A 61,154-nucleotide genomic window follows, 5' to 3' on the forward strand; every position below is an offset into this window, starting at 1 on the left:
TCTTTAATAATGATTGAATATTGTTGCAATGTTATTACTATGTTATTACAGCATTCACTGCCTTTTAAATTAATTTAACAATTAAGAAATTCTTTGAAATGTAAAATTACACATGGACCAAAAAATATGATGATTCGACTTTATGACTGCTAAAAAAAATGTATGAAACCTGCATTTTTTCAAAGAACACAACATCAAAACAACATAAATATTACTCTAAAAAGTTTTCAAACAAACATTTATTTTACTTGCATAAACATTTTTCAGATGAAAAAAGTGATACATTTTTTATGCTGCAATGGGTTGTAAATAGGCGCGCATATTCCTGTTTATCAACAAAATTCAGTCCCAAAAGTGTGTGAGATATGGGAAAAGACTAAATATATATTTTCTTTCAATGTTTTGACTCTAATAAAACTTCATAGAAAACTTAACAGTAAGTATTTTTGCCACATACGTGGCACTACGTGTCAGGGTCCAAAATGACCCATTTTTTAATCTATGAATATTATTTAAAATGCTTATATATCTTTCAAATAATGCTGCTGTTTGTGTCCCATGAATGCTGAACATAACTCATTTTAGAGCGGTTTAAAATATTTTAGAACTACATATATGTAAAAATTGCTTTTGTAGAAAATCACCTCGTGATCAAGTACGTTTGACCATGTGCTTCAAACAGAAGCTCATGGAGTCTTTGAGATTTTATTTATTTAGTTTTTGCACATAATTTGTTTTTCTTGGCACACATAAGAAAAATATTGACTGAATAATGTTGAGTTGTGTGGTATTTGCTAGTTAAGCCTGATATTTGGCATTTCTGCTTTGACCTTCAGCCTCCTAAAGCTCAACCCCTGAAACATTTTAAATGTAACAGTGTTAGCACAAAACATATTGAAAGAGAAATGTCAAGGGTCAGTTTTATTTTTTCAGTTTAATTACAGAAGAAATAATGATGGTGAAGCTGAGTAACAACCAAATTTACTCACTAAAATGATTTTGTTTATAAATAACAAACTTATCATAATTGGACAAAAATAACATTTCATTTCTTTAAAAGGCGGTAATTAAAAAATGAACATAAATTAAGAAATCTTGACCATTTTAGACTAAATGTATTACTTTTATTAAAGATTGGATTTAATGTGTCATTTAAACAAATACAAGAACAGATCAGTATGTTGAACGTATCCCTCCCAACCATCTGCAGTTTTCATGAAGCAGCTGAAGGTACACACGTACAGTATATCACCGGCATACCAAACGTCACCTTTCATCAAGTGGGAAGTTAAAATAGAAGCAAGAAACTGCTGGTCTCCGTATTTCATCTGGTAAAACCTTTGGTGTCAAAACACAGGGAACGGCATTTGATCTTAAAAAGAAGGTGGAGAAAGAGAGGAAAGCACGGTGAGACCGACATTTCTCAGCATAGCTGTTTCAACAAATCTTAAATAAACACCGATGCAAACCGCCGTTGTCTTTGAGTAGAGGCGGCAGAAGAGTCTCTGTGCTGCAGTGCTCTGTGGGATGGATCCGAATGATAAAGACAGCAGATAAAATACCACAATACAGGCCGAACACACATGCGCACACACGATCTTTACCACTTATTATAGCTCACGTTGCTGTGAGAAACCAGCTCGCCTTTTCTTATTGGAGGTGGGCCAGAAATGATTACGAGAAGTCACCCGAGCAGTCCGTACATCAACAAAGTCCAACCAAATGATAGCCTTGTGCCAGCTTTGTCCTAATTATACCCTCGTTTCCTGCAGGAAGACAAGCCACACACACTCAGGCTTTGACAACTTTCCTGCACCCCGTCACAAAAGGCAAATATTTTTCCAGTACAAATTGGGCTTACCGTGGGGAGAACGCTGCGTTCGTTATTTGATCAAGTATCGAGGAGTATTGTAGCGGTTCGTATGAATCTATCGCGCATCCCGAGAAGGTTGCTTTGTGACAGCTTTTCTTGTAAAGTTCTCTGTGAGCGGCAGCCCTCTGTGGAGCGGAATCTAACGCTATCTCTGCCTGTTTGTCACATACTAGAGTCTCGCAAGTCTAAAGCCACTTCAAAAGGGCGACGGGAGATGCGAAGCCGTTAGGAAAAAGAGAGAGAGAAAAAAAAGATGGAGGCAAGGAAAGAACAGCCGAGTTTGCCGGGAAACAGGCCTTGAACAGTTCGAGGGGAAACGAGCCCAACTCGCAAGATCCAGGCGCAGCGTGTTTTCGTCTCTCATATACCTACATCTCATGTTGTAATTATAGCATCAATATCAATCAGGGACTCGCGTCTGGCTCCCGGGTAGACGGTCTCAAAATAAAAGTGTTTATGGCTTTCAGCTCTTATTACTTTGTTCTTGCTTTGAGGAAGGGTAGAGTTCAGATTCTGCTCGGGGCGTCAGCGGCGCTGATGAATTGCAAGCGCGTATGAAGAAGCTGACAGCATAATGAAATTCAGAAGCAAAAACAGGTGCTTGTTGGCTGCATATCATTTTGAAGGAAACTGCAACACTTCACTGCATTCTGGCATATGTCAACATTGTCGGACGGAAGAGGCCTGTTGAATGAGCTTCACCGCAGACATCAGAACAACTGTCTCTGATTCTGTATGAAATCGGAGGAGGCCTGCTGTTGTTCTGCTTGCATTTGTAGGACTTGTGTCTGTCTGTGCATCTTTGATCAATATAAGCTGCTTTGACCCAGCGTGGACCCATGCATTTCACTATGCGATGGAAATAAGCGTTAAGTCTTTTCTTCTGTATTGCGACAAGCATCTGAGTGATGGGTGCTTTGGTCTACACAATTACTTGTCAGTTATGATAGTTGCTGTGTCAGATTTTTGGGCGATATTCTTCAAAGTGTTCTTTTGTCATCCTGTGATATCACTGAAATACAATATCATCACACTAATTTACCTTTTAGCCAGAGAGTGAACCAACTCCAGGTTAAAAGCAGTCTGATTTTAGTGTAATCTATTACCTAGGCGTACTCATTACATATTTTTAATCAAGTAGCATATGGATGTCATATCGTAAAACATAACTGACTGAATTTACATCTAATGTCATTATTTAATAGAAACATTGTTAATTACTAGTTATAATGCGAACATTTTCTCATTTACTTAAACAGCAGCTACAGAAAATTAGCAAAGAACATTTACATTATCAACAACACCGACTGCATTCTAGGGCAAGTTTACACACTGCACAAAAAACATCTGCACATCTCTACATTGTACGAATGATAAATACGTTTGCAAGAGTGCAGAATTCACTGCATTTCAGCGATGACTCATCGGAATGCCTCTGATTGGTCGTTGCATTCACTCAACGGACTCATTGAAAAAACTCAATACAATCATGACTGACTTGTTATAGTGCACAACATGTGATGGAACAAATCAGAATCAGAATCACTTTATTGGCAGGTATGTTTACACATACGAGGAATTTGTTTTAGTGACAGAAACTCTACAGTGCAACACGATAACAAGACAAGAATAAGCCCTAATATTAATTAGACAGTATTAGTAGCCAGATAATATTGCTTAAACTGCAATAATAATAATAAGTAGGCACAAATCTGGATTGCATGAAGAGGACAGTAAGGACTGTAAAAGAGAGCTGAAGCAAAATAGCTTTTATTTGACCTTTTTTTCAATAGTTTAGTTGTCCCTGAGGGAAACATTGTAAATGCAGAGGTATTGTTGCCGTAGCTCCACAAACATTTCCTCCATTATAAAATTCCTCCTAGAAGGACTGATTACAAAAGTGCTTCTGTGCTTCTATTGGCGAGTGTCACAGACGTGTGACAGAAATTGACATGAACAACCAAAAAAACATGCTAGTCTTTCTGTGGTGATGTTTTCAAGCATTACAGAAGTGACATATGTTGTCTTCCACTTTGACACAATACATGAGATGAAATGATTCAATCGTGCATCTCGATGCACAGCGTTGTTTAGAAATCCCCACAACACCCTACATCAAGCAGATCACGCCAAAATCAGTCTAAAATCGTGTAGTCTGAACGGCCCCATAAGCTTTAACCAATGCACTATGAGCCAGAAACAGAATAGATTAGTTCATCTTTCGAGTCTCTAAAGGTTTTTTTTCGAGTAGTTCGTGAATCATGTGATAGCCTGAGCAAGAAAGAGACTTAATAATAACCAACTCTTTAAAAAAATCATCATGACAGACATTCAAACATTTATAAACTGTAAGAAATGAAAAGCTGCAATTTGAGACCAGAAACGCAGTAAATAACAATGATAATAATGATAATAATGATGATGATAATCAATAAGGTAGTTAATCATGTAACGTAAGGAAGGTTGTAAATTAATTAATTTCTCTACTCAGTGCTGTCACGCACTGTAATCCCTGAAATAGTTTTTACCCAAATTAATTAAGTACACTTTTTTTATGTGGTACTGAATTTTTTGGAGTTTCCTCACTCTATTGAATGTTTTAAATTGAATCAACTCAACTAAGCTTATCTGAGTCTCTTGCCAATGGCAATGAAATGAGGAACTCTATACAAAGAAGCTGACTGGTCTGAGCTACTGTTTGAACGGACGCCTCGAGGGCTCGCATTTCTGTCTGTGTTTGCTGGTGAAAAGGATAACAGTTAGCTAATATAAAAAATATAGGCTTATCTGAGACTGTATGAATGTCGACTGCAAACCTTTTGCCACAGTCCTCACCAAGTAACAAGCAGTGGTGAAGGGAAACTAAACCAAAATGTGTTTTTTACTTATTTATTTACTTATTTGCATTCCCATTTGCTCTAAAAGAGAAAATATGGCATTGTAGCACTGTATTTTTAATGCTAAAGTAAAATAAAACACAAAGTATAGTGTTACAAGCGCACTTTACTTTTTAATCACATTTTATTTTTAAAATTAGGAAAAAATGTTGAACATACATTACATTTGGAAAAAAGGGTGAATTTCCATTTAACTTCTTCTGAAGCGAAAATATCCGTTCACAACCAATCGATTTCTACTTCTTTTGCTTTTTCTCCTTCTACTGTGGCAGCAAGCCAAGCTAAAGCCAATCTCTGCCACCTACCTGACTGGAGTGTGAATCACAAAATTACTGGCTGCAAAACAGGGAACGAAATATCAAACTTATTTTTAACACTAGAATTGGTGAAAACTGATTTCCTAACAAAGATCAGATTTAAAATCATATACATCTTCCACTGAAATTGACAAGAAATAAGCGTGTCCAGCATAATCGGCCTCTGAGCCCTGTTATTGTTTACTTTTCCAAAGCGATTAATATTCTGTTCATGTCCTAATGTTCTGGGTTTGACTTTTAATCTTTCTCATATGGATTCTGTAGGGCTTATTTAAATCAATAAATGGCTGCAATTACGCGTGAGAGCCGATTCCATTCGATTCACTCCTTCCCCTCGGGGCTATATTTTATACAACATTCACTCATTTAGTTTCATTGTCTACAGAAAACGCACTGCTTTCCCTCACATCAAATGACATTTTCATCCCATTGCTGACAACATCAGCGCAGTGACTCCTGTGGGCCTGGCCGCCGTTCTTCAATGCATATTTCATCCCAGAGAGATTGTTGGCTGGTAATCCATTTTCCATTTTTATGGATACACTTAAAATCAGATCACTATTTGCATGAGTTATGATATGCCATAAAAGCTGAAAATCTCATACATACAAAATGACACAAACATCTGCTTTCGCTAACAAACAAAACTCGCATCCAGCCCAACCCAAGCTGGTCGATCTGACAGATAAGATTAGATTTGAGAAATGGTCCAACTTTTTCATGCCTTCGATATCATTTCTAGGTTTTGTTTCTGTCAATAGTTGTTGCCAGTAGAAACTATCAAACCTGCTGAAGCATGTGTCTCTAATTAACCTCCATTAGCCTCTGTCTGTAAAGCTACTGCATCTGTCAAAAACTCAAACACACTGTTCTTTGATCGGACTCGACGTAAACCTCTAATACGTCCATGTAAGTGACTGTGGTAGTAAATAACTAAACACGCTCTCAGGCCACAGAGGTACATATTTGATAAGCTTTGTCTAACGGCCAAATGAAAATGTCCTACATACAGAACTCTTGGCCTGACATTGACTGATGCTTGCCTCTTTGTTGTTGTTGAAGGTTTATATAAGGAAGCATGCTCATGAATTCTTGTTTTTTTTTCTATTTTGTTTCATTTAATACATATTTCTGAAGTAAAAGACTAGCACTGTTATGCTTAATTAATTAACACCATTAATTATTAAATTTATATTCTGTCATCACCCTCATGTCGGCTTCATTTTACTTTCTTAAAATATCTTTTTATGTTATATTTTTGCATGGCTTTTGTTTTATTGTGTTCTGTTCAATTCAGTTTTGTTTTTGATTTGTTCTGCTTTGCTTTGTCTCATTTTGTTTCGCTTTGTTTCATTTCAGCGGGAATATATTATATGAATGCTTTGAAGTTTTGAAATGATTTCGAAATTTTTGCAAATAATGTTTACTTTTACTTTTAACGTTTACTAAACTTAATTTTATCAGATAAAGGATGTCCGATTAATTATTAATAAACTCCATTACACCATCTCATGCTAAATATATATAATAAATCAGTGTAAAATTGTAGATATTGGATTTAATTTGTTTGTTTTAAAAATAGAATGTAATAGGGTCCAGTTATATATATATATATAACTGACCCCATTGACTTTTATCAAAACATTTTAAACATTCTTTAACATATCTTTTGTTGAGTTCTATGAAAGCTAAAAAGTTACAGGTTTATAACAACTAAAGGTGAGTAAAAGACATTTTGGGGTGAAATATCCCTGCCATTCATGTTCAAATGATTTTTAATATTCGTACCACAATTCTCCGATTGCAGACAATGGATAGTGCTTTCAGTCTGAATGATAGGCAGTGGGCAGGCATCAATCTGAGAGGAAATCAGCCCGCCAGACTCTGACTAAGCTCTCCTCCATCAAACGTTATATGCTAAAAGGGTACACAGCACTAAGTAACATGAGAAGCCAGCTGCATTAGTGAGGAGTGCAAGCTAGCCACTCAGTCCATTTGAGTGTGCATCCTTCCTTTGCTTCGTTTGCACACTAGGTATGACAGAGTGTTAGATTACGAACATTTACACTTCCTCTGATGAACAACGGCTGTCTGCGATCAAACTCACCCACCCCCTGACACCAGCATTTATTTTGCATGACACTAAACATATCTCCCCGCTCTCTTCGTGGGCTCAACCGGACTGACTGCAACCTCCTTACAATGAATCATAATTAATTTCACACATGCTAAACAACTAATGAGCTCTAGTGCCTAGAGCCTGGAATTTCTAATTCCCAGAGGCTTGGATTGCATTCTGTGCTGAACCTTTGATGCGAGCGGTATGATCATGAAATAAATTTATGATCCATTTAATAATATATATATATATATATATATATATATATATATATATATATATATATATATATATATATATATATATATATATAAAATATTTATTTATTATTTTTATAAGATGAAAAATGTAAGTGTTAATAAACTACCATCCAAAAATAAATAAATGAATGCCTAAATAAATGCTAAAAAGAAATATACAATATAGTGCTATATGTATATATTATTAAATGCATCATAAATTTATTTCACATATATTTAACATCATTTAAGACATTTGTACTATACTGTGTTTGTGGTGTTTGTGTGTGTGTGTATATATATATATATATATATATATATATATATATATATATATATATATATATATATATATATATATATATATATATATATATATATATATTGATTTTTATAAAGATGTTTTATCAAGTAAATCTGAATATATATATATATATATATATATATATATATAATATATATATTTATTATTTTATATATTTTGTATTTGTGTGTGTGTGTATCTATATATTGCAATTTACATTTATTTATCCCGACTTATATTCAGATTGACCTCTTTGCATTCTTAAATAACTTTTATAAATTAAGATTTATTATGTTTATATTTTTTATATATACTTAAATGTTCAGATTTACTTCTATATAGTCACAATTTACATTTATGCATTCAGACCTTACATAAGTACTCCCTGTTTTGAGCTTCACGTATTTCATATAAATATTTATTGTAGTAAGTTTGACATTTTAGGATTATCACAAACTATTCATTGTTGGAGGCATTTTTACTTGCACATATGTTCACATTCCATCCATTCCATCCACAAAGCATCCATTTTGCAGAAAGACTTGTCAAAGGCTTGTCTGAAGCGAAGCCAAAAATGAATAAATTCATACATTCAGATCTGCATATCTTGTGAAGGAGAGAATATAGGGTTGAGCTTTACTGAAATGTGACAGACAGCACTCTGGATATGTGCCTGATGGAAACAGATGTGAAACTTAACGCCGTTCAGATGGAAAATGCTTATTTTTAACTACAGGTGACACAGCTTAGCTGTCTGTGTACCATAACACAGAGGAAACACCTAATCGTTTTGCTGCCGTAAAGGGTCTTTATCTCGCATTCAGTGATATAGCCACAGGGTACACACTCGCGATGAGCCGCCTGAAAAAGAACAGGAAAGGAAACGGCAGCTGACGTGTTACATAACGCGAATGCCGCCATGTTAGAGACGTGCAGCGTTTAGTGTCTGCACAGGCTGCTCGACAGCGAACGGTTTGGCAAATCTCCTAACCTTCTGCTTGTGTATATTGACAAGCTTATTTTTAAACTAAAGTTTGAGGACATCTGTGGCAAAATCATTGTGCATATCAGCTCTACCTAGCCATTCAATACATCTGATTTGAGTTGGGTACTTGAGATGAGAAGAACAAGGTCACGAAGGCCCCAGCGAACGGCAGCTTGAGGTTCTCTCAGGCAACTACGGTGTCCTTCCAAAGAAAGTCAACGTGAACCTTTTGTAAGAAACCAAAGGACAAAATGATTAAATTTCCCCCTTCAGCAAAACAGACTGGAAATGCAAGAGGGAATATACAGCAAGGTCACGACAGTCTCCACAGCTCAGACCAGCGCATGTTTGTTTGTTTGTTTGTTTGTCCAAGTCATCTCCCTCGCACCATTTTCTTATGAGGGAACTAGTGAAAGGTAGAAATGTAGAAACGGAAACATTGCAAACATTGAAATAAACATATTATATTAATATTATACATATTATATATCCATTACATTAATATATACATATATAACTCCACATTTCTGCTGTTAAATCTTCCAAATATTGCTAGTGTCACACTGTGAGGCAAGGAGAGACACTTATTTATGTATTTATTTTGTTTATTTTACTTGTGGTTAATCAACATTTTTGTGGCACATTACTTTTAAAATAGCGCAGCAACAAGTTTGTTTGTTTGTCCCTCACGATCTTCATGAAGGGACGAGTGAAAGGTAGAAGAGAGGAGACGTGAAGAGGACGAGTAAAGGGAAACATCAGCACGCCTGGGCATAATCAGTTACTATGACACTCCGGAGGATCAAAAGCAATGAGCTGCTGACTGTTTAATAAACTGGGAGCTTACGCTGCAGTATGCTCTTAACTATGATTCATTACTGTCACTAGATCCTGTATGAAAATAAAAGAGGTGCCTGAGGAGTCTGCTCAATTCCAGCCGCGCTAAATTGCCGTAAATTGCCTCCGCATTGCACGTCAAGACTTTGTATGGAGTTCACTTTCACACTTTTTTAAAGATCCAATTAAAAATACATGAAAAGAAGAACTTTAGAAATCCTCACAAGTAGCTAAAGGGGTTTAAAGTTTATGTATTGGAAGTATAGGCTGATATTTTATTCATTAGAGGCTTTCGTTTAATTACAAAGGTGGAATTTTAACCTAAATAACCAAGATAATAATTCAGATACAGATGTCAGTCGTATTACTAAAGTCCTTATGCAAATTAAATCTGCATGCTCAGTTCGCAATTAGTATTCAGAATCAAATGACTGTGTATGGATGACTGTACATCTAATTGTAAAAAAAATATAGTAATGAGTGGAGAAAAAACAGCTACAATATTAAGAAATTGTGGGTTCCCTTGTTGATTGTGTGCGTCATATTATGCATTTTAATACTTCTATATTAAAATGCATCACTCTGTTTGCTGGTAATACAGAAAAGCAGAAAAGCAAGAAGAGAAAGTTAGAAGAAACCTTTAGAAGTAACCTGTGTGTGAGTGTGTTTGCTAGAGACTTTAGTGAGCCCTCGTCCTACCTAGGTCATGAGAGAAAGGGATTCTGGGAGTGTGAGAGAAATCTGAGGTGAATGCCCCAAAACAGTTCCCACACAATAAAGACTTCACACTCCTCTAGTATAACATGATCTATAATTTATCGTGCTGCATTCATTATCATTCCCATGACTCTTCGCTTGAGATGCTGGACAGTACACTGGGAAGGCTGCTGTCATAAGCAGTTATGAAAAATGTATGTATTTAAAACGTCAATTACTCTAAAAAGCCTGTTGAAGCTGCACTTTTGATGTATATTTTAAATGCACAAACTTAAGATTTTTCACTGTGCAAAACAGCTTGAGGCGCATCCAGACTGACAATCGCATATGGAGACGCCAATCTTCTGAAGACGAGATCACCAACAAGTGAATTCAATGAAACGAATGCTGATCTGAAAATGTAATGACTTTACGGTGATATAAATGCAGTTGCATAAAGGGTTTTAAGCCAATGGAGCCAATCCATAAATTATGCAATCAAGTTCACATACTTGTCTCTCCAAAACCAACGCTAATAATTTATTTTGAAATATGCATTCTGAGTCAAAATGCCAATTTGCCCATTAGTATTTTGACACCCGGGTTGCCAGGGTCAGCGATCGCAGACTCTTCCGAACCTACGAAACCTTGTCATCCATCTAAAAAGCCCAGAGGAATATTAAAATGTAGAATAATCAACTCACAGTGCACGGCTCACCACTTTACAATGTCAGTTGCTCTCGTTCCTGTCTTTAATCTGGCAACCCATGTGTGAGTTAATTCTGAGGAAGAGGAAGCAGGAGAAACAGTGCTCTCCAATATTTTGAATATTTGGACTTCCACATCTATTTCAGCTGCTACCTGTCAGTATTACATACAGCGCATTGAAATCCAAAAACATTATCTTTGAATCAGCCACATACCAAAATATTGTGACCTGCACCTGTCTGCTTTATTAACTTCATAAAATTATTCCTGACGAACTCACTTCATAAAATGAGCTATGCCCAAAAAACAAGACCAAAGACACTTAATGTGCCCTGTATATAATAAATGGACATGGCAACACTTCAAGACTGCATTCTACAAATCAACCTTCCAATTGAAAACAACACATAACAGCTCTGTGGACAATGGTGTCGATAAGTTCTCTAAATATATCAAATAAAAATGTATATACACAATATGTATATCCATATATATACACAATTTAAACAGAATAACAGATCAAGTAACAGTTTTAACAGAAGACTTTATGCAATATACTTTCATTTCTACGATTCTGCTTAGAAATCCTCCAGACATTGCTCTCATTCAGTTCCATTGTAAATGTAAGTGTAATTTAGTTTTTGCTATTTAATTCATTTACTATTGTTGTTATTGTTGTTGTTTCAACATTACCTTGGATTGTTTATTTAAAAAACCATGTTTGATGCGGAAATATGTCATCGTTTTAGACAAGAAACCTTACTGCAGGCTGCTCCATAGAGACTGTTTCTGCAATAACTGTACCGTAAGTCAAAGCCTCAGCTAAAGTGCAAATTAATAATTAACACTATGACTGGCATGATGTTAATCATGTTATTGAAGCTTTGGGTTGGTGGCGTTAGAATTGCAAGTTCAGTGCCAGGTTGGAATCAGTGTGAACTCCAAAGTTACTAAGAAAATTTCACCTTCATTGTGTTCGCACTCAACCCCAGATCGCTCCAGAGGGACTGTTCCCACAATTAGTGCACAGCAATTTACTTTGGATGAAAGCATCTGTTACATGACAAGTAATGAAATGAGATACAAATGCCCTGTTCAAACAGGAGAAATACGACATAACATGTTTCAATATGTTCAGGTGTAACAAAGACTCCAGTGGCATCTGTTGTTATGACACGTGGCACTGATGTTTCTTGAGAAAGACAGTCTGAGTAAAGCATTCAGTTAAAATATAAGTGTTACCTGAATTAAAAGTGAGTTTTATCTAACTGATATTACTGAGGGAAAGACAAGCTAATGTTACCCGGGGCAACGTCTTGAGCAATTTTTTTTGCCCCATGTATGTATCATCAGCCTAAGTAATAATTAAGATAGAATCATATAGAAACATGTGTGCCCATTATCATTTGACAGCAATTATGTTTTCATTTGTTGTAATGTTTTTAGTTGTGTAAAGTCTTAATACCATCCAGCGTAATCAAATCAACTGGCTGTATATGATTAGTGAAATTAACCAGATCTGTATGGAGAGTAATTACAGATGTTGTGTTTGTACTGATTTGATTGAATACAAACTATCTTCTAGTCTGAGCCTCAGATGGTCCTTGAACTTTACTTAAAAAAAAGCACTTGGTTGGTTGCTTTGATTTTGATTGGACAATCCCATCCTGTGTAAGGTTTCAACAAGGAAAAGGACGATCCAGGGTAAATACAACTTAAGCTCTTAAAGCTTGATGTTCTGCATGCTGTCAGTTGCTGACTGATTTCTGTTGGTAAAATCTCCATTGCACCTACACCATAGACTTCGTACCATAGACTTCTATTGTACAAATTATTTTAGATGCTTTAAACTTCACTATGTAAAATGTGGCCTGCGAATGGTTATTAAATCTGCATGGGTCAAGCCGAAGAACATTGTTTTGATTGTGCTTCGGCTGTCTCTGGGCACATGCATATGGATGTGATTAGAAGCACTGAGGTACACATTGAAATGCGAAGAAACGTGTGATCTGAGTTGAGTCTTATGGTGTCGTTTTGATTAATTGGAAATAGTGGTGTTTTCAAGATAATGGCATTACAAAAGTTCACAAGTTGTCAGCTCTGAACCTTTCACTGAAATGCAGACAACACAAATGCTCAAGAGACGGTTATTTTAGACAGCTGCAAGTTCAATATTTAGACAACTATAGCATTGATAATTTGGCGACCATAATAACACAATCTATCCTTAAAATAATCCAGCATAGCATATAAACCATAATGACATGCCCCTTTACAATAGCTAATGCAATAATTAACTCACACTGCTGTTAAAGAGCTTCATGCTATCTATTGTTTAAATGAAATATCTTACCTGTTGAGTGAGAAAGAATCTCTCTGTCGGTCAAAGTCGTGACTTTTTGCTTATAGGTTGTGTTCTTTTTACAACACTATACACATGCCTAAATAACTGGAGCTACTTCTCCTTGTTTATGATGAGAAATGCTGAGGCGAATTATGTATGTAAAGAATTTCTGTGAAATCTATCCCGACAGGTCCTATATAAACACTTTATATATAGATATATTATTATTATTATTTTTTCAATTACATTGTGTCACACAGCGTACCTTTAAGTTGAATTTAAGGTGAAACACTGCAAAAAATGCTTTTCAATCCAAGATTTATTTGTCTTGTTAACATCCAAAATATCTAAAAATTCTAAAAACAAGAAGGATTTAGACCAGCAAAAATGATTTTTTTTTTTCAGAAAAAGTCAAAATTAAGTGACATTTAAGTGAAATAATCTGCAAATGGGGTAAGCAAAATAAATATTTAAAATCAGAAAACAAGATTATTTCGCTTACTCCTGTGGCAGATTATTTTGCTTGTTTAGTAAAGACTTCTGAAAAAACAAGCTTGGCTTGAAAAGCATTTATTTTTGCTGTGAATAATTAAAAAATAACTTTTTTTAGTGGTTGAACGTATTTATTTACATATATTTATTCAGACTTAGAAGGTTAGAAGGCTTGCTTCAGTTCATTTGGCACAAAAGAACAATTTGCCAAAGTGTCAAGGTTATGTTAAATGTAGATATATTATGTATGGACATTAGCAAGGATAGATTTTACGACATGAAAGCATATCCATGTCATTTAAAAGCAATGCACTTGTAAGGTTGAGACATTAATAAAAATATTTAATTGTTTTTGAAGAGACAGTGCTAATATGGCCTGATTTATTGTCTCTGTGAGCTTCTGTTTTGGTGCTGAAGGATTTAGCAGCTGCATCCTAATAGAAGTAATGAGAAATCCCTCTTGCTGACAAATCTATTAAAGCACCAATTTACTTTCCAGAGCTGCTGTAGGTGATATTTATGATGCAAATGTGCGAGGGGGAGACAGAGCTGACGACCAAGTCATTAACAGTAAATGTATCTGCATTTGCATTTTGAGTGTCTCAGTTTAAAGATGATTTTTAGACACCCTGAGCTTTTACCTCCTTTATATTCCCCCACAGGCTTGGTGGCAAGAAGCCCTTTAATGACAACCTACCATAATGTAGGTTTGCTTCATGAGTGACAATGAGTTTAAAGGCAGTTTTCGCACTTAAACAGGCTGTTAAACGGCAGCTGTACTCAAGGACACTCATTTGCATATTATCACTTCACAGGTTTAAAATAAAAAAAATAAAAAATGCCATCTATATATACATTTACACAGTTTCCACGTAGTGATGCATTAATTTGGTAATTAAACAGCAAGTGGGTGAATGAAATGCACATTACAGCTATGCGTCATAAGAACTGAAATTCGGTGTATTTAGTAGCCTATCTTTCAGAAAATTAAATTAGAGTCAGGGAAGTCAGGATGAACAATAAGGAGTGAAAAATACCCAATTCAACATCACCTTAATCCCCGTGACAGTTAATAGGGTTAATTAAAAAACAGAGAACAAAGACTCACATACCCATTAGCTTTTCCGGCTAAGCTCTGAGAAATATTAGAGGAGCCTGAACTTATTCGTCCATAAATAAATAATGTTGAGGGCTGCTTATGAGGGCATCTGGCTCCCCAGCCCCATATTAGCACTCAAGGGGCTATGGATCCTGATAAAGCTCTATTCTGCCTCCATTATGACTGCATGGAAATGAAACTGTCCATTTAGGAAGGCATTGAGAAGATGGGGGATGGCTTAGCTATGGTCTTAGATGTGTAATATGGTTTGTTTCCTGTTTCAATACATTTTATCTGTAAAGTAATTGTGTGAACAAATAAAACTCAATAAAAAACTCAACATATGGCTCTAATGCATGGTCCAAAATGAACTTTTTGCTACACCTACTAATGGAGGGTGAATTGAGATTATTTTTCATTTTATATATATATATATATATATATATATATATATATATATATATATATATATATATATATATATATATATATATATATATATTTTAGCAATCAACCTTTATTTGTATATTACCTATATTACCTATTAACCTATTTATTGCTATATTATCATATATATCTATCAATAATAAATGTAACTCTTTGTTTAATATTTTTGCAATTATAATAAAATATAAAAATAATCAATTAAATAAAACGTGCATATTTTTAAATACAAAATATTATTAGCAAACAGCACAAATTGCTAAATAAATTATTAAAGATAATATATTTCTTTATTCCCCTACATACATTTGAAACCTTTATTTGATTAACTATTTATTTAAAGTAACAATCTGTGTCTAAAACAAAACAAAAAAAACAAACAAAAAAAAACGAGGCCAATTTTGGTCTAAACTTACCTTATTTGCTCAATTAAACACATTTGTCACTTGGCAAGTGTTCATTTTGAAGCTCACTTCAGCCTCTTCCTCTCCTATAATATTAAATCTTCGCAGTGTTCCAGGTGCACCATTGCAAGACCATGGAGACGTTACCCTGTTATGAGCAGCACAAAAACCTGTATATTAGATGCCAAGAATATTAGGCTGTATGACAAGAAACAACAGCAACAACGTTTAAAGGAGGTGGTGAAATGCATAAAGAGAAAAATATGTTTACTCCAGCTATCAACCTTTGTTTAAAATTATATTAATCAAGTTGAAAGTACGAGAGCTGTAATATGACCTAATTGACAGGTGCAGAAGCTTCATTAAATCTGAGTGAAAGCTTCAGAAGCAGCAATCAAGCCAGACGGCATCTGCTGTCATGATGAATGAATGTGCATCAGTTCTCCGCAGTGATATATATCAGTAGGACTTGTGAAATGCTGTAATTATGCACGACCGATCAAAAGCAAGTCCATCCCTCTCTCGCACAAACACACATGCTGTCATGATTGTTGCATGAGTCTCTGAAGATGAGATTTGATCCTAAGTGACTGTGTTAGGCTGTTCTACATGCATCGGGCTTTCCAGCATATAAATGAAGGCCGGTGGAAACGCTGTTTGATTATTGATCGCTCTCTTGTTTGTGAACAGAAGCAGAAAACTCTCACAGAGTTACATAGACACTGAGCTTGTGCGCTATTCAGGACCCAATTGAGGATGTCTGTAAAGATCGATTCAATTCGTGAATTCTAATTCAGCCGGCAAACAGAGTGCCATCTTTTATTTTGAATTGGAATTCAAAGGATAGTAAAATCCTGTCATCATGTACTTAGCCACATGTCGTTCTCAACAATATGAATTTCTCTTTTCTGTAGAACACAAAAGACATTCTGAACACTCTGCTGGCCCGTGTAATTACAATGAATGAGAGCTGAAGCTTTCAAGCTTCAAAAAGGACATAAAGGCAGCATAAAACAGTCCATAACCGTCTTCTGAGGCCATACAGTAGCTTTGTATGACGATCAGACTGGAATTTAGGCAGTCTGTGCTGTTAAATGTTATTGCTCAAACCATTAGAAACCTAGTTTATTCTGCAGAACCGGATCAATACGATGCATAAACAAATCACTTAAACCTGTTTTGTCATATATATGATTCATTTACAAAACGGACACTTCAGCTATTTTGAATGCAGCAAGCAGAGCAAGTTGGATTTTTAACAATGAATATCCTTTAGAAATTCATTCTGGAAATAAATACATTTTGACAGAATTAAAAATTTTGGGTAAACTAATATAATAAAAAAAGAAATGAAATTTAAAGAAATTCCCATAACTAAGTGTAGTTTTAAATTATGCATGTACACCATTCTTAAGTTTGGGTTCAGCTGATTTTCTAAAAGGTTCACTGTAAAGTAATCTGGAAATATTACTGCAATTTAAACAGTTTTCTAACTGAATAATTTTTAAAAATACATTTAAAATTTTTAATCAATTATCAATGCTGAAAACAGTTGTGCTGTTTAATATTTTTGTTGAAATTGTCATACATTCCCTGAAAAAAAATTCACTAGTAAAAAGAGCAGTAAAAGACGATGGAACGGCAAGTCAATGTGAAATTTTAAAGAAAAAGAAATCTTTGAAAATCATTTGTGCAGTGTTGTTTTTAGGACTCTTTGATGTACAGAAAGTTCAAAAGAACAGCATTCATTTGAAATCGAAATCTTTTGAATCATAAAAAATGTCTAAACTGTCACTGTCACACACCAAATTTGCATTTTCACCAAGTCTTCTTGTCATTCTGGTTTAACGTCCTGTGAAACGTGGCCAGCATTATTTCTTAAAATACGACTTTTTGCCCGCACAAACAGTCTGACAATGACTAAGACAGACTTTTAAGAATTACAGCAAATCATTTTAAATGAAAAACCTCCGGATGCTAGATGAAGTGAAACAGATTGAGTATCAATATCTTGGAGCAACTCATCCAGTATGAGAGGTGATAAAATCATATGGCATTTGAGCTCTGCTTAATGGCTGAGTACATGAACCCCAAAGATCTATATTAAAATCAAGCTTGGGTTTGGATTGCTGCGATGGGGATCTCACTCAAACACTGTGCTTTTGTTTCCATGCCAGATAAACTCTGTATTTGTTTCTGCAGATAACATCAGACAGGAAAGAAAAGGAAATTATAGCAAGTCATCTCAAAAACAAGAACAATGGCCCCCTAAAATATTTCGCTCCCGCGCGCTCACATTGTGTTTTCCGAGCGCGTCGTCTTCCTCAGAGCGGGAAGGTTTTAGAGGATGAATGTCCTGAAACAATCCTCGACGATGAGGGTGTGAAGCAGACGAGAGGCTCATCAAGACCGCAGGGAGTCTAGTGTCCAGAAATCCCTGCTGGGGTCTCGGTTTACCGCGCGTGTTGTTCAACACTTTCTCGCTCAGTGGGCTGCGGTGGTCTGCGAGGATGTCCTGCATCAATCTAAAAGCTGTCGGCCCAGTTGACCTCATCGCACCACAGGAGAGACAGATCCCGGACCTCTTTATCTGTGGCCATGCTCTGGGTGTTTTGTTCCTGTTGTATCTCTTACTCTACACATCACTCCACTAAGGTAATGACAGAATCACCTGAGGAAAGAGAAAGTGGCACACGGGGAAACTGATAGTCGGGGGGAATGTATCCAGGCCTGGGCGGACACGGAGTGAAACAGCTGAGTGCATAAAAACCATGCTATTCACTTCCTTATTTAACGTTACTGCTCTTCATGGTGATCAGTACATGTTGATCAAAGTAGAAAATAAATGTGTGCTTTTGTATTTGTATGTCAAAATGTACTTAATCCACCTCTGAAATGACTTTCTTGATATTGCTAAGACGTGAAAATAAAGTTAACACTCAAACAGATTGTATTTAAAGCAGTGCTTCTCAACCTTTTGACTTCAAGGGCCTTCATTGTCAAATAAGATATGCAAAAGCCCCTAAAGATATTTACACTCAGATTTTGCAAGAAAACGTAACCATTTTATAAGGCTATTTTGTCAGCATTTAATCACCCTTTAGAGTGACATGAGGATGAGTAAAAGCTGTATTTTAATTTTGGGGTGAAGTAATTTAAGCAGTATCACAAGAGCAAAAATCAAGGCCAAGTACTTACTATATGTTTCAGACAAAGTTTGGCCAATTAGTTTCTTTGTAGTTCTTTGCTGCCAGAGAAATGAATTCCCAAAATAATCAATGATGACTAACTTTATAAAAAAGAAGCATTACCATTGGTAATTAGTCCAGTGGCTCCTGACCTTCAGCCTCCATGACAAAGTCACCATCTCATTTCCCAGCAGGATCTAAAAAATAAGGCTAAAAAGTCTCATTCTGCAATCGACTGCAACTCACATTCATGTCTAACTTCATTTTTATGTGCAGCTCCCACTTTTACAATCATTACCCAAAGTATGAAACCAAGTTCTGATCCTTTTTTCCTCTTGTTAAAGGTAGCACTTTAGTTTACATTACGTGTACTTCCCTCTACATAAACAGTAAATATGTTGTACCTACAGACAAATGAGTGTAGCACAACATACTTACCTAAAGAGTATGTATGCACATGGAAACAAATAAGAAACACAGCTGTACAAAACAGCTATAAATGCATGTTTATTAGTTTGTACATACAGACAAGTGCGGGTAAGAATGCTCACTTACATGTAGTGCCTGTACATGGTAACTAATTAGATACTTTACTGTACTGTACAGAACACGGTAAAAATGTAGTAGGGCCTACTTAAGTGGGAACAGACACGTCCTTACAGTAAACCATATATGGTAACTATAAGACACGTTACTGTACATACTAATGATATGTACATGGTATATGTAATGATATGTACATACTATTTTTATTTAATTAGTATGATAATGCTGGTGTATGTACCAATTAGTTGATGTACAGAATAAGTTATGTGGTAATCAAATTGGGGGGTGTAAACAATACTTATTGAGTTATTGATGATAGATGGGGCATAGTAGTATAGGGAAATAGGACTGTAATAATAAGTGCACCATTTTACACAAATATTACACAGGAATGATCAGTTTTTCAGACACTTGTTTGTAAGTACTACATACCATGTGTATACCAAGTACAGTATATGTATTATTTGGTATAATAAGATCACATTATACTACATATTTACCATGCACATATCATTAGTACTGTATAGTAATAATGTGTTATTAATTACCATATACGGATCTTGTAAGGATGCGCACACTTGTACCCACTTGTCTGTAAGTACTACACATTTAGTAAATTATCTAATTAGTTACCATGTGCAGGCACTGCATGTAAGTGACTGTTCTTCCCCTCACTTCTCTGTATGTACAAACTAATTATCATGCATGTACAACTGCTAAGTACCGTGTTTCTTATTGTTTCCTTGCACATACACTCCAGGTAAGTACCTTGTGTTACACTCATTTGTTTGTAGGTACAACATATTTACCGTGTATATACAGGAAAGTACAAGCACTGTAAACTAAAGTGCTACTTAAAATTGGTTTCATGTTATCTTCCGTGACAAGTGAAAAATAAAGCAAAACGAGAGAGGCAAATGTGTTGCACACAGCATTTCGAGAGAACTTTTCACAGGCACACGACACAGTCTAATCCAAGATCTCCAAAGCACGCCTTCAAATAACCTTTAGAAAACAGCCAGCCTCCTAGTAATTGGGGCTCATCTCCACAAAGCTGTAAATACACAGTTGCTCAGGTTCTTTTTGATAATCTGCGGCTGTAAACAGCATCACACTGGTGACCTTTAGCAGGGTTTGTTGCGTGCATGTTAAATCCAAGGTCCTCTTCCTCTCATTCTGATGCTCCTATGCTTGGCTCTGAATAGTGGCCCTCTATGTCTAGCCTTGGAGGAATCAATTACTATTGATTTTCTTGCAAAGTTCTGTTCACTCTCCAGGGCCGAGTCAGAGAAAGGGGACAAAGGGGATGAAAACCACTGGTGAATTACTAAAGTAACCTGCTTTACTGTGGGAGAGAGAAATTATTGAGTGCAAACAAGAAGAGCACAGTAAGACGGACCAGGTGAATGTATGTAAATGACGCCATCTGCGCCACTTAAAACCTCTTGTTGTACTGGAGTGGAGCTAAACCAAAGGTTCCTCATGAGGCTGCTGTCTACCACTCTTTATTGAGCCACCAAGGGAAGAGATCCAGACGATGTCTGACTTCTTGTACGATTGAGAAACCAAAGGGAACCGCAGCAGTGTGCAAGCATACTAAAAAGAGCTGTGGTTCTCAACTGATAACAACATTGTCTAGTTAAAGGAATAGTCCACGCCAAAAATAACAATTCTAACATTTATGTCGATTCAAACTTGAATGAATTCCTGCCATTTGTAGTAAACAAAACAGAAGTTAAGCAGAATGTTCTTGCTGCCCTTTTCCATAAAGTGGAAGAGGAAGGGGGTGCTGTATCTTTCGTATCTGGGACTGTATTTATCGTATATTCAAAAACTTTGTACATTCCAACGCTATTACGTGTCATACTTTCAATTCAAATATATCAGACAAAATTTGTAATACGGTGTAATACAAAGTTTAATACAAAAATGTGGTTTACAAAGCACCCAAAAAATCCCACACTGGTACACCTTTTTTTGTAGAGGGAACTTTTGGTTTTCTGTGCCATTAGTAGCAATACACTGCTGTATATATATAAACGATATTTTGCTACATTATTAGTGCATCCCACTTCAATGAATGGCTTCAATGGATGGAATTTGGCACTTGTCAGGTGACTCAAATCCACAGAACTTAAATCTAACCTGCTTCTATATCTAACATACTTGACTAGACGTTCCTAGTGAGTCTTAAGACATTGAGAGCTTCTCAGTCAAAAGGCTTTAGTAAGGCTGCAATCTCAGCTGCCACATCATCAAGCGCCATAGAAGGACGTCTCAGTTTGAAGGATCCTTAGTGGGCAGTCTTCATTTCATGTCCTTCATTTAGCCTGTTTTGAGGGGTACATCAGGTGAATCCTTCAAGTCCTTCAATCATCCACACATTCAAATTCATAAAAGCTTCCTGAGCTTGTCCACTTTCATTTTGATTTCATGTAATGCAAGATACTGAGAGACCATAAACAGTTTTCATTGCATGAACGCCATTAAGAAAATCACAAAATCAGTCACATTGGGGGGGGTTTTCACACTGTTGGGGGTTTGCTCTGTCAAAAATATGTTCCAGGAGAGAGGGGATTGGGGTGACACTTGGCAACCCTGCAAGACTGTCTCATTCTATTGTTTAATGCCGAGCAGGACTCTAGCCTTGTAGCCTCAAAAGGACTGTACTAGGCAGAATTGCTTGGAAAATACTGTATAAATTGTGCAGCCCACTTTTATAATACAAATACAGATATTTTTAGAGCCCAACAGCACACTGCTGTTTTTCATAACAGAAACAGAACAGCAAAAAGAAACTCAGGCAGGTCTGAAATTACATGACTAAGTAAAAAATTTTCATATCTTTTCATGAACGGACCCTTTATTCACGGTTCTACAGATAATTTAACCGCTATTATTGTTGGTCATATTGAAACAATTCTCAGTTTTTCCTGTTCCTCTAATGAGACCAATGCATTATCTTTCTTAGCGCAGTTGCAGTTAGAGGTCAGCGTGCACACAAAGGGGCCTCTGTTGATCGGTATTCAACACATTTTTCATCATTTCATCGTCCCTCTGCCCTTGAATAGAGGTGCGGCGCAAAATGGAAAATTTGCATCTCAAAGGTAAATAAGCATAATTTGATGGTCTTGTTTATTTTCACTGCCTTTGCTGAGGTTAGATGCGAAACAGTTGGGAACATTAAGGAGCTTTCTGAAAGGTTTGTTCCCTACATCTCACATCTGGCTACAGATATCCTGATCATTTTAAATGTGCAATTAAACCAACACTCAGTTAAGTGCGCGCTCACCTCACAAAGGAAAGAAAGGAAATAATATGCAAGGCTTACGAGGCAGATTGAATGCTTCATGTCTCAGGGCTTGTGGGATGCGGACTGATGCCACAGACATTGGAGCGCTGCACAGGGGAGTTGAGGAAGTGACAGATGATATCACCTCGCGGGCTGAGCTCTAATGGCCTGTGAATGACTCTCACTATCCCCACTACTAACTGTCATAATTAGCCAACACAATCGGGCTGAATGGCGATGAACACGGTCTTCATCTGTCCTGTAAAGGCTTTGGAGAGCTGATCAGACTGCAGATCGAGCAGGGGAGGGGTAGATGCCCGGGGCAGTGAGAGAGAAGACAGTATTAGACTGTGATCATAAACAGCTGGGTGGGATTCGCAGTGATGCAGTGGACTAAAATGTTGTGAGATGCCTACCTGATACAAAGGGTGAAGGCTCTGTTGGAAGCTCCACATTAGCTCCTGCTGGTAGATGTTGTAACTACACCATCTGGGGGCAAAAAGTTACTTTTTTCCCCACTTAAAAAATAGCTGTATTCTGATTAAATACCCTATAAAAAATAACCATGATTTTACTGCAGTCAAAATGTGGTAACCATGTTTTCTTTTCTCTTTTTTATTGATCACTGTATGTATAACCGGTACAGTTTCACTATGAATTGCCTACTAATGTAGCATAATTTGACCTATTCTAACGCTAATTTGTTGTTACAATGTTTTTTGGTTTTATCTGTAGTAAAACCATGGTTCATTTTAGTATGGTTCATTTTGTAAAGCAACTGTTTTTTTTTTCTTTTCACCTTGAAGTATCAGTTCAGATGTCACACTGGCTTCTAACAAGGCGAATGGCATCTGTTTCTTTCTCAGCCTCCACCCCAAACGTCTGTTCTGGGAGTATGCAAGTTTGGTTAGCGGCTACGAATCCCCGCCAAAAGCCTAACCGCTTTACGGCAGCAACAAACGCACGTGCAGCGGTCCACTGTAATCATGACCGTGATATATTTACGACAGTGATATTCACTTACCTGTAGGGGGCTCTAAAAACACAAAAACAGGCAAAAGTATATACACAGTTGCTTTACAAATATGATTAAACGCCCATATTAAATATATTTTTTATGAATAACGGTAATATGACAATTAATTTAATCATAAGTTTTCTAGACACTGTTCCAGTGGACAGGTTTTTCACTGTGGCTCAAGTCACCTATTGTTCTTATTAAAGGATAAATAGAGGAGGCCACAGATAAGCCTGTTTTAGCACAGCTATGAATTTGTTTTTTGTTTTTGAAAAAAAACATGATTTTTTTTAACTGGGTTTTGTTTAAATTATAATGAAACTTCTAACTACTCTTATTAAATAGTACTCTTATTATTTTTTAAAAGGGTTTCTTTCTATGGTCCTGGTCTACTGCATGTCTACAGTAGCCTGCCTGTTTGACTGTACCAATCAAAATGTCTAAAAATACTAGTCTATGCTGCTAAACGGCTCGCTAGGTTTACAGATGCAGCCAATAGTCACATTTTTAAAGCTAGGTAGGAGATCCCAAATCCCAAAATAACAATTAACAGAAAAGCTATTAACTTAATGGCGACGCATAAAACGCCGCAAAGAAAGGAATATTATTAATGAGGTTCCTCGAATCTGTAAATCATCTATGGATTAAATGGTCCAAAGAGTACTTTAGGTGAGCCTCTTTTTAGGCCGTGTAAATGAACTCGCAGATGTTAAATATTCAGCAATGCATTTGCACTCAACACCCAGGGCACTTGCCAGTCCTCAAAAATAGCTGCTAATGATAACAACACTCAGAAGAACTGGGCTGTTCACTAACACAAATGGCTGTCAGAATCCGTAATGAAGAGGGAGCGAGATGCTGATGATGCCGTATTTAAAAAAAGCAAACAAAAAAAAAGACGGGAAAAGAGAGAAAGGCGTTTGAAATGCAGCACGTGGTAATGCATTATGTCTGCCGGTGCTTCTGAACACGCAGTTTGCTTAGAGACAGCTTTCACCTCTGCTGAGCAACGTGAAAACTGAGTGAAGTTAAGCTAAAAGCAAACAATAAATATTGTAGTCGTCCCTGGAGGCTTGGGATGCTGAGGGAGGGATAAGCCCTCGAAAAAAAAAAAAAAAAATGTTTGTTCGGGCTGAAGTTTAGCCTATATAGAGGCCTCAAATTAAATAATAGCCTTGCTTTTTCTGCAGCGCAAAAACATTTTGGCCATTATTCAAGCAATCACACAGAACAATCTGAGCTTCTCTCAGACGGGGAGATTACAAATGAGAACATGCACCTGCTATGTGAGAAAAATTGTTTACATTCACTTAAAGGGATAGTTCACCCAAAAATGCTAATTCTGTCATTAACTTCAAACCTGTATGGGTTTTAATTTTTTCTGTTTGTTTGTTTGTTGTTGTTAAATACTGACAAAAATACAATGGAAGTCAATGGGAACCAAAACAAATATCTTCTTTTGTGTTCCACAGATAAGTTAAAGGTTTTAGAGGTTTAACACATGAAAAAAAACCCACTATGATAATTTATAGCAAATACTAGTGTTTCTGAACCATACTATATTAAAGTACTAGAAGTACTTATTGTGGTAAATTTTATAGTTGCTGTGGTAACATAACAATTGTAGTATATTACACTACAGTTTACTGTACCAAAAATACTGTCGTATAATTTAGTTTATTGCAGTTTATCAGTTAAACTATAGTAAATAAATGAATACTATTTATACAAATTTTATACCTATTCTAAATATGATGATATGGAGGCAAGAAATTTAAGACCATTTTCATTTTTGAGTGGATTAACCCTAAAGACATGACTGCGTTTACTCCGATCTCTCACTCTAACTACGAGTCCTCCAAAGGGTCTAGAACAGTGGTTCCCAACCGGTGTACCGCGGCACTAAGGGGTGCCGTGAGATCTTTTGAGGGTGCCGCCAAAATTTCAACAAAATTTTTTTATTAAGGCAGAATCAGTGTAAACAGTATTCTCATATCATCTAGGACTAGGTATAAGGTGTTGTTGCATGCAAACTCTCGAAATGAAACAAATAAATAAATAATAATAAAAAAGCTACGGAGATTTTAATTTCTATTTCCTTAAAAGGGTGCCGGGAACTTTTGAAAGGCTTTCCAAGGGTGCCTCAAACAAGAAAAGGTTGGGAACCACTGGTCTAGAATTATGTTTTTCCACTCACAGGAAATCTGTATGGCTGCATATTTTTAAAAGCATGGTGGAAAGCCCCATCTTGTGGTCAACACTGGATATTACACCGTTTGCTGCAAAAAAAAAAATAGGTCAAACCCAAGCTAAGCAAATGAAATGAATCAAAATAATTATTGAGGACAATTTTGAGGTTAGACCTCTAATGCAGGTCTATTTTTTTAATCATAATTCAACCGCCAACTTACATTGGGGAGACAATGTTATGAATACAAATGATTCTTCAAAGAAATGCATTCTTTAAAATAATAATAAAAAAAAAACATTCAAAATAATAAAAAAAGTGCATACACATAAAACGTACAAATAAATTAACAAAAAAAGCATTTGACGCAGTCTCATGCAACCAAACATTTACATGGTTTTCACTTTTTCTAACCAAATATTATTTTCCTCTTTTGGTTGACCTAGACTGTTGTTCATATAATAAAATGAAAGCCCAGTTTATTAGCCCACCAAAGCAGGTACCAGTTCGTGAACAATACTTGAAAACTGCTCTGGGCCGAAAGAAATCATTCAAGTCCAGTGTGTAAACCAAGAGAACGCATATTATACCATAAGACTGATACAGCTTCGTTATAATGATAAAATCATCCGTCCTATCCAAACGCTTGATAAGACCATGTCATATTAGCACTTGAGCCATTGAAAACATCCCATATGCAGTAAGACTATAAAGAGGGTAATAGCACTTCTCTGAATTCATGGTCCGAGAACTTCACAACTTAAAACATGGAATGACATGAAAAACAAAGTGAATGTAGTGTTTAGTGTATCAGCATTGCAAGCGATGCGGGACTTGTGTGCACTGATTGAACGCTGACAGTAAAGTTACATAGCTGATATAATATACAACATTCCCTACAAACTACATGTGAAAGCATGAGCAGACCACATCACGCCAGCGAAATGTGAAAAACCAAAACAGGCTGCAACTATAAAAATATAAAAAGTAAATTTATCACATGGAAACAGGGAGCTCTTACCTTAAAAAACAGCTTATGAATTAAAATAATAGTTTTAATTATTAAAAAAAAGGACGAAAATACAACGCAGATTGCTAATTCTGGATTACATATGGTTAAAGCTAATAATTTATGTTCTCATATCACAATATTTAAAAACTTAAAAGTTAGACAAGTGTGCAAAAAAGCAAGAAAATGGAAACAATTCATGCTGTTTTCTTTAAAAAATAAAAATTCAGACATTAATAACCAGACTCCTCTTGTTTAGCAACAGTTACTTGCATAGTTAAGTGCATGCGTTAATGTTATCATGCAATACTGCTTTTTACAAATACTTTTTCAGTGCACACACAAAATGGGCCTGTCGCAAAAAATAAGAAGCGTGCTACACATTAGGTTCATTGTTGAATTATCTATTTTAAGATAAAGTGTGCTGAAAGAGATGGGTTTCTGAGACCGAAAAGGAGCATGAAAATGAGAACGGTTCAACGGTGGCGTCAGCAGCGCTTGGATTAATGTTTTAATTACAGGGCAGCAAGCTGAACAGCGGCCAACGTAATGACACTATTATGCAAATGTTACAATAATGACTTGCTTAACCTTACATTTCTCCTGTCATACATAACATTTTGTATTAGTCCAAATGAACTTGTCAGAGCTAAATCGAGAAGAAAATATATTTAAGTGAAGTCGATGGTGTTGACGAGTTTTCAATTGGATATTAAATCACAAAAATAAAAATAAAAATAAAAATATGAAACCCATATTGTGGTGAGCCATTAATCCTGAAAATAAATTCTGATTTACATTGATTAAATGGTTTTATCGCTATTGCATATGCACAGTATCGATATTTAAAATAATTCGTTTCTATAACAGCAACATTATGTTCAACATGTTTCCCAAACACAGAAGGTCATATACCTGTTCCCCTACAAAGTGTTGAAAACTATTGCACTGGTTGTCCACAGATAAATATGGGAGATAAAAACCGTCGCGCAAGGGTTTAACCCCAGCTCGGAGCAAGCCAAATGAAAACCGCTCGTATATGTTGGCATCAGACTTGGCGGGCATGAAATGGTTCAAGTATGATTATGTGGCTTTTAAACGTTCATTATAAAAACAAAGATATACAAAACAAATTCATGCAGGGCTTACACGGCCTCTATTATTATCCAGATCACACAGCGTTTTGCTGGAATAAACTAAATATTGTGAGTTTAAAGATTGTCCTCCACTAATTTACCATTTGAAAGATCACATTCATTCAGCAACAATTCAGCTATCGGCCTGTAGTCGGCATTGTTGCGCATATTTCTAAGGGCAGTAATGCTACTGGAACACTTGTAACTGCTCTCGAGTACAAAAGAAAAAAGTCGGGATAGGAGAGCAGGCTTTGAGAGGTACCAAAGAGATTGTTCCGACTCTGCCAAACCCCATCTACAAGTCTACAGACGCAAATTCAGCCAGGTTTCGTGATGTAACTCTTCTCAATCTCATGCTGTATCAGTGCCAGGGGAACACTGGACTGTAAATAGCACCAAGTGTAGATGTGGAGTGAATTGGTACAGTACTCCAAGGAATATCGCAAGAATCTAATTTCATCATAAGTGACTTGTCCAAATAAAAAGGTACGGTACCAAGTTAAAAATTATTGTACATAGTATCCATTACATCTAAGCATTATTCGAGGGAGAAAAAATATATACAAAGTGCTAAGTTAAAACATTCCTATTCAGAGTCGTGAACAGTAGTAGATTCATATACCATACCTTGCCAGAGGCAACGATTTGGTTCCATGGCAGGATAGAAAGGCGCTTTCTGATAATTGACATATTTTCTTTGAGAAAAGTAAAATACAGGTATATACTATATACTTTATATTCTTCTTAGGCACATCAAAAAATAGCTGCATTACAGAAAATAATGGAACTGCTATTAAAATTTCATTGAGGCGTCTGTGTTGGCCGTGCAGAGGATTGCATGCTGGAAGAAAGCTTTTTAGAGGATGAGATCTTTTCAAGAGGCCTCTTCCCATTGATGGGAGACTGAAGGCTAGTCTCAGAATTGGAAGACTTGGACTTGCCTACTGGTAAGAGAGAGCGTTTGTTGGGGGTGGAGGTCTTTGATGACTCTTTCTCATTGGCAGCAGCCTTGCAGGAACGTGGCTCCGGAGAGACCTGCTGGGAAGAATTTCCCGAGCCTTCGCCCTCATCGGCATCAAGTCTGCACTGGCTGTTGGACTTGGCAGTCCTTTCGACAGCCTTCTTGGCGAGAATCGAGGCCTTGCCCAGATCGGCTGACCGCCGAGTCTCTTTCTGCCGAAGCGCACTCTTGAAGAACGAGAGTCCCTTGTCCTCGGATTTGCTGCTGCGCCGGAGGTCTCTCGAGGAGACGCTTGGGGAGCGCAGGCTGGTGACTGAGGAGCTACTGCTGGAGCTTCTCACTGGCCTCCTTTCAGGCCGGCTGGCCTCGGCAGTCTTGGGTTGGGATGTTCGAGGGGTGGCACTGACTCTGGACTTCTCTGCCAGGGGACTGGTATGCGCCAAGTCCTTGCTGGAGCCTCTCTCCACCAGCTTCTTCTTGCCAGACACAGAGTTCTTCTCAGCCACCGAGGAGCTCTTTTTGGATGTGGGTGATGGAGAGGCGGAGGACTGGGGTGTGGAAGTAAGGGACGGTTTCCCCTTCGTGCCTCCAGACTCCTGTGCCTGCAAAGACTCTTTCCTTCTAGAGGGCGTTCCTGAAGGTGTACCCTTGGTACTCTTGGGAGAATCGCTCTTCTCTTTTAGATTGGTCGCTTTGGTGCCCTTCACTTGAGGGCTGGAAGACACTTGGGATGATGGAGACTTGGTGACAGAAGAGGAGCTCTGGCGCTTCTTGGAGGACTTCTCTTGGTCGCTCTTGGTTTTGGTGGAGCTCTTCTTGCTGGAGCTCTTCTCATCTGCTTTCTTCTCCGACCCGGAGCTCTTATGCTTCTGCTCTTTGACGAGCACTCCGAGAGCATTCTGGTCCACTGCGTTAATCTGGTTGTTGTTGTCAACGGTCTCGCCTTTAGAGCTTTTTCTATCGGACTGTGTTGGAGCTCTGCAATAGGCCTCATCTAAGATTCGTTTACCACTGCCGTCATCACTGCCATTACCCTCCATCATGGCCAGCGGGGCCTTACTGCTGGGCTGCCGCTCATGTCTGCTGTAGCCGCCAAAGCAAGACGTGGACACTTTGTCATCACAAGCTTCACCTATCCTCTCGAGAGGAGGCGAAGATCGCGAGTCCAAAGAGAATCGCGAGGGGGAGTTGGATCTCATTTGTAGTTTCTGTGACAGGGACCAGGAAGGTTTCATCCCGTTTTCACTGAAAGCCAGAGGGCTGGTAACCGACGATCTGGAGGACAAGCTCTGGCGCTGGATGCTCCTCACGAAGGGCCGCGTTGAAAATCCTCCTTTAAAAAGAGAAGAGAGATTTAAACTAATGCGCTGATACCAGACTGAATCAAAAGAGCATTGGCATGCAGTTTTGTCTTAACTGAGCAAGGCGGGAGATCCTGTGTTAGTAAGCGCTAAAGCTACAAGAGAGAAGACATAATAAAGAAAGGCAAGAGTAAAACACTGGCACAATACACAGAATAAGAGGACACAAGGAAGATGAGGGCAAAACACGATACTACTCGGTTTATAAAGATTTACATGTTAAAGACACCAGAAAGGTCAACACCCATGTTAGAGGCATGATGAAGGTCCTCACCATCATCTTCACTGCGATCACCAGGAAACTCCACTGACTCTGCCAAAGAGATCAGGGATGTGCGTCTCGAGGAGGCTCCAGAGGCCAGGCTGGGCGGCCTGCTGCCCGGGAGCCGGTTAACCCAGTGTTCACATAAAGATGAGCTGGTGGAGCCTAAAAAACAAGGACAAATCCAAAAACAAGGATCTTTATTCACAGGGCCATGTTCTGCACTGTTGTAGAGGTTTTTTAAACAGTATTATAGAGTTGTTAGAAATTTTCACACAAAAAATAAATAAAACCTTCTGTTTTCTATCCATTCTCCAACCCTTAGAATTAATTGGGAATTAATTTACAGCTTAGATGAACCACTGCTGATCATTAGGGTTGTAGAATACTAAGACATATGTAAAAGCTGTTGATCATATGGCAGTTTTGACTTTTTGCTCCCCAAACAAAGCACAAACTACTAATGGAGCAGCAATCCATCAATACATGAATCAAATGTCTAACAATATGTTGCATTGATACAACAGGTGAAAAAACAAAGTCTATACTAGTACTATATAGACATCTTTATATTGACACTGTCCACATTTTCACACAATGTCTATGAATTACCGTGCATTCTCGTTTAAACTCACCTGTCAAGACTCAATAATAAAAACTGCCCAAAGGCCTATCTCATAAGATCACAGATTTGATGTGTCAAGCTCAATTTTCATGTTATATACTGAAGTGTTTTGTGAGTTAATAAAAATATAACTGCTTGTGTAAAATAGGCACATAATATCATCAATATGATCAATATACTCCTGAATCTAATCACACAATACCCTGTGTAGTTAAGTTTAGACTTTATAGATTTGGTTTCGAGTTTAGAAAAACATGGAAGGATGTGATCACAACAAATGGTAATGTTACCGTACAGCATGTGCTATATTAAGGTTTAGATTTAGTTTGTTTGGTAAATAGGTAATCAGAACTCTGACAGACATGACTGAAATCTTTAGGCTGCAGGGTGGTATCTGAACTTTTTTTGGGAAGAGGGGGCTAAATCAATTAAATTCCGGCCCATAAAACAGCAGTAATTTACAACAATTATTATTATTATTATTTTGGTTGAACAGTGTAGAAAGACTGAAAATGTAATTTTTTGTTGAATGGTTTCTGTATTGTGGTGATTTTAAATGATTTTAGACATTCATTTGAACTTAGTCGTAAATGAGCTGAAGGACCTTCAATGCTAGATATGTCTAGACAGTACATCAAACTCTTTATTCTTTTTTCTATTTCTACGAAATGGAATCAGGCTCTACTCTCAATTAGTGGCATGCTAATATAAAGCAGCTTCGACGGACTGGAAATCGGGTCGCTTGGTTCACATGCCAGCACCTTCACAAGCTTTGTAAATGAATAAGACAAATGAGTCAGCAAACTGTGTCAACCCAAAACTCAATAAGGAACAAGAGTCACCTGCGACAGAGCTGTTTGCCGACCATGAGGGAATAGTTGTCCTCCTTTGATAGAACAGAATGTATGCGGTTTGCTGACAGACATCTTCCTCAGCTACAGGCTGAACCTCACTGTCATCAAAGCAATACCACTGCCCATCAATGGAGTTCTTACAGTACGCTGTTAAGAGTTAAAGGACAGGGAGTGAAATATCAAATCAATCAATCAAAAAGAGAATACAGCAAATTTTCTATGTAAATCCAAGCATTCAAGTTCTTAGTGCATTACCTGTGTAATGCCCTCCATGCATGTTGCCATGATGATTACACACAGCATAGAGGTCATAAAGGTAGTCATCTGGGTTACGGCCAAGTCCATAAGGTCGCCTCCATGGAGACCAGTGTGAGGGTAAGCTCCAGCTGCTCTGGCTCCTCTTCACCACATGAGGCGCCATATCCATGCCAATTAAAGGAAATCGCACCATGTTTTGCATCTTTACCCTCCTGTCCCCCTCCTTGAAGACATACAGTTCACGTAATTAAAAAAATATTTGCACTTTTCTATTTAAAAGATGCTAACACACAACTCTCCAGGTAGACATAATTGATAGTGAAAGGGTTAGTACACCCCAAAATGAAAAATTCTGTGATTAATTACTCACCCTCATGCCGTTTCAAACACTTAAGTTCATCTGCGGAACGCAAATGAATATAGTTTTGCTGAAATCGGAGAGCCACAAGGACCCTCCATAGACAGTAACACAACTGAAATGTTCCATAAATGCAGTACATACATTGGTAAAACAGTCCACTTGACATCAGTGGCTTAACCTCTGTTTTGCAAAGCTACGTGAAATACTTTTGCGCAAAGAAGGAAAGTATGCACAAGAACGTACTGGCCGCTGTTTATGGTTAGAGAAAAGCATGTGTTGTGATACTCTCTAAAATGGCAAAAGATGTAACTCAAGGGGGAAGAATGGTTGAGTAAAATTATGTTATTTTTGTGTAAAAAAAAAAAAAAAAAAGAAGAAAGGATTCACGCAGCATAGCAAAACTTAGGACATGTTGTTTTACCAATGTATTTACTACATTTTTGGAACTGAATAATTTCAGTTGTGTTGCTCTCCGATTTCATCAGAAATATCTTAATTTGTGTTCCAAAGATGAACGAAGGTCTTAAGGGTTTGGAAAGACATGAGGGCGAGTAATTAATGACAGAATTCCCATTTTGGGGTGAACTTTAAAGGATCATCCCCTGGTGGGGTTCAAACTTTAACTTAATATTCAAACGTTCACCGCAGGCCACTCTGTAGACCTGTTTCCACCTGGCCACTTCAAGTATTTTCTCTGATCGGATATTTATCTGAATTGTTAAGACAGTTCCATTTAGACTCTGCCCCATAAATGCGTCTTCGCAAAAGGGATATAATCCGATCTTTAATTTCCACACTATAGGCACATTTAATAGTTCACATCAATGAAATCATTTTACTCATTATCAGCTAATTTCTAACTAAAAGACTGCAACAGAAGAGAGAGTTTCATCATTACGTATTGTATTAGCACAGTCATATATATATATATATATATATATATATATATATATATATATATATATATATATATATATATATATATACACGTTACGTCATATTTTATCTCTCTCTTGGTTTCAGCAACCAAATGCATTTACACTTGGCTGGTTTCATCTGGAATGCTGAAGTGGTTTGAGCGATCAGATTTAAATCAGTCCTGAAAGAGGATTTTCACCTGGTCTTTTCTCGACTGGACAGCTATTTGGTCAGAGAAAACGCACAAAGTGACCAGGTGTAAACATCCCCTATCACACATATGCATGCAGAGAGCACCATTTGCGCAGGGAATGCGATTTGATCAGTACAGCACCTGTCTAAACCTCTTGAGGTGCAGTATGAGAACATCCGGCAGGGTCCACAGGCTGAGTTTGATCCGCCCCTGTTGCAGTTGCCTGCAATGGGGGCAGCGCCAAGCATCATCTGGGGCCAACTGGAAGGCATACAGGAAGCAGACATAAACAAAATCAGTCAGAGAGGTTTTGCGTTTACAAATCTGGCTGTTCCTTCATTTTCCTTAAAGCACAGCCAGTTCCAAACCCTTCCTTAGCTGCCTGAGGCCGGCTCTGGCTAACCACAGTGTATATTTATACGATATGTGGACCCGTTTCAGGGTTAAAGATGTGTTCGCAAAAAACTAGCAATTTTAAAACAGCACCGACAGCAGAAATAGAGTAACACCGACATACTCTTCCTACAAAGGCAGCTCTGGAGAAGTAGAAATTAAAGAAATTAAAAGAGTGTGAGGATACTAAAGGAATAGTTCACGCAACTGAAAAAGTCTTCATTATTCATTATTCTCTTATGTTGTTCAAAACCTGTATGACTTCCTTTCTTCCATGAACACAGGAGAACGTCCGAGCTGCTCTTTTCAATACAAAGAAAGTAGATGAGGGCTGTCAAGCTCCGAAAATGACATTAAAGCATCATAAATCACCTCTTGTGTGAGGGAGAGGCAGATATTCAAGTCATTATTCAATATAAATCTTTTATAAAATTTCTAAAATTATAAAAAAAAAAAGATAGGTCTGGTTCTTCATTCTGATTGGCTGAGCTGCATTAAAAGCTGATGTAAATTACTAACTACAAACCAGAGCCATTTAGGAAATATTATTTCATTTAGTTGAGACGCTCCCACAGGCTTCCATAGGAACTGAGGAAGTGTGTCACGGAGCGGCCAATAGTTCCAAACAACCAATAGTTTCAGCACTGAAGCACATTCATTTCAGTGCTTCTCGAGCACACTCACCAGAAAGTTGAGGAAATTACAGCAGTTTTAATGCAATAGTTTACCAATCAGAAATCTGGCAAAGTAGTATTTTACGAAACGGTTATAGTCGATGCTTATTTTTAGATAATAGGCAGATATGCTATATTTGCTAGTTTTCAGTCCTTCTGCAATCTTTCTCTCTTTGTTGAAAGCTGAATGAGTTTCAGTTAAGACTGCCAATTAAAAGAATAAAAGAAAGAGTTTCTCTGAATGCAGTTGGTCCATATTTGCTGGTCTTTTTTAATATTAGCTTGTACATGAATGTCATAAAATACAGGGATATAAGTATATTTAATTCAACATTTAAAAAAGCTAAACTTACAAACATTGAGTGTTTGATAATGAAAACATTAAATAAATAAATAAATAAATAAATAAGCTATTATGACCGGTAAAACTCAAAGCAACATGTAGGATATATTTATTAAACAGCCATACCGGCATGTAGTGGTTAAACCATGGCACTACATAGAAATATTATTTTTCTGGACACCAAATGCCTCTAATTTGCCTCTTTGCACTGGGAATTTAAAAACATTTTCTCTATTTTAACCCTAAATACTTTGCCAATTGTAAAATAAATAATAAGCATATTAAAAAAAAAGCTGTCTCTTCATTACTCCCCAGTAGGGTTGGGTACCAAACTCTGTATTTTTAGGATATCAACCGAATTGCATCGTGTACTACAGAGTACTGATTCACATTAAATCAATTAATACCAAATTTCAAGGCCTCAGGAAGCATCTGATCGCGTTGAACACAGAGACATACAGAGAGAGACCCTGTGACATGTGAACTTCGCCATCTCACTATGTGACGGCATGACCACATCAGCTTGAGTCACTTCATGAGAATTTACCATTTGATTTAAAGAGAACTAGTATCATATCATACTAGGAACATCATAGGAACTATTGAGAGCTCCATGAACCATGTGACCACGCGGCGGCGAGATCAAAGCGTGTCACAACTCTGATTCTCAACGCCTCCACCTACACCTTTGTTTACTTTGTGTGTTGCTCTGCAACCACTTTGTTGACAACTGTTTCTAAGGAACTACATATATTTTTTATTAATATCATTACACGTTATTTGCCCGGTTTTATTTTGCAACTTATAAAGAATAACTGTTTTATAAAAGCAATAAGCCCCAATGAAACAATGTAACAAATGCCCCTTAGTTGGTATAAATTCACTGTAAACCATGGTTTCTTGGGGCTTACTGCTTTATTTGACAGCCTTAGACTTTTTTGGCTTAGTTTTGAAATTTCTCCCTTTGAAAGCAAGTCTAACAGGTTTAGAAAGACATAATGGTTGGACTTTATTTTACAGTACGTGTATTTACATGTACTTAATGTTCTTACAGTGTACTTATCCAAGAAAGTACTGGTAATATACGGTAACTACATGGGTAGGGTTAGGTTTAGGGGTAGGTTCAGGGTTAGTACCTTGTTATTGTAATTACTACAATAAGTAGTATGTACATAGGTAACAGTTTTAGTTTTTGGGAGAAAACGGATCCTTTGCGAAGGTAAAACTTGAATGTGTATTATGCCAGACTTTTACCTGCTCCTCTTTGGTGTAGAGCTGGAAGCACTGAGCGAGGGTGCAGGCCTGCGGCTGATGGTGCTGCTCTCTGTGCAGATACACACTCTCAGCATCAGGGATGTACTCTTCCTCAGTGTGTCCAAACAAACTGCGGGAATCAGAAAATACGCTGGAAACAAATCTCTAAGCAGACCAGTCAAGCATGTCTGCGATCCTCTACTTTGACTTCAACACACATATTTTTTTTTCTTCTCTGCAGGAGAGTTTCTCTAGCAGTCTGCCAGAGAATGCTCAAAACATGCACACATGTGGTTAGGAAACTCCTTTGACACTTACAGTGTCGAACCTGAATGTTTGAAATGAATTTTTTTTTTCTGAAATATTTTGGCCATATATTGGCATTCATCTGTGGAACTGATCTATACAGCAGTATAAAGTTTCCATGCATTTGACAAAATAAATAAATAAAACAAGTGGCTTCTAAAAGGCTTCTTTTGCGTTTTTTTTTTAATGCAGGCGCTCCCAAACTTCACTTTCAGCTAAACACATCTGTCCTAAAATATTTATATCAATAATTTAACAATATACTGGAATGGTCAACGTTATGTCACATGACATGCAAGGGATTTTATTTATTATAAAATAAAACATTTTATTGAATTTTTATTAATGATTTAAATCTTAGCTACCACCCAGGGGAATTTACAAGTTTCACATCCTAGTTTGGGAAAGTTTAGAAATCCTTAAATGTGGCTCCATTTGACTTACTATTCCTTGGTCTCTTTGTCCCACTCCACAACAATCTTAACATGAGGAGGTCCACCTGGCCCACAGGATTTATATGCTCTAAAAAGGAAAAGTTGAAGAAATCTTTTTATGAGTCTGTGCGCACTAGAACAATATGCATGTTTAAATTAGTCAGTAGGACAATTAAAGTTTAAGTTCACACAATATGCACTGAACACATGGTTATGCGTTACAAACCTTTCCACAGTGGGGTGACATAGTGGCTGTTCCTCCTGTGGCAACAGATATGTGATTCCAACCACTCCGACCACACGCAGACTGAAGGGTCCAACCTAAAAATCACCCATTCACTTTATTAGAAGTTGCAAGACATTTGTACTAACTTGAAAAAATGCATTCGAAGACCTGTGTTGAACAACGAGTAGAGGCTTCACTGACCTGAATGTAAACCCCTGGCCTGAGTAGGTGACGCATTTTCTCCAGAATTTCTTTCTGTAACACATCCCATGTCACAGTGCGCTCTAGATATAACACAAACGGAAGACCAAACCTGCAACAAACAGAAAGTACAGTACTGAGGTAATCTTCCACTTTGTGCAATATTATATTGTGCATAATGAGATTACTACGTTTTCGTCATGTACTGCAAGATACTGTTTCCAAAATAATGGAACTTCAACTGCTGCGAGCATGTCAGAAATACAATCATTTTACCTCCGTCCTTGATGGCCAGTGCAGGCTCGGTTACAGATCAGCAGAATCATTTTCTCACATCCAGTGTTTTTGTTGGGAGAAGCTGGATTCATTGCGCCCTGCATGAAAGACGGCGTTCTGCTGCTCTCGGCTCCGTATTTCAAATTGTTCTGATTCAGATTAGCAAGAAGGCTCCCTGGAAATGGTTAAAACAATTGTGTTGGCAATTAAGTTAGCAACAATATGAAGACAATTACTTTCAAACTCTCAAGTCTACTTTTATGATGATCCTAATCTAAGCTACTGTAGATATAGTTTCTATGTTTTCAAAAACAAGGCACTACCTTTAGCTCAATTTCCAGTGTTATATTTTTCAATAAATGCTGATTGCTTTTAATTACGATTATTTGATAAACATCCAGTTTTTCTTAAGTACAAAGTATACTTCGTTTTTTACGCGGATGCTGAATTTTTGCGTACAGCTGTGTAAATACTGTCGTGACCACAACCGCACATCCTCTGTACATTCAGCTCATACATTTTATTGTTTTTGGCTTTAATCTGTTGCTCCAAAAGTTTGGCCCATTGTTTGACAGTTGAAAACCAAACAGCTGTCTACTGGAGACGGTAACAACAATAGACGCCAGCCTAGATGTGAGTGTAAAGAGATATCTGCAAGTCTAGTTTAAACAAGTACAAAATACTGGTCAAATTTTGGAGAGAAATGGTGCAGACCAACACCAGACAAAAATAAAACTTTCTAGCGCAAGCGTTATCCACCTGCGTTTGCGTATGCCGCCAAATGGAGAGTACTATGAAAGCAAGCGTGTTTGGCCGTACGATAAGCATTTGCGTCGAAACTGAAGTATACTTTGAGCTGTAACCAATGCAAGTGCAATGCATGAAAAAGTACCTCTTTTAGAGCGAATGTTTTCTAATCTAAAAGTCTCAGGAGTTTCAAAAGCAAAGATTGAGTCACTTTCTTGAATGATATCAAGATCGTCGTCATCGTCACAAAAGGAGCGGTGGAAACCGTCGTAATACATTTCAGTCAGGACAAACTGCACAGACATAAGAGAGACGGATGGTCAGAAGTGGTTTACACTCAACATCTCGGTAAAACAAGGCAAACAAACAGGAAACGTTTTTGGTTGATGACGTTATGTGGGAAGACGAACATACAAATGGCAATCAACCCTCCATCAGTGTCCACACCTCAGTATTAATGGAGAATCAGTATTGTATTCAGAGAAACAGTAAAAGATCTTCACACCGGACCGGAATTCGATGCAAAATAACATCTTAGTATCGTGCAAAAAAGCCTGTGGAAACTGCACCTGGTCTGGTGGGATCTTGGTCTCACGTGACACGGCCTCTCTCAGTCTGGACACAGTGCTGTTGAGTGGTACGGCCACACCGATCCTCATGCAGTGAGAGTACTTGCCTTGATAAACCACGGTCACATACAGAGGCCTGAGGGATGCCAAGCGATACAGCAAATTAATCCAAAGCAACTTCAGAGAGACAGTTGCCTTGGAGCAACCAACAGCGCAATAATGAAAGTTCGTGTATCACCCCATGCAAACTTAAAGGGTTTTAGCTGCCAACCCAGATTTTTAACCATTAGTTCACATCACCACCTGACTGTAAAATCGAAGGGTCCTCCACTCCGAAATAAAAATGCATCGTTTCCTCATCCTCATGTCATTCGAACCCCAACACCTTCAATCATGATCAAAGTAAATCGAGTAAATTATGGCAATTTCCATTTTTGGCTGACGCTACTTCGGGTGTGTGGATAAAATAAATAAACATTCCAAAAATCATTCATTTAAAATACAAGCTGATAAAATGTAACGCACTACTTAAGATCCTTTTACAGCATTCAGCAGCCTACAAGGACTGAAAGTATTTAGAATTGCTCTAATGATGCTTGATCACCTCTCTAAATGCATTAGGAAGCAAACTCATCTCTAAAGAGGAAAAGCTGTGTGCAGTGGCCCCAGAAGGCGAAGCCGACTAAATCAACAGCTCTTCATCAATATCTGCCCACGTGAAGTGGCATATCAGGGATGCGTAGGGAATAAATGGCCTATGAAATAACACACAGAGATAACAGCACTTGCTAAGCATGAATAAACAGAATTAAGAAGAGGGCAAATAAAATCTACTCCCACAGACTGTGACGACCAGGGCAACTATCGCTTAAGTCGCACATCGCTGAACTTCCAGGCGAAATTTTCTCGGATCGGTCATTCTTCATGCTGGCAGAGTATAAGCTCCAAATCTAGTCTTTCTGAGCACTAATGTTTTTTCAGAGCAGAGAGATGCAGACAGTGCAGAAAGCTACAGCGGAGGGGTCGAAACATCCCCCGATTTTTCTTTATGATGCAGAACCTCTTGGATTAGGGATGATATGGAGGCACAGGCAGGGTTTTACTCAATAATGATGTGGAAGTGAAACCTGCCCAGCTATTCTACTCTCCCAGGGACTATCATTCACTGGTTCATCATCTCCGCTGTGCTACGAGGGGCAGGTGTGCTGTAAATCACTGTCTGTCTTCTAATACTACTCTTCTATCGTTAATGTGTACTAATAAATTCAGCCGCTGGATTAAACCAAGAGCTCGTCTTGATCAACCACTACACTGGCCTCTTAAAAATAGCATCAGAGCACCTCAGGAGAGAAGCAGAACAGTATGATCATTTGAAGGGAAAGTATATATTTAGCACCTTAAACAAGGAGAAAGTAGCAACTTTAGATCCTTAAGAAACATGAGGAGTAAAAGCATACATGGATATCCACGGCGTGCTGTCAGTTTGCAAAGTTAAATTTGTCCATAAGCTTGTAAAAAACAAAGGAAAAAGTCTGTACTGTTTAGTGTTGCACTTTCAATGAGAAGATACGAGGGGTGTTGGTGTTTTTTATGTTAACTAAAACTAAGACTACAGATCGTTTGGTTAACTGAAATAAAGCTGAAATAAAAAACTCATATTGCAACTAAAAACAACTTTAAGCGCTAAAAATGTTCAACCTGAATTAAAAATATATTTGAAATATTTTAACAGAAATATAGAAAAATAATACGAATTCCAATTATATTGTACAACTTAAGTATTTAAAAAATAAAACACGACAGAAATATTCACAGGAACAATGACTTTAACGTTTATATGCCCCTAGAAAAGCAGTCCTTCCTGAATTTAATAATTCCTGTCAAAAATGAGGTTCACTTTTTATCTATAGTTACTACAGAGCGACATCATGACAAATCCAACCCAAGGTTCAGCTAAAAATTAAGTGAAGCCATCAGTTTTCTATTAAAAGTGAAGTGAAAGTCAATAGCTGACTAAAAACAGTCATGCAATCGAACCCTTCATCTAAACTCTAAATCTTCATCCTACCCCTGATGATCAGTCACGCCATTAATAAAAACATGACGGCTGATCGATTTGCCATAATGTCTACACCTACAGATGAAGCATGATCCCGCCATCAAAACACACCGAGACAAATTAAAAGCGGTCTCTGTGACATCAGCGCTTACCGTGTATGAGGTAATGGTATTGGGAGGGAGATGCAAAGAAAAGGATCAAAAGTGTTGCTCTGTTTCTGACAGTGCGGACAGGTCAGCGAGGATCTGGAATCAACAGAGGACACAGTGAGCCATTCCAACCAGGACAAACATTTAAATAAAGCTGACAGACAGGCATCGGTGTTTATTACCTGTACTGAGCTTGAAACAGCTCTTGAACAAATGAGCCAGCTGAAAGAGGAGGTGAAGGCCCCTCTAACGCTCCATCGTCTTCCTCAACGGGAGGCTTCGGTGACAAACGTGAGAATTTAACATTATTAACACCAGTAACTCAAAAAGACGCATGATAGATTTGCAAATCACATAATAAATACTACCACACTAATCATTTTTAATCTACAAGCGGATGACGTTCAAGTCAGGCACATAAAGCAGGGCCACAGCTATATAAAATGAAAAAAAAAATCAAACATTTATGAATACATAATCATCACAAGGTTTTTTTACTGACCAGTTTTTTATTTAACAAGAATGCATTAAATTACTCAAAGCATTCAGTAACGAAATTAATACTGAACGTGAATAGATTTCAACTTTAAATAAACAATGTTCTATTTAACTCTATTTAGGTCTTGAAAAAGTGTATCAGTGTTTCCGCAAAACAAAAACTAAAATTTAATTAAGCAGCAAACTGTTTTCAACATTGATAATAATAATACATGTTTGGTAACACTTATTCACTGTTAATTATGACTTTTCCCTCAATACAGTCCTAATTTGCTGCTTATTAATAGTTATTAGGGTAGATGTTACGCTTTGGTATTGAGTAGGATTAGGGATGTAGAACAAGGTCGTGTAAAATAAGGCATAAATGTGTGCCTAATTGCTGCTAATATTGTAGTAATATGCTAATAAGCAACTAGTTAAAAGACCCTATTTATAGATAAACTGTTAACAAATCTTGATCAAATCAGCCTATTGGAATGTTTTTTGAAAGATCATGTGACACAGAAGAATGGAGCAATGATGCTGAAAACACAGCTTTTTATCACAGGAATAAATTACAACAGAAAATGGCTATTTTAAGTTATAATAATGTTTCCGCTGTTAAAGCATCCAGAATGCTGTGATTTAAACGCTATCTACACGATCCAAGAGTCCCGAAGAACTGTTGACAGAAACCAGATTAAAGGTGAGTATGGTTATTCTGCACCATAAGGTACAGAGTGAATCAATAAATAAAACCCTGATATACTGCCGAGACAGCGTAAGTGATTAATAATAAGAGAGACTGGCGTTCTTCTAGAAGTTTAAGGATCCAGCTAAGCATCTGGCTCTTCAGAGCAGAGAAGTCAGTCAGTCAGTAAGCCAGGAAACTGTCAGCCTCGTACTTCTTGGCACAAACTCCAGGAAACCACAACGTACATCTAAATCAATCGGACAAGCTGAATGACCTCATGCGAGTATGCAAGTGGCTGACCCTGACCAGGACACCACAGGCTGTAAAAAGAAACCCTCTTCTGAAGAGGCCATAGGATGTGACTTAACGACACGCGTTTGATATAGGGGAGGTTTTAAGTCTCCTATACCCTTCTGTGCCGGTCTTTGTCAGACTAATGTCTGATGGGAAACTCCAAGCTGTCATTCCAGGGCAGAATGGCTCTATAAATCCAGCCACGTTTGGCTCTTCTCCTCTTCTGCTATTTAAACAATTGAAATCCTAAGCTTTTAGGGAACTGCTGATACAACCTCTGTATACAGCTAGAGCGGCGAAAGGTCTCTTAATTCAGCTGACCTTAAGAGGTGAACATTCTTCGGGCCAAACATTTAGTCATTAAACGTCAGCCATACCTTTATAGTGGCTCTGATGTTAGGGTTTACAAGATGGTTGAGGTCTTCATGCACACGGTCGAGAAGCCAGAGAAGAAACTCCTGGGCATCGTGTTGGGCATTTCCCCGGTACTGCATGGCACTCCTGGCCACAGCATTCTGCCACAACACACACAGTATTAGTGAGGTTTTCAACAATAAGACACGCATGTTTCTAATCTGCAGAAGCAAGATACCAGACACGGAAATATTCTATTCAGTGTTGACAGCTGTGCTTTTTAGGATTCACTTTTATGAGTTTTTAACCATTTAAAGCCTACTGAATTATATTTGACACGATTCACAAAGGACCAACATGATTCAACCTTGATGACTGATCATACTTTATTATTTTGTGTCTTTTTGCTGGGCTTTTTTTTTTATTATTATTTTTAGGAAGTTAATGTAAGAATGAACATTTATTGGACTGAAAGAACATTTTTACATTTACATTTGAACGTTTTTAAGAAAAATAATAAAAATGTCAGTATCAAGTATTATACATGAGGCTTTTGGGTAATGTTTATTTGTACATTTAACAACCATAACTGCATTGCATTGCATTATATATTTCCTTACGCTTTGATCATGCTACAGCTCTGACCATAAAACTAAGCCTTAGTGGGAGTGTAAGCCTTACTTATAGTGATAACTAATATTTATATGCAATTATGTAAGTAGTCTGCTATACTGTTATCAAAATCTCACTAATTTATAAGATTAAAAGGCTAAATCACAACATCTGCAACAATTTCTGCTCAGACTGGGCCTCTAAATAAAACCAGGGTGTTTTTTTCTTTTTATAACCTGAGCATGAACTTTACATTCTTACTACATCATACTATATGTCAGCTTTATTTATATATATATATATATATATATATATATATATATATATATATATATATATATATATATATATATATATATATATATATAATACAATTTTAATAATACAAATAGTGAAAAAACACACAGAGTGTCAGTAATGCTTAAAGACAAGACTAAAAACTCAACTTTCAGTTTCATAAATTTTATTATTGAATTCAGCCCAGTTCAGTTTAAATAGTATCTGTGCAATCAAATCGACGATAATCGAGCAAGCAGTAACGACAGCAGCCAGGAATCAAATCTCCATCTGTGATAGAATAAAGCCATATAATCATATTATATATCCTTGTATACATTATATATCCGAGTCTTAGTTTATTAAATCAGCGAGTCATTGACCAGCTCAAACCGATTCATTCCAACTCGTGAACGCCTTTTGTGAAGCGGGGATGCTGAATTCCCACCATTGTAGAGCGGTGCAGATGGTAAAACTCTTATATAAATGTTTACAGTTTGCAAGAAAGACCTTAACATTACATCTCTCTTGGACTTAATTTCTTTTAAAAGCCCATTTTGTTCGTTTCATATTTGAATGCTATTTTTGATGCATTAAATATCAAATTCAATGTTTTCAAAAAATACAAATAAATAAAAATAATCCAGAAACATAAATACAAATAAAATAATACATATGCATTTATTTATTGTTATTTCTGTTTTGTTAAAATGTGACCCCGGACCACAAAACCAGTCATAATGGTCATTTATACATCAAAAGAAAGCTGAATAAGAAGCTTTCCATTCAGGTATGGTTTGTTAGGACAGGATAATCAATATCGCGAGGCTACTATTTGAATATCTGGAATATGAGGGCGCAAAAAGCACATTATTAATTAAAATCGTGATTCACTTCATAGAACAAGATCTTAATATTCTAATGAAAAATCGATCATTTTGACCCATACAATGTATTATCGGCTATTGCTACAAAAACACACCAGTGCTCCAGGGTCACACGTTATTTCAGGTGAGCGCGCGCGCGTGTGTGTGTGTGTGTGTGTGACCGGCGACGTCGGCGCACTCCTGCGCGTGAACTCACTTTGAAGTCGCGGCTGTGCTGCGGCGTGTACTCAAAGGTCCACAGGGCTCGGACCAGCCCGGACAGCTGCTCGGTCACCTCTCCTCTGTCCTGGCCGCCCTTCCTCTGCACGACCCCGTTGGTCTTGGGCTTCTCGTCGTCCGTCTGGTCTCCTCGGTACTGCTCCAGCGCCAGGTACTCGGCGAACAGCTCCGTGTTGCTCAGGCACTGCAGAATAGCGTTCATAAAGCACGTATTGCCGTGGTTCTTCAAACCGGCCACCCCGGGGATTTTGTCCCTCGCAAGAAACCCCCCGCAGTCGCTGTCATCCGACGCGACGGATCCCTTGCCCTCGTTCTTGAAGGCTGTGAACCCCCCGTCGTCCTTGTCGCCCTCGGGCGCGTGCAGCTCCGATCCGAAATGAGAAAGCGTGGAGAGAGTCTTGAGGACTCTGCTCATGAAACTCCCCACGGAGCGCACCGAGCCCCGGCGGAAGAGCTTCTTGCTGAAGCCGGACTTCTTCTCTTTGCCCGAAGCTTTGCTGGACATGTTTGGAGCGTTTAGGGCATCCCCCCTCTCTTGCCGGCGAGAATCTAGCTACGACTGCTAAAGCGCTGCAAACGCTGGCTGCTTATTCAGAGCGTAAAATCCACTCGAGATCTGGCATGTTACTTCGCAAAGTCACGGAGAGCTAGCTAGCCGGAGGCAGCGCCTCGATTACCCAAGCGTTTGCTTCAGCGACACGATCCGAACTTGCCTTGAGAAAACGCATTGTGAGACGCGCACGCCTGACACTTTTTTCAGATATTAAAAACCTGTCAAGTCTGCGGCAACCAGGCTATTTATTAACCAGCTACTCGCTGCGCATCTATAGCACGCTTTATTATTCGCTCACTGGATGCACCCACTAAAAACAACGCGTTAGGGCTCGCACGCTGTCTATAATCCAGTGAAGTGATTTTTTTTTTACTAGCTAACACTGTGGCTAGCTAGGCCTGCCCTGGCTAACCGTTTGCCATGTCAATGAAATGACTGGCAAAAGTGAATTTCTACCGGAAATCATCGCGTGTAGCACCAGCATCAAAGTCAAACGCGCTTGACCGCCACGCGCGATGATCAAACGCCGCAGGCACGCAGATCGCTGTCATAATACGGGACAGTGGTTAGCTCGCGCCGCTAGCGCGCTAGCCGATGCCGCTTCTTCATGCATAATTGAGCGATGCACTGCAACTCCACCCAGGCAATGACGCTCCGCTCGCTAAATATTATGCGTTCGCGCCCGGCCGGGACGCTTCGGCTTGTTTTGTCTGTTTTAAATCCAGCCGTCGCAGCGAGCGCTGTCCGGCGCGAGACCGACGCTATACGGCAGCAGACGCGCGCGAACCGGCGAGAGATCGGCGTGCACCACAAATCCCGAAACGTTTCGGCGTGCTCCCGTTGACTCGGCGGTTTTCTCCTGGCGTCCGGTGGAGTCCGATAGCGGCAGTGGCGGCGCGTCGGTGGGCCGTCGCGTCCGCGAGCGCTTTAGTTACTAAAATCACTGACACTGCAGGGCGGCGGTGCTCCCGTGACGTCAGAGCCCCGCAGCGCTTTCTGCTGGATACTGTCCTGGCGGTCGTGGATTTTGGGGGTGTCCTCGTCAACCTTTGGGGAGACGCAGTGCTTGGGTGTCGTACCGAGCGCGTGGTTTGAAAGCGTTTACTAAGCGGGTCGAGTAGCGCGCCCCTTACACGGACCTCTAACGCGTTCGTTTCACTCACATCACGACCCTGGATCCTGCTCGGGGTTGTTGTTTTGGCGAAATTGAGATTTATAGCCTACATCATCTGAACAACACAACACGGCCGAACGCATACGCTTCCCTTTGATTCTGGAAAATCTGGAATCTGAGGGTGCAGAAGAAAAATAAATCAATTATAATAATCCAAAATGAAGTTCACAGTAGTAAATATCTTCATGGAACATGATCACTACTTAATATCCTACTGATATGATTTTAACTCACAATGTACTTTTGGCTATTGATACAAATATACATGTGCTACTTGAACCCCCCCCCCCCCTGATTTTGGACAGGTGTTAATTTGTATTATCTTTAAATTATATTACAGTTAACTTCAAAAATGAAGAATATTGTGGGTTAAAAACTGCAGCCGGTTGGTACATCATTTTATTACTGTGACATAACTAAAGACTATGTGACATTCTGAGGGCGATCATTAGGAAACGTTGGGGGACAGATTTAACATTGATATATAACTTCCTTCAAAGACTATTATTTGCATGGCAGCAAAGATCGGAGAAGACCGAGGGCACTAAACGTCCAGGATTGAATGCATGATCTGAAATTTGAAGGCGCCGAGGCGGTTACTTTAGTCACGAAGACGCCGCAGAAACCTGTTCTAGATTAATTAGAAAATCTTGTCCAACAGGATTTTAACCCAACTGACTTTTATGTTTTGGAAAGTGTCCTGCTGAGCGGTTTTGCACAGCCAGTACATTTATTAATGAAACGGTACCGATGCTACTGAAGCATTATGCTTTTTCTTTATGCAACGTATTGATTATGTTGACATATTAAACAGAATCGGATTTATTTTCTATGTTTGCACACACTGGGAATCTGACACGAGGTTTGATACGCTTCAAATGTTAGCCCCTACACACACACACACACACACACACAAACAGCGCAAAGGTCTCTCAAGAACTGCTGCAAAGCAACAAAGTGAAAAGTTCTCGGTGTAAAACTGCTGTAAAGTGAGGATGCTTTCGAAAAAAACACATTTATCGATTAACTTTCATCTACTAAATCAAAACAACATTTGCAGGTAGATCTTTTGAGGCACCTTGGAGTTCTTCTGGATTTAGTCTCGGTGTCTTCGTGTGATTCCAGGTCTCTGTCTGTCTGTCATCTGTATCATGTAGATTGACGTGAACATGCTTCTTTAAATGATAGCACAGACACGTGTAGATGGGTTTTGGCCTGCCTCCACGGCTGATCCAGTTGTTACACATTCAAGGTCGTTTGACTGAGGTCTGGTGTAACACGAGAGCGGCATCTCTATCTGCAGCCCGTCCATCCTCGCAACACACAGCTCTTCTCTTCTGCGCGGCAATAAAGAATGGCTGGGGTGCTCAATATAGGACACGTATTAAAAATGCATGACCTCTAATGACTGTTCATTTATATCTTTATTGCTTCCTTCCCTGCGGATCGTGATAATTCTGTGGATTCTCAAAGCGCCATGCGATGTGCGTCGTCCCAGATCAGGAGCAGAACATGAATCCTTTATTTCAAAGGCAAGTCCTTTATCGCCTTTTCGTGCGGAAGATAAATAGCTACAGCTGTCATTTAAAAAATACGACGTTGCGTTAGCGCATTCAAAGAGATATCTCACTCTCTTCGCCAACAAAGGCCTTGTTTTTCTCACGCAACCTGGCTTTGAATCGGGCCAAGATGCAACAGGGCAAGTTCTCTGTGATGATGCTTAGGCTCTTGCGTCGCTGCCTGACGGATCTGTCACTTCTGACGTTTTGGCCAATAGAAATCTGAGCTCGGTGCGGGTTGCACGGAGGGATTGGCTGGCTTGTTGCTAAGAGTCAAAGTGCAGTAAATCATGGGAGGGACAGGGCATTCCCACACTGCCGTTAAGCAGAGACACACACACACACACACACACACACAGGCAGACAAGCGTGTCGCAGCTTGTCGAAATGTCATGGGAAATCGCACAAGTGCACCTGCAACAAGCTCCCTGGATATGCATGAGCAGGATGTTTTGTGGAGTCGGGAACATGAGAAATAAGAGCGTTTGTTATGCATGAGCATTTAAAGTGTGCAGTGTTATTTTCATTTTCAATAAAAGGCTAGGAAACATCTGAAAAAGTGACTTTTTAAAAAAAATGTGCTTTTTGTTTTAATGTATTTTTCACTTTAAAGAAAAAAACAAAAAAAGTTGTTCCACAATTCCGAATGGCAGTGAATTGTGTTTTTCGTTCTCTTTTTAGATAAAACATAAAAGCAGCCATATATTTTAAAGCTCTAAATCTTTATATTTTGACATCTAAAACAAACAAAACACTGAAAAGCACTGGTTGAAGTTCTCTCACAATTGCTCCAGCCCTGAAATAGCTCAAGTGCCCTCTGCTGTGCGAGTTGGTCACTACAGCTAAAGACACTTAACCCTTTACATTTCTTTGCTTTCAAACCTGGGTTGAATATATACGAAATATTACAACTCGCAAAACACAAAAAAAACAAATACATAAATGACACATTTCTGAATTCAAAAGTGTTTATTTAGTTTGACCAGGTTCTAGCATTACCATAATATACATTTTCCCCAGTCTTAACTTGCAATTACATATATAATATACTATGTGAATACACAAATTGTAAGCATAAAAAAAATACAAATACAAAAACATGTTATATAGGATAATAATAAGTATAGGAACAGCAGTGACAAAGTGGAGCAAAAGACAACTCGGTCTGCTTTTGCCCGTTTTTCAAAATACATTTTGCAGATTGCACGCTTTACATGGAGAGAGAGAGAGAGAGAGAGAGAGAGAGAGAAAAAAAAAAAAAAAAAAAGGTGAGACACCAGCCTCTGGGAAAACAAAAACAACAAACTCACCAGGGCCCATCAGAAACAAGTTTAAGTAAACGGGCAGCTGAAATGTAGACCGTGGCTGACAAAGTCCAGCAGACATGAAGGAGAAGTGAAATCGGTGCATCAGTGTGTGCATCCTACTTTCTCCACCAAGAACTTGGAGGCAGGACATAAAGAAAAAAGAATAATAAAACTGCGTTTAAGGGCTGCAGCGCCCTCCACAGTGATGACCAGCACTCTCCAGTGTCCCGGCCTGGACGACGGGGGTTTTCAGCGCGCTGTCTGGAGCCTGGGAGGTCATAACAGAGGCACGTCTCACCACGACACTGACTTAACACTCCACCGATACCGATCCAAACCTCCTCTCTAGCTGCTAAGACACAAGGTTGACGTCAACTAACTAGGTAACTGAGAGGATATGTAAACATACAGGTCTTGAAAACCAAACTAGAATGTGCTGTCACATAGTCAAGGTAAGTAAACGTGTAGTATTATTGTTTAGAAAATACTAGCCATGTAAACTTCGCCTCGATCAGGCAATATTCAGAGATCGGATGAATCTCTGCAAAAAAATTATAGCTTGTATTCCACTAGTAAAAGCCCTTTGTGTGTGTGTGTGTGTAAGTGTGTGTGTGAGAGAGAGGATTAGGAAAAATAACATGCACTGAGTATGATGCTCTTTAGTCTATATACACGATGTCAAATAGATATATGCTTGAAGCCTAGCAAAGTGATGTGTTATTTCCCTGACCACAATTCCAAATGAAATTCAGATCTTGTGTAGGTTCGTTAAAGGCAACATTGTCGAAATGTTTTTAATAAACTACAGGATTACGTATTATTTGGATTCAACTCTCAAAAAGTTAAAACCGAAGCAAATCGAGAACCGCAGTGTTAAACTATGTAGAAGTAATTTACTTATTTTGTTTCTCTTCTAGAAGTGCCCGTTCTGTCTCCGTCTCTTACCAGAAAAAAGCCCTACAACGCCACTAATTAACAGTCGCTGTCATGTAAATAAAGCGTTGTTCGAAGCGGTATTGCCAAAACAAATCAGACCCAATGCCTTCGTGGCGTCGCCTTAATTCTCCGATTAAATCACATATAGCTCTGTCACAAAGTACCCCCCCCCCCACCAAAAAAAATAGTTCCAGTTTATCCAAAATCCAAGTGGAATGAATGTGGGGATGGAAGACAACTTTTTCTGTTCTGTTTTTAACCAACTCAAGGCAGCAACAGTAAAACCTCACAAAACGTGAGGAAACTTTGAGGCAAACTGTTACAGAGGTTCTTTCACCCTTCTGGTATAAATACTAACACTATGTGAGTCAAAAATATTAAAATCAAATCAAATCCCGCCTGTTCTTACAAACATGCTAAAACAAAAATCCTTGCTATAAAAATCCACCATCTCTCAACGTTTTATATATATATATATATATATATATATATCTCCACCTTAATCTCAATCAAAAAAAATACTTATGCTTAAAAAAAAAAAAAAAAAACACTCCACTCTCTTAATCATCATTTTAAACAACGAGGTTCAACTTTCTGGCATAATATACAGTTGTTTTTTGTTTAGTTTTTTTTTTTTCTCATTTTAACAAAATTGCTCACTGGACCACAAATGACATGATTTTTGTGAAAGTCAATAAGAGACCCTGAGTAAACATGATTGGACCAGGCGTGATTGAGGCCCTTTTTGCTCAGCTTACTAATGACATGCATATTCCTACCTTTTCAAACAAAACAATTCAGATAGATCCGCCCATGTCAAGAAACAACAGTCCGGTATAACTGTGCAGGCACAAACAAGTGTCAATTCATCTAAAACTAAACAGGACATCCATTCCAAATAGGTTGTCATTCCGCTCGACAAATGCTTTCTCGATGTGATATGGTGCGTGTTGTTTTGCCCAGCAACCGCGGGACCGGAGGATATAAAAACACAGTTGTTTCACATTCGAGAGCCTTGTTCTTGAAGAATCTGCAAGAGAGAAGCAACTGTTAATGGATGGGTTGGATGACGAAAGTGAGCGTGTCTAAATAAAACAGGGAAGGACATTAAATATTCAATACGTCATTTAAAATGCTTCACAAAAAAAAGGGGATAAAAAAACCACACCCAAAAAAACCCTGAAGTTTGCTTCATTTCTGCGATTTAGTCTAATGATGAATTCAATTAAATATCAATAAATCATTAAAAAACATAGAATAAAATATTAATGTAAACAAACATTTTATTATATTTTATTTAAATGTACACAAAACAAAATAAAGATAAGTAAAGTGTCAAGCTACCATTCTAATTCCTAATATATGAGAATTACTTTTTTACTTATAAATCAACTATATATTATAAATATTAGTTATGTGAAATGTTAACCAAAATATATATATATATATATATATATATATATATATATATATATATATATATATATATATATATATATATATATATATATATATATATATATATATATATATATATATATATATATATATATATATATATATATATATATATACACACACACACACACACACACGTATTATTAATAATAGCAACAACAATATCAACATTTTCATATATATTTAATACCTATATTAAAATATATATTAAATTTACTTTATTTTGTAAGAAACATTGCGGAAAAGAAGCCTTGATTGTTTCTTTTTGTTCATTTTACTTGCTGCCGCAAACACGTCCGGCTAATGGCATAACGCTTTCCCTCCACGTGAGGCCTTTGCTTATTTGTACAAGCGAATACGGGCCCCTTACAGGAAGCGTTCAACAATGGCTCGGTGATATCATCCCAATGTGTTTATTACTTTGCATAAGCCCTGTCGACCCGATACAGCATTACACTATCACAAAAAAAACTACTGAAACAGAGCCAGAAGATGATTTCAAGAAGGAAATTTGCGGCTGAAGCATTAAATATTGAGCAGGTTTTCCATCATTATCTGGGATCAGAAAGCAGACTAGATGAGCTGAGGATATAATTGCAGGGCTTTCTAATAGGCAAAAATACAGGCGGACAGCATGCGTCAAATTGAGCGTTAGTAATAGACTCAGAGAGGGAGGGAGTGAGCCTTCAGCATTCAGCAGAGACCTAATTATCAGCTTAAGTGATATGTAAATGATTCCTCACCAAGAAATACTGAAAAAAAACTATTTCCACATCCTCAGTGTGCACGGCATGCAGGGAAACAAAACACTCAGGCATGAACACATCTGATCTGGTTAATCGGCTCTTTGAGTACCGTGAAGCCACACGTGACCATCCGAAGAGCAGAGCTGTGGGAATTTTTTTTTTCTTACGATATGTGCGTAAGTGCCTATTTCTGTCCGGGCACGGGGGAAGAGCGCACCGGAGACCGTGAAGGGGTTCTGTCAGCCTCACCTTGGCCTTTTCACTGGGCTCGCTGTTTGTGCCGTACGACTGATTGTGCAGCTCCTTGGAGACCACGCAGAGGAACTCTGCTTGATCTTCATTTCCGTAGTTGTACGAAGAGCCGATACTAACCAACTAGCAGGAGAGAGGAGAGGAAAACACATGACGACAGTATTTCCATGGTGAGCTGCATTTGACTACATAAGATGTAAATACAAAACACACTTCCTTGTGATATATTGATGTTGTTGGTGATACTGCGTAAAAGAGGACACGTGAAAACTCAATCATGGGATGCTTTACATCAAAGATATATATAAAAAAAACAACAACAAAAAAAACAAACATAAATCCGTCCAGGTCATTCTCATTCATACTCACACAAACACACAATTAGATATCGCATTGAATAATGCATTTCTTTGAACAAACTAAATCTATAATAGTGGATGAAGACAGAATAGGCTGATGCGGGAGAAGTACGTGATTAAACCATGAGAATTCTTTATTTTAAAACGCAAAAACTTTCAGTTTAAGGTCACATCCTTATCCCTAAAATAGTCAAAATAATTGTCCAACTAATCAATTATCAAAAGCGTTATCAAGCATTAGTTGCAGCACTAATATTGTATTCAATGCTAATATATATATACACATAATAAAATATACATAATATACATAATAAAACATTAAGACACAAACTAATCATGACAACTTTAACAAATCATCCCTCGCCCCCAAGCAAACAACTAATGTTTGTGCCGAATTGAGAATATCACATCAAGTGGGCAAGAAAGAAAATCTCTAAAAGCCATCACTGATTATTAACAATCAGTGTTTTCAGTTTAGACTCCGGCCTGAACAGGAGCATCTACTCGAGTACTGATGCCTTCGTCTCTTCAGTTTCTAGTTAGTGATTAGTCTGAGCCACCAGACGCTCCTCAGACGCTTCACTTCCTCACACCTGCCGCTGACTACAGATGAACTCACTTGAGCACCTAACCTCCCACCGCACCACAAATTACAGCTTGTCCCTCAAACACCCCAAGCGTAAAAGCTTCACTGCGTTTCTGTGCCGTACCCTTCCACCACAAAAGCATGAATATGCAAAAATTAAAAAGCACACACTGTTTAGCATGCTAGTCAAATAAAAGCAAACCTCCAAAAAAGAAAAAAAAAATCCACTGCTCCTAGATGCCCTTAAATGATCTCAATTAATCTCAATGTTAAACATTTCAGATTGAACCCTCAAGGCACACGTCACATTTATCAACTATCACTATACTAACATATTTTCCATAATGAAGATTTGTCTCATCGTCACTTTTTTACTTTTACTTTCTGGTGAATTGACTGAGATGAATGGATTTGGCTACGCCGCTTTCTAAACCTGAATCATGTTTCTTACTATACATGGGAGGGTCTTAGAGCTCTCGGACTTTATCAAATATACTAATTTGTGTTCGGAAGATGAACAAAGGTCTTACAGGTTTGGAACGACATGAAGGTGACAGATTTTCATTTGAGGGTGAACTATCCCTTTAAATTGTGGCCATGAATTAAGAATACTTTAAGGTCAAAACATTTTCCAATCTAGCCATTTAAAAATAATCAACTTATAATAGATAACATTTAATGTTGATGGAAACGACGACCCAACACTATACCTACTGTCATTTCTACACATTGTAGTTTTTTTTTTTTTTTTTTTTTTTTTTTTTTTTTATACATTTACAGGGAATGTCACCCTGCTGCCCACATAAGGCCAAAAGCAGGTCAGGAGCACACACACACACACACACTCACACGGGGAAAACCCTCCCATACCACACGCTTCACAGATTGACTAATGCCAACTCCACACCACAAGACGACAGCAAACTTCCCCATTTGCTACAGATTCTTCTTTGAATTTTCAATGGATGGGTGTCAGTGTACACTAACCTGAGCTAGTTTAGTTCACACCTTAAGAGAAAGAAAAAGCACACCGATTCAAACAGCGAGTGAACACCAAATGTTTTGCAAACTGGTTTAAGCGTAGTAAAATGATCATCCCCACATTTGAATCAGTAAGTAACTTCTAACCACCGAAAGCAGCAGAGGCACCCATTTAAACCACCGGCTTTAGATCACAGATGTCCAAACCATCATATTTAAAGAATGGCCTATTCAAAGACGTTACACCTTGCCTACAACAGACACAACTTATGACCACAACAGCTGGAGTCAGTCCACACTAGAAGCTGCAAGCTATAGTACAAATCTTCACTAACTCAGACAATCAGCTGAAAGCTCAAATGAGTGAATGATTGCATACATACACCCCTATGAGCATCAACTGATCAATGACTGGTTTTTAGAGAATTTTCTGAACACATCTGAGCTTAGATTTTAACAGAAGATGGTGTTCTGCTCTAGTTTTTATGTGTATAAACAAACGCTCATGAAGAAGTGCGCTAATGACAGTAAACACCTCACTGTGAACATCTGTAATTTTCTTCTTTTGCAAATTTTATGAATGATTATTTTAGGTTTAAGGGTGCGTATGATCGGGAAATACGGCTGTTTCTAAAGCATTCAATGCCATCTGCTTCTAAAATCTAAGCTCAGGATCGCCTCCACAGGAATCGCAGCCTTACTGGTTTTATAATTACAAAATATTTCATCCAAAAAAAAAAAAAAAAAAAAAAGACAATAAATACGTTTTAATTTGAGATTACATTTAACAGGTGTTTTTGGGTGAGTATTTTTAAGATCAATGAGGCCACGTGTATATAATCAAAAATACAGGATAACAATAATATTGCAATAAATTATTACAATTCTCTTATTGTTATATATTTTAAGTGTAATTTATTTATTTTATGATCCTTCAGAAATTATTCAAATGTTGATTTGTTGCTCAATAAACCCAATAAATCAACACTTTTAAAATCAGTTGCACTTTTTGATATTTTTGTGATATGAATAGTATTGAATGATAAATTAAAATGATTTAAAATATGATATAGATATAAATAATGTACACATAAACACCTTTGATCAGTAATATTTAAAGTGTGAAAATTAGCCAGATATTGTACCAGTATATTGTGCATCCCCAAATAAAATTCTACAATTTCCCTAAAAAGCTGTAACAAGCGAGTAATCCTCTAATCACCTGTTCAAACTTCCAGCCATCTGACATGGTGGAGACCATCTGTGTCAGTTCCTCCTCCTGACACTGCAGGACTCTGTAGACGTGCTTCACGGGCAGCTGAAGAAAGAGCACAAGCATGAGAAGACAGAAAAACACTAGATGAAGAGGACAATGCACACCTTTTTTTTTTTTTTTTTTTTGGGTCAGTGCTCTGATTTAATTGCAGAATGACTGTCATTCCTGCAGATCCACAAATGTCATCAGATTAAGCTGAGAGGGCAGATTGCAGAGGAATTTTGAAAGGACCAGGACATGCTGTGTAAGACAAATCTATGTTAAAGACAAGGGAGCAGAATCAACAGAGTCAATTTTTCTGACTGATATTAATATGTCTGAAATCCGTGGGCCTCATTTATAAAACATGAGCAGAACAAACTGTGTAAATAACTCGTTTCATTAAAAAGGCCTTTGAAAAATATGAGCCAAATCATGTTTTTTTGGTTTTTTTAACTCAAGGCTTTTTATTTCCAATCATTTGAATTCTTTGAAATATTTTTCCCCTTCATTCATATATTTTAAGGATCCCAAATTTTACACAATAATAAATTTACAATTTTGTTAAATAAGTAGCATAATAATAATAATAATAATAATAATAATATTATTCAAATAAAAAAAATCATAAATCAAAATCACATTCATTCATTAGACGCACCTGAGCTGTCTTACAATCCCTCTCCCTGATTTTGTCTTTGACCAGTTTAATCAGTGAAGTGATATTGTAAAACTCGGCCTCCTCCAGCACGCCTGACAGATGAAAAACATCATTAAAAACCCACGTATCATAAACGAAACAGTTTAATGTCAAGAACACGTCACAGGCAGGTTTCAACTGAATTTAGCTGTCAGTGAGAAAATCTAACGGCATGTTCAGACATATCTTCAAGTTCTTGATGGGATTCCCATCATACCTTCCTCTGCTAGGCCTCGGTTCAGCACCAGCTTTCCATGTCTCAGATAGTTGAGCACCGGACCAAAATACGTGGGATCGCGGTCTATCAAATAAGCACCCGTTTCATCCTAGATGACAAAAAAAAAAAGAAAAAAAGAAGCTATGTTAGTAATTTAGGACTTGTCTCTGAAGAATTTCGGCATAATAAACCATTTATTAAAATGTGGATTCTTCAGTCGGTGTTGAATGACTTTGCAGCTCACCAGACTGTTTAAATCAGTACTGAAGAGACTGTTAAGACGAGGTGTGGCTGACATTTAACATACATGCAGCAGAGCCCATAGGGACGCCGATCCATCTCCAGCACAACATCATTACCACGGATCAATACAGAGGTCGAAAAAGCCAGCTTTATTCCACAGTGTTTACGCTCTGTGTTAACTAAAGCACCCGGCAAGTGAAACTCTGCAGTTCAATCCCTCAATTTCTGCTTTGTGAAAACTTCTTTAACCGTAAGAATATTTTGGACTAAGCCGACGGACAGAAGAAATTCTTTTTGTCTTTTTAGTCGCTTTCAACGGTCGTTGCACTAATAAATGATGCATATACGGACCTTTAAAAGTTTAAAAGCATTCAGGCAACCCTATTTCTTCTTCTGTCACAAAGAAGAAACTAGATGATTTATTAAATAAGACTAATATACTTGTTTTACATGATAAATAGCCAATCTCTGTATAGCATATATTACTACTTAAACCAGTTTAATTGGCTGTCAGATAAATTCTGGATCAGTTCCTCCTAAGTATAGTTTGTTTTAGAGTTATTTAATTCATTATTCACATCATTATTCAGTTAGTTATTTGCCAGTTTGCTGGCAATAAAAAATAGGGATGGAAACCTTAAATATGTAATAAAAGTAAATTCATAAAATACAAAACAAAAACATATTTCCCTACTTTTAAATATTTTTAAACTAAGTAAACTGACTACAAACCTCATTGTTTACTCCAGCAAAATAAAACACTAGCAAAAATACTTTATTATTTAACAGGATATAATTTAACAATATATAAATCATAGCTTGTATTTTTACAGCCTAACCTGATAAACATTAATAAAATAGTGGAATTGGTTTAGAACACAATTATGTTTTATATATATATATATATATATATATATATATATATATATATATATATATTTGGTTTATTCAGATAAACAGTATTAAGCATACTTTATATTTTAGTAAATCTTCACATAAGATAGCATAGCATTAAACAATGTGTTAGATATTATGAACTATCAATGAGCAATTGGTTGCCATGCATACATTATTATGAACTGTTAGCTATCTAAATACATTAATGTGAAAATATACAACAGTACATAAACATTTACAATAAATGCTATAAAAGCACTTATTAGTTTCTGTTAACTGATGCTTAAAAAAAAGTCTAAAATTGTTACCAATATGTAAAGTGTTTAATCGGATATTTGCTAGTCACATAGTTTTGAAGTTCAAAGCCAGACAGACGGTTACTAACAAACAATAGTAATCTTAGTTTGTAATATATTAAATGTTTATTTGGACAAGCATTGCTAGTTTTTAATACCCGTGGTTTACGTTAGCGAGAACAACGCCAGTGTTAAATTCTTCAGCTAGCGCTTGACATGTAACGTAGCATGCAAGTTTGCACTAACGTTCAGAAAAAAAAATATAGACGAGGTGTATACTGTGCCAGCAAATGATTACAACATTAGAGGCTAAAACGAGATTGCGCTATTTAAAGCATATCGCAAACCTCTTTAACTAGATCTGCCTTCGTTTGGAGTACGAGCTAACTGTTACATCAAGTGTTATCGGTTAGGCTAAGCTAACGTTGGTAAACGGCGCTCCATTCACTGTAACTTCACCAGCTAGCACACTAGCTAAAATATTAAAACACACCAAAATAGTGAAAGGAAAACGCGGCGGACCCGACATTTTGAGTTTAACCGAGCGGTTTAAATGTCCCAGAGAAGCGAAGCGGGGGCGAGCACTTGTTTTCACGCTCGCGGTATAAATACCTTATCAGAGTCGAGGTCGGGGTCGGCCTGGCACAGGCGGTACAGGAAAGACTTCGGGTCTCTGCACAGCGTCTGTCTCGTCGTGAGAAAGTACGTGCCGCCGACGTTCAGACGAACCCATTTGGACGAGCCGCTTGTACACGGCTGCGGTCTCTCTCCGGGAGAAAGAGCGGGACACCTGCGAGCGCTCGAGCCGCTCGGGTCAGGGCTCTTCTCCGCCATCCCTCCTCTGCTCTCCCGCTGCCTTCACCGATGATGGAACTGAGCGAGAGCAGGAAGTGTGCGAGTTTGAGAGCCGCTGTGCCCTCCCATCCCAGCCGAATACACGGGCCGTGTCTCATACACACAGCGCTGACTATCTAGACCGCACACTTCCGGCAGCCAAGAGCGCTACGCGCGCAGCAGCGACCCGGAATTCAACCTAGATAGGCAGCTCGGTAAGTTTTGACACGCAACCATTAATGGTTTTTTTTGTTTTGTTTAATTATTCAAACTGTTGATACTTTTTATACCCTACAGGAATTGTATTATTCATTTCCCCTTTTCGCTCAAACTCTCAGCTCTGAGAAACCGTGCAGCTAAAAAGTAGAACTAAAAACCATGCTTTTATTGCTTTGTTTTTTTATTGCTTATTATCTTAAATAATATAACAAAGTGTTTATGACAAAGCTTACGTGAATTAAAAAAGTAAGTTATGATATACAAAGTGACACACAGGGTACATACAGAGTAATGGTCACGAGACAAATAGCTGCAGTTAAAATGCAAAATTCAGTTATGAGATAAAATCATAATTATAAAATACTTCAAGATAAAATATAAAAGTCAAAAATGTGAAATTATGAGGAAATAGGTCAGAATTATGAGAAAAAAATTTGATGTGGTTGTAAAAAAGGCAATTAAAATATACTAAGTCATAATTAGTAGATAAAAGGAGTTCAAATTATAAATTATATTTAAATGATATATATATATATATATATATATATATATATATATATATATATATATATATATATATATATATCAATTATAACATAGAAAGTAAAATGTGCATAGTGCATTTTTGCATTTTTTCCCAGTGCATAGTTATGAAAAATTGAGATGAAGCAAAATTTTATCATAAAGAAATCAGTTATAACAAGGCCAAATACAACAAAAATGTGAAAACATGAGGAACTAAGTCATAAGATTATTGAAGTGAAGTTGTTATAAAGAAAACAAATGCTAAATCAAAATTATGATATATCAGATGAACTAGCAGATAAACTTGTAAAAGTTGATTTTGACATTTGACTTTGTCACAATTTTTTCATGTCATAATTAGGATTTACAAAAGCTATATATATATATATATATATATATATATATATATATATATATATATATGTGTGTGTGTGTGTGTATATGTATATATATGTATATGTATGTATATCAATGCCTTAGATAAGTATAGTGAGCTAGTTTGTATGTCTATGGTTTAATCAGATCATTGATCTGCATCCGTGGTATGAGAGTGTGTACGAATGTGTTCTCATGCATCGCATAAAGACTATTTGAGTGAGCCATGTGAAAACTGAAAATGCAAAAGACAGCACAGCGAATAGCAGGCATTTATCATCACTTGATGCTCCTGCTGTCGCTACAGTAT

General features: G+C 37.6%; 2 protein-coding genes and 1 long non-coding RNA gene across 4 annotated transcripts; all 3 read right to left on the reverse strand.

Moving 5' to 3' along the window:
• Positions 1-22,212: 22,212 nt before the first annotated feature.
• LOC122342167 lies at positions 22,213-23,718 on the reverse strand. The gene is made up of 3 exons (XR_006250535.1): positions 23,584-23,718; positions 23,201-23,273; positions 22,213-23,071 (listed from the first exon to the last, which is right to left on the reverse strand). It is a non-coding gene; the product is annotated as an uncharacterized LOC122342167 (long non-coding RNA).
• Positions 23,719-26,151: 2,433 nt separating this feature from the next.
• usp31 (ubiquitin specific peptidase 31) lies at positions 26,152-48,766 on the reverse strand. Of its 2 annotated transcripts, XM_043235151.1 has the most exons (18): positions 48,178-48,766; positions 45,350-47,214; positions 43,402-43,539; positions 41,742-41,836; positions 41,563-41,655; positions 39,352-39,487; positions 38,928-39,075; positions 38,036-38,210; positions 37,760-37,871; positions 37,559-37,653; positions 37,343-37,420; positions 36,593-36,722; positions 34,070-34,189; positions 32,454-32,679; positions 32,187-32,345; positions 30,732-30,884; positions 30,514-30,552; positions 26,152-30,429 (listed from the first exon to the last, which is right to left on the reverse strand). In XM_043235151.1, exons 2-18 carry the CDS (start codon positions 45,875-45,877, stop codon positions 28,937-28,939), a joined length of 3,918 nt encoding a protein of 1,305 aa, XP_043091086.1. In that variant the 5' UTR covers positions 45,878-47,214; positions 48,178-48,766; the 3' UTR covers positions 26,152-28,936. The 2 variants fall into 2 exon arrangements, with proteins under 2 accessions (XP_043091086.1, XP_043091087.1); XM_043235152.1 differs by lacking the exon at positions 30,514-30,552 and having other exon boundaries at positions 48,178-48,765.
• An 846-nt stretch (positions 48,767-49,612) lies between these two features.
• kctd5a (potassium channel tetramerization domain containing 5a) lies at positions 49,613-59,792 on the reverse strand. The gene is made up of 6 exons (XM_043235289.1): positions 59,504-59,792; positions 57,456-57,564; positions 57,200-57,291; positions 56,506-56,601; positions 53,355-53,480; positions 49,613-51,931 (listed from the first exon to the last, which is right to left on the reverse strand). Exons 1-6 carry the CDS (start codon positions 59,723-59,725, stop codon positions 51,902-51,904), a joined length of 675 nt encoding a protein of 224 aa, XP_043091224.1. The 5' UTR covers positions 59,726-59,792; the 3' UTR covers positions 49,613-51,901.
• Positions 59,793-61,154: the final 1,362 nt, after the last annotated feature.

The sequence above is a fragment of the Puntigrus tetrazona genome, chromosome 3, assembly GCF_018831695.1.
Source record: "Puntigrus tetrazona isolate hp1 chromosome 3, ASM1883169v1, whole genome shotgun sequence".
Taxonomy (NCBI): Eukaryota; Metazoa; Chordata; class Actinopteri; order Cypriniformes; family Cyprinidae; genus Puntigrus; species Puntigrus tetrazona.

Bases quoted from the DNA above. Each gene is read 5' to 3' on its own strand.
- kctd5a (XM_043235289.1), bottom strand. From the start codon at position 59,725: ATGGCGGAGAAGAGCCCTGACCCGAGCGGCTCGAGCGCTCGCAGGTGT. The intron at 53,481-56,505 runs GTGATTAGAGGA...CTCTCCTGCTAG, and splicing joins ATGGCTGGAAGTTTGAACAG to TTGGTTAGTATCGGCTCTTC. The intron at 51,932-53,354 runs GTGAGGCTGACA...TCTCTCTTGCAG, and splicing joins AGCCCAGTGAAAAGGCCAAG to ATTCTTCAAGAACAAGGCTC.
- usp31 (XM_043235151.1), bottom strand. From the start codon at position 45,877: ATGTCCAGCAAAGCTTCGGGCAAAGAGAAGAAGTCCGGCTTCAGCAAG. The intron at 39,488-41,562 runs GTAAGCGCTGAT...GGCATCCCTCAG, and splicing joins ATACCATTACCTCATACACG to GCCTCTGTATGTGACCGTGG. The intron at 36,723-37,342 runs GTAAGTCAAATG...TGATTCCCGCAG, and splicing joins GACAAAGAGACCAAGGAATA to TTTGTTTGGACACACTGAGG.